Below are 72,089 nucleotides of genomic sequence, written 5' to 3' on the forward strand. Positions count from 1 at the left end.
TACATTCAATTTTGTTTAAATAATATGTTAGATTTAAAAAAAAAAAATCCTTAACCTTTGAAACTCATTTTCTAAGTTTTCCACTGACTGAAATAATTTGGAGAATATTGGGCACTTTTCCTGAAATGCAGGAATCAATTTGGTCATCATGTTGGGTTCATTTCATATATGTTTGCTCCGATTCACTTTTGGGGAAGTTTAAACTAGCATTTTGTTTCTATTTCTTTGTTTGTGAAATAGGGTTGAGATGATCATTTATCTTGTTTCTTCTCCTTAATAAAGGACAAGTTCTTTGCAACTTGACATGATTTTCATTTGGCAGCCACTTTTAAGTGTTTTTATTTATGCTATAATTATTACTATTGTTTGCTTTTTTACTTTTCATATGTTCTTAGCTAGGTAGGATGTTTGAATATGGAAATCTTGTTTCTTGTTTGTATGTCTTCCTTTTTACAACTAAGTTCTTCATCAGTGCATCCCATTGTATGTTTGGATGCTATCAGAAGTATAGATCTGGATGCTATCAGAAGTATAGATCCTGCATTTATATACTTGTCGACAACAAAAAAGATCATACCTTTATACGGTTCACATTTTCTTTCTCAAGGTCATGTTTGCTTTAATTTTTTTTTTAATTTTATGCTAGAAATCACAGGCATACCACTATTCAGTATGCACATGGTTTTGCTACCTGAGGAGTACATTATCTTCATCAACCAGGGCGATTACTTCAACATGTTTGGTTCTATCTTCTTACAGCCTATTAATTTATTCTTTTTTTCATTTCTGTGGAATGTACTTATTATAGGATTTTTTTTCTTATGTTTAATCTTTTCGTCAATATAGGGGATTGGGCAAGACAAAGCTTACATCAATGAGACTCCGTTCACCTTCTTTTTTGTATCTTTTATCTTGTTTAGTTTCTTCCCCATTGCATTTTCTATCTTGCTTATATTTTCTTTCATAGTTTGCATCTTTTACCATTATGTTTTTCCATTTGAAGATCTGTAAGTTTGTATAGATTGAAATTGCTCTCCATAGGGCTGATAACTCAAGCTAGATGAATAGCTGCATTTCTTTTCATACCATTCACACTTTTTTAAGTTACAGTAATAATGATTAAGTTATATTTTAACTTTGATTTATTTACTTATTTCTTTTTATTGCATGAAACTTGAAAAAGCAAGGCAGGAATCAAATCCAAAGATGAATCTTTGAGGAAGCTAGAAGAGAACTTACAGAACCTTGAGAGCAAGGCAAAAGGCAGAGATCAGAGTCATAAAAATCTACATGGGAAGATCAAAAAACTTGAAGGCCAGATTGAGTTGAAGGTAGCCATCCACAACCAATATGAGAAGCAACTTTGGAAATTATCTGAGAGATTGAAGGGGAGGAAAGAAGTCTGCAGTAATCTCCAGCAAAAGGTTGCTTTCCACTTGAACTATATTAGATAATTATGCTTTATTATTATTATTGCTAAATTTGGATTATTTCTCCTTAATGTCAAAGAGTAGGAGACCAAGCTCGTAGAATAACAACACTCAGAATCTGCATGTTTTCAACAGAAGGTTTGTTTATTTAACTCTAAAGTGCGAATCATTTATAAAAAAGAGTTACTGCCATTCTACTGCTTTTTTCCCTAGTGTTAATCAGAATTCTTATTGTTTCCATAATTACACCCTGTTAACATTTTTCTATGCACCCTTTTAAGTCCCAATTAGTCCTCCACTTTCTTTTAAAACTTTCAATTAAAAGTTGGCTTCATATGTAGTTTCTTTCAAAACTCTCAAACTGCATGGAACTTTATTGCCTTTATTGTTGTAGGATGAAGTACTTTTGGAGCAACTTAAGAAGTCTAGATTACAGGTAAACTAGGCTTGCAATTTTTTATGGGTGCGAACCATTTATTCCTTTTTGAATGAGGTTCTTATTTAAAGCTAAAGGCTGAAAAAAAGGATATGGCTTGTGAAAAAGTATTTCCACAAGTCATTTTTTATGATTCTCTTGAGTAATAAACTGCCACTCTTTGTTAAAGCAAAACAAGGCTGAAAAAGAGAGTTCTTTTTAATGTTAAAGCACTATGAAAGACTATTCTTTTTTACCACTCTGTGTTTGAGACCTGATTTCAAGAATTTAGTTGTGAATAAATGTAGCACATGCTTAAACTAATTCTCTAATCCCTTGTAGTGATGGTTCATATTTAGGCAAAATCTGATTCACGTGAAAGAAAATTTGGAACTTTGGATGGCAATAACTTACCACAATTTGAAACTTGTAAAATAAAATTAATGCTATCAAAATTATTTCTTTTGGAAATTTGGTGTCTCATTCACTCCAAAATTTAGAAATGGAAAGAGATTTTCTTTTGAAGTGAAGTTTCATTACCTCGAAAACAGAGGCTAATGAAAATATCAATGTGGGAATTAATAACATGCTCTTTTGGATTACGCTTCGCTTTCCATTAGAATTAACTTGGATTTGGGTTTATGTTACCCTCAGGAGCAAAAGGCAATGCTGAAGAATGAGGCCCTGCGCAATCAAGTGAGAATTAAACTTGATTCAACTATGCATGCCTACACATCAGAACCATTTCTTCTACATAAAGCCATGTGAACAACATAAATCTTGCACTGATGTTTATTATCCCTAAATATGAATAGCTTGAGCAAAAGTGAAGAAGCATCTCCAGGTCAGTTTCCCTTGAATTCGAGCCTGAAGAGAGAAGGTTTTCCCAAGCAGGTTCAAAAGCTGTTTCTACCTCATCTGAGCAAAATGAGTATTCACACACTTATTTGCAATTGGCGTACATCACAAGTTTGCATGAGTTCAATATCTCCGAATGTATTGCCCCCCTTCTCACCAAAAAACCTTAGAAAAAAGGGGGGACATGGGCATTCTTGTTGTGGAAATGAGAAGAAGATGTGATTTTTCAAAGGGGGGTTATTTGTTCAATGGTACTTTATAGGAAGTTGTATTAGAAATTGGTGATAAATTAGTTTCTTCTTTAGGATGCACTAGAAGAATTGATTCATTTGAATATGCTGTGATCAAACTTATGATAGTCTTTAAGTGTGCTATATATTCCTGACATGCCTGGAAGCTTAAGTTTGATTGTAATTGTCCATGATTTATGTTGATTTTGTTATTATTTGTGATCGTAAGTTAATTTTATCATGTGTAGACTTTCGTGGCATTGACTAGCCTTGTTATCGCAGCCGTCCCAACACTATATGTAAGTTGACTGGTGTTTTGATTAAGCTCATAATATCTTTGTATTGCTTGCCCCAGCATTATATATGATAATATTATTCATCTCACTTATGATGATTGTGATTGTCCTTTTGATTGTGTTTAAAATCTTATCATGGGACTCAAGTGACTTAGACATTACAGTCACTACCCATTTATGCTTCAATCTTCTGGCCCTTTTTTTCATGACGTTTCGTTTATGGGCCTATGATGGGACAAAGTGTTTTGCTTTTTTCCCTTGTGGGACCTAAAATGGGTGACAAAGTGCCTTTTACTTCTTTCCCAAACAATTGTTTCTATTCTCTTACTCTTTCAGCTAATTGCTAAAGGTCAAATCTGAATTATCATATGTAATTCTCCAATGGGTGCCTGATATGTGTAGTTAGGCACATTCTTCTATTTTGGTAGTGCCTAAATCCAAAGAGAGTATTACTCTTTTGTTCAAAGAGATATGTGTAGTTATGCGCATTCTTATGCAGATTAAAGCCCTATATTTTAGGGTATCTGCTACTATGCATGCTTGATTTATCCTCATATAATTTTTTCTGGTCTGGCATAAGAATGAGGGTTTTCTTTCATATACCAGATACGTGAACCCTAGCTTGTCTCAAAGTTTTTTCCACAGCCAATTTCTTAAGTTTGTAAGCATATTGTTTCAAAAAATTAATAATTTGATAAGATCCTCGATCATTTTACACTTTCTGTTTGATATTTTTTTTTTTTTTTTGGCCATGCAGTTGTAATTGCAATGACCATTATATACGTAAACCATACTGGATTAGGTAAACCAAACATTAAAGTGGATGCTCTAGAAAAATACTCATAGTTTTTTTGAAAATTTATTCTTGTAATCTCTAGCCTTTAGCTTTAAATCTTTTTTGTTAGTTATTTATACTCTTTCAGGATTTTGGAACTTGTGTGCAAAGCACAAAAATTGTGTGAATGTTTATGCAGTTCCTTTTTTTCTTTTTAAAGAAATCAAATTTCATTTTTAATTTTTTGACATGTCTATCCGGGAGTTTTATATCTTTCATATGATTTGCTGCTTAATGCTTGCTCAGGGCTTGACTTAATTTTTTCTGCTTTTCATTCTCCCTGGGTTGCCTATCTTGTCCTAATTAATATACTAAATTGGTATCATGTGGTGTGGTTATAGTCTGTCAGCATTAATGAGTTCTTGAAGCCTACTCAAGGAGAAAGGTACTACAACCCAAGTAGTCGTGGCAGCCTCATTCTTGGAGAATATTGCAACACAAACATTCTGGGTGATTCAGCTTGGTGTAGATATAGATCAACTCAAGCAACGTCACAAGAAATTCAATATCCTCTCACTAAATCTCACAGAAAAGTACACAACATGCTAAATTATGTATTAAACTATGGTTCATATATATGATGTGTACCACTTTATTTTGGAAACTTGTATCAAATACGGTTGACATTAGGCATGTATGGTACTTTTATTTTGTAAACTTGTATCAAACGTTGTTTTTGTTTCTATGCATTAAATTATTTATTAATCAAATTTTCTTGTAAAAACTATACTATTTTTGTAAAAAAAACTATTTCACCCAACTAGGCAAATGTCCCTTGGTGTGTATAATCAACATATATATTTTCTCTCCATTTTTTTTTTTTTGAAAGGAACAACTGACTTCATTTATCATTGATCATTACATGAACTCTCACTATCAACAATTTGCTTAATGCAATCGGGTATGTTATCAATCCATACCAAACTAGTCTGTAAAGATAGACTTTCCTTAGCTAATAAATGGGCAACTTTATTATTGAATCTGTTTGTATACTGTACTGACCATCCATTTCTTTGCTTTAGTATAATTTTTATATCCTCAATTAGACTACCATAGAAAGATAGTTCTTCTGTAACCGAGTTAACTGCCTATACCACCACTTGAGCATCCCCTTCAAACAAAACCTTAACCAACCAAAGCTCTCTGCACACTTCCATGGCCCTCCACAGAGCATATGCCTCTGCTACCACAGGTGAATCTATGTGAAGCTTTTGTTCTTCAACAGCCACTAAGAATTCTTCGTCCTCATCTCTCATAACCACCCCTATGCCCACCTTTTTTTCCTTCTTTCTAACTGCTGCATCCCAGTTTACTTTGACATAACCAGGCCTTGGTTTTATCCACCCTTTGGTTCTTTTACTAACCTCCTCAACCCTGCTGTCCTTTGCTTTGATCAACTGTTGAGCTTGCTGAAACTCGAGAATATCATTCTTTGCTGCTCTTAAAACCTGACTTAGAGCTTTAAAATTATCCTCAAAAAGGCTTTCATTCCTCCTCAGCCATAACCCCCTCATAACTGCTGCTGTGACTTCTAGTTCATTCTCATCAAGTGAGTCCCTTAATTTTCCCCATAGAACCAGTAAATCAGCTTCATTTGACTTCATCTTCTGCATCTTCTTCAAATATTCTGACCATACATCACAAGCAGCTGGGCATTGCCAAATAACATGCATTATTGTCTCCTCCTCCCTTTTACAGATATGGCATAAGGGATTACTGGTAATCTTTCTTGCAAAAAGATTCCTTTTGGTAGCTAGTAATTCATTTGCTGCTTTCCAAAAGAAAATTTTAATGTTCTCAGGAACATTTAACTTCCATAAGCTATCCCAGCTCCTTCTTCTTTCATTTTGCTTTGAAAAACCACCACAAATGGCCTGCTTTCTTTCCTTTTCCAAATGATAAGCACTTTTAACTGAAAACAGACATTTGTTTAAGGGTCCCCATATCATCCTATCCTCCACCCCCATCTTGCTCAGGGGCATACTGCATCTATTGTCTGCTTCCACTTCATTGAAGATGGTCTTAATTAGAGGCTCATTCCAATTCCCTTGCTCAGTCATCAGTGCACACACAGAAGCTTCTCTGTCTAGTATTTTAACTGGTGACTGCACCATGCCTAATGAAGGTAAGGCAAGCCATCTACACCCCCATATCTTGATCTTCTCCCCATTTCCCACCTTCCATCTCAGGCCCTCTTTTAGTAACCTCATAGCACTCCACATACTCCTCCATACGTAAGAAGGCCTATGCCCCAGCTTTGCTGTCAAAAGGGACTTTCCTTTGAAGTATTTTTCTTTCATGATCTTTACAGCCATACTTTTTTCATTTTGAAGTAATCTCCAACCCTGTTTGGCCAATAGGGCCAGATTGAAGCTCTCTAAATCCCTATAGCCCAGCCCCCCTAATCCCTTCTGTCTTCCCATTCTTTCCCAGCTACACCATTGCATACCTTTCCCTGTTTGGTGGTTGTCCCACCAAAACTTGCCGAACATGACATTAAGTTCCTTGCATAGCTGCTTAGGGAGTTGGAAAACACTCATGGTATACGTGGGCACTGCCTGGATTTGATCAGCACTTCTTTCCCTGCTGCAGAAAGGAAAGAGTTCTTCCAATTGTTTATCTTCTTCCACACTTTTTCTTTGATACTCCTGAAGGTATTGTACTTGGAACTTCCCACAACTAGAGGTAAACCCAAATAAGATTCATAGGAACCTCTCATCACAGCTCCACCACTTTGCATGATTTTTCTTTTCTCTTCCTCCTTGGAGTTAGAGCTAAATAAAACTGTAGTCTTATCTTGATTCATGAACTAGCCTGAAGCTTTCTCATACTGCCAAAGAATACCCTTGATCTTCTCCCATTCCTCATACCTGGCCCTCCCAAATAAAATGCAGTCATCTGCAAAGAGTAGGTGATTAACTCTAGTCCCTCCCCTCGAAACAGTTACACCTTTAGTCTCCCCTATCGGGTCTGAGAAGTTTAGCATAGAGCTAAGTCCTTCTGCACATAATAAAAATAGGTAAGGGGATAGGGGATCCCCTTGCCTCAACCCTATTGATGGAATAATCTTCTCTCCTGGCTTCCCATTAACAAGAACTGAATATGAAACTGTAGACACACATTTCATAATCAACTCGATCCAACCAGCACAGAAACTCATTTTCACCATGACAGCTTTCAAGTAAGGCCACTCAATCCTATCATAGGCTTTTGACATGTCGAGCTTGATGGCCATATATTTTCTCTCCATTGGGTGAACGTCCCTTGGACGTTGCCCTACTACTAGGATATAAATATATGTATATTTACTAGATAATAACAATACTCGATGGGGGAAACTGTACAACTAAGCCGGAACCATTATATTGAGAAAGTCATTAAATTCTTTAATGACTTTAGATAATTCTTTAAATATATAGTCCCTTTAGATTCATACCCCACAAAAGTTAATAACAAATGATATATATATAGAGTGAGAGAGAGACACACACACACACATAGAGAACTTGTCAAATGCAAAAGGGGCAATGACAACCTACATCAACGACATTAGATTGACAAAGCGTACATAATTTTTCTCATCCCCTAGTTTAGGGCAGCCTTAGAGAGAACATCCATCCATGCAAAAGCAAACTACAAGAATACCTGGTTTAGGCATGGTTTGCTGTTTTCATATACATGCTATGTGCTTGGATATTCATGATCCTTTAGGATCGATCCAGGGCTAACTACCACTAAATATTTTTGGAACAACATATTTTTTTTAGGCAGCTACTTGAGTGTGTACAATGGTTGCAATTGTGCTGGTTATTCACTAGAAGGTTGTCAATGCTATATATAAAAATTATTTATTTTTCACAAAACAAACAAGGGACTCCACTACTGATTTAGAACTCAATTATTACTCACCACTATGCTTCTTCAAATCAGTTTATCAAAGCTTTGAATCCTAGCATGCTAACTAATACTAATGCTAGGAAAGGTTGATTCATTTTGTTTATGGTCACTTGCTTTGCTGGTGGAGTTTCTTTGGGATCCATTTCATAAAGTTGGTTTAATCTCAATGTTTCAGTTTTAATCGATCGTGTTTAATTAATACTTTCCACAAACAAAAATAATAATATACTTATATTAGGTTTGTAATAGTAGATACAGTAAATTGTGCTTATTATTAAAAACTGTTTTTTTTTTCAGTTGGATTCCAAATTTATCATATTCTTTTTTTAAATAATGCACAGATTTTTTACATCCCCAAAAATCTATATACCATCACCTCTCAGCTTTCTCCCTTATCCTTGAAAATATATATATTGAAGGTGACATGACTTCCATGAGATTGGCTGGTGGTTGATTTTTGGGTGCATTTCCTGTCTTTCATTTCTTATTTATACTTTGATGTTTCTGCCAAATGATTAATACTTTCATGTAGGGTTAGTGATATGAGTTTATATACTAGTGCTCCATTTTATGATATATTTGATATACATTTTTGTGGGCTTGTTGTGGTAGTGATTATGTATAATCCTACTATTTACAATTCATAATAATGCAGCATGAATAATGGTCCGCCTATTGAGGGCTATAGGCTCGTTATGAAATATACTCGTGCTGTTAAAATGTATATCATGCAAACAAATCTGTTAGCTTTGTCTCTTTATCTCAAGTCCGTATGTACATGGTGTAAATGAGTCGAGGTCAAGTGTGTATGTAGGGGTTGGTCAAGTCTTATATAGCTACTTGATTGGATGAACACCCTGTTGAGCTCAAGCGTCCAATAGTGTCTGCTTGGCATGCTCACAAATTTAAAGAAACTAATATTTCCGCAAGTCAGAGCTTGTTCACATGCTACTGGTCCAAGATTCTGCTTCATTTATATTAGGTTGCGTTAAAATGGCTATGTACGTGTTTTGATTTTTTGTTAGAATCTTTAAAAAGTTTATATATACATGTACATATTATGTATAGGAATATTTAAACATGTGAGTGTTGTCATGGCCGGATGGGTGCAGTAACTAACAACAATAAATACCAAGACTATCACAGAGAAGAATCGTTAAAAAAAAAACATAAGAAAGCCACTTTTTTTTTTTATCTAGAATACTGTAAGGCATTTCATCATAACATAGCATGTTTGTAAGGGAGTAGATTCACTTGTAAATTTATCAGACAGTTCGTACAAAAAAGAGTACAGGTGTTGATTGTTTCTCAAAAAGGAAAAACATTACCAAATGCATAAAAACTGGAAGTAATACATAGTAAAATTACTGTAAGCATGATTTTCACTCTCTAAAATCGTCTAGTCCTCCACTTTGATAAAAGTTAATGCTTTTTGTGGACTGAGTTGAATTCGAATGAATAACTTTAATCCAGTAATTTAGATAGCCCTACTAGCTTTCAAGATCAAGGTTTGAAGTAGGGAAAAATTTTCAAGGATTTTTGGTTTTGATTTATATAAATATCTCGCAAAATCCCACAAACCTGAGATGCACCATCTCTACCACAAATCTCAGCTTCAGGACAAAATGATTCTTCCAGGTCGCTAACTGGACCCTTCTCAGTCAAATCCTCAGTTTCCCCTTTCTCTGTTCTTAAAGAAGATGAAGGCAAATCCATGTTTTTTGACACAATAATTTTTGGAACAATCAGACAAGCCTGTGATGCCTCCATTTGATCACCCAGTATTTGTAGATTAATGAGTTTATACGAGTTAGGCCATTCTATGAGATTCTTGCCTTTTTAATATGGGAAGGTTAATTTTTTTTTTTTTTCATTATGCCAGAGCATTTAATAAGTGAATTGAGTCCGACTGAATTCACTTCGACATTATGAATGTGGTTCTTCTCAATTAGCACTATTTATTTATATGCCTATTTACTGATCTCCATCTTCATATTCATGACCTGATTCGACCTTTGAATTTGGAATGATGTTGTTGAGTATACATTGTTATATTGTGTTGCTCTCTTTCAAGTTGAAAATTTCTTTGGCTGGTTTGAGTCTAACAGAAATGGGTAGTATTTCACAAGAGGTTATTGCCTACATATATATTTGCATGGTATTTGTATGTACATTTTTTGTTGTACATACACAAGGGGACCACAAGTGACTGAGCTTGTGTCATAGTTTTTAAAAAACTGATTATGTGTTTGTTCTAATTGTCGTTTTATTACAATCTGAACGGAATATACCCATCTTAGCCATTAAATATGGCCACGCATATGTAAATAGGAAGAATTTTGACAGTGGGAGTTTCGGTGTAAGGTCTTAAAGAGGGTTTCTTCAATGGTACTGGATGTGCTAAAAAATATTTAATTTTTGAAATACACATTCCAGTAATAGATTTTCATGTAAGTTTGCAATTCTTGGTCATTTCTGAAGCAGCTAAAATCCAATGCTTAGTATGTTCCAAAATGTGTCCAATTGCAACCATGGCCAACAATTCACATTCTAGCCGAGCATGTGATATGAATAAGGTTATATATTGTTGTAGGCTTTTGTTATCAACTTTATATTGTGTCTACCTCTTTTTAGACTTAATTTACCTTTCAATCTTTTAAAATTGATATTACACTTGGGAGATTTCTCTTAACCAATTTTTGGTGGAATGTTTATTATCACCTCCTCCTGATACTACTTCTTAATTTAATCATAACAGAAAAATAAAAACCAAACATACTTATAGATATGTATGTGTGTGTGTGATTGTCTAGCTGAACTATTTACTAGTAATGAATTATAACACGATATTTCACATGAAACATATATTATATAATGGTGAGAATTTATAATAGACACCAATCCATATCAATCCCCCGGCATCAATCCACATTTAACTACATTGCAACAATGGTGAGTGCTATTTTCCCCCGAATCTTATCGTGCTTCACATGCTAGTTACTTCTTCGCCTTACCTTATGATAATTATAACTTCAATATCAAAACCACTCATTCATTATTCTTTTTATTAGATAGACAAAAATTGGATGAGTTTTGGTGATAGACTTCAATCACCTACTTATGCTAAAGGGGTTAACAATTTCCTTACAATGGCACGAAACCATACCATGGGAAGTGATTGCATTCGGTGTCCCTGCCGTAATGCTGTAATAATCTCTTCTTGCCTATATTTGAGGTGGAGTCTCGCTTGTTTATAAAAGGGATAAATCCAAATTACACCCACTGGATATTTCATGGGGAGGAGGAAACACTCCCGATCATTGATGATGATGGCGATCCTAGGGTTGAAAGTGGAGACGTGTACATTGATGACATGGACTGTATGTTAGATGACATATGGGTAGCCAGATTTGGAGATGCTCCTGAAGACAACACTACATCACCAACTCACTCAGCAATATCATAGTCCTCCCCAAACTCAACTTTTGATCAACTATTAGAGGATGCCCAACGTCCTCTTTTTGAGGGCTGCACAAATTTCTTAAAGCTCTCTTTCATTGTGAAACTGTTATACATTAAAACACTTGGTGGGTGGTCAATCAAGTCTTTTGATATGCTCCTAAGCCTTTTGCAATTAGCATTTCCTAATGTTGAATTGCCACAATCATATAAGGAGGCAAGGACATTGGAGCGAGGTTTGGGTTTCACGTACTACAAAATTCATGCATGCCCTAATGACTGCATCTTATTTTGGAAGGAAAATGCTAATCTTAATGAGTGCCCTATCTATAAGGCTTCGCGATGGATGCCAAATACACACGGGTCATGAGTGATCCCTCAAAAAGTGCATCAGAATTTTCCTTTGAAGACAAGATTGCAATGTCCCTTTGTATCAAGCAAGATAGCAAGTGACATGAGATGACATAAGAAACAGCGAGTCACCGATGAGACTAGTATGAGACATCCTGCTGACTTTGAGTCTTGGAAGACATTTGATCAAGCTCATAGTTGGTTTGCTAGGATGCTCACAATGTGAGGCTCGGTTTGGCAAGTGACGGGTTTAATCCCTTCAACAATCTAGCTAAACCTTATAGTATTTGGCCAGTGATTCTTGTCCTGTATAACTTACCGCCGTGGTTATACATGAAAGACTCGTTCTTCATGACATCCCTCATTATCCCTGATCCAAAATCACCAGGAAATGACATTGATGTTTATTTTCAACCGTTAATTGATGAGTTACTTGAACTTTGGGAACATGGGGTATCTACATATGATGCATAGACTGAGGAAATGTTCATGTTACATGCTGCCTTATTGTGAACAATCAATGACTTTTTAGCCTATGGAAATCTGTCTGGGTGGTCAATAAAAGGGAAATTGGCATGTCCGTCTTGCAATGCAAGTACATATTCCAACCGGTTGAAATATGGTAGAAAACATTGTTATATGGAATATCGACGTCTCTTACCCAGTGATCACATTTGACGAACAAGAAAAGGGTTGTTCAATAGCAAAAGAAGATCTTCGCATGCCACCAACATTAGTTGAAGGTGCGGATCTTTTAACTCAGTTACAAATGCTTGGAGATATTCAATTTGGAAAATCTTGTAGGGAGAGAAAATGCACTTCAGAAGAGTTGAACTGGACAAAGAAAAGCATCTTCTTCAAACTACCTTATTGGTCAACAATGCAGCTTAGACATAATCTAGATGTTATGCATATTGAGAAGAATATTTTCAAGAACATATTGGGCACTTTAATGAACATTTCCGACAAGACAAAAGATAACACTAAATCACAGCGTGACCTAGAGATCTTGGGTTTCAGAAAGGAATTACATTTGAAACGTGAAGGTGAACGTGTTACAATGCCACATGCATCATACATATTACATGGAGATAAAAGGAATAAATTATGTGAGTGGCTTGTTGAGGTTAAATTTCCAGATGGGTTCACTGCTAATATCACACACTGTGTATCTATACGTGATTCCAAAATCTCTGGGCTCAAAAGCCATGACCATCATGTTTTCTTGCAAACACTACTTCCTATTGCTATGGGGGGGTTCTTAAGGAGGGATATTGCATTGGCTTTGACTGAACTTAGTAGTTTCTTCAAAGAGTTGTGTGCCCAAACACTAGATGTGAATTGCCTATCAAAGCTTCAACTTGATATCATCACCATTCTATGCAAACTGGAGATGATATTCCCTCCATCTTTTTTCGATGTTATGGTCCACCTACTTTCCATTTACCCTGTGAGGCCATTCTTGGAGGTCAAGTTCAATATCGGTGGATGTACCTGTTTGAGAGGTATCTTAGCAAATTCAAGCGGTATGTTGTAGAAAAGGAGACTCTAGATGGGTTCAAAATTTTCAACCAGAAACTTCATCCCTTGGGTATAGCTAATAGTGTGCAATTAGAAGATAAACTCCATACAGTAGCCATTTGGTACGCGATTAACAATTGTATTGAGATTGGACCCTATTTAGAGTAAGCAATCATGACTTCCTTCGTGCTTTCTTGAAACAACCTACTACCTTACCATTTAATTTACGTCACTAACTAATTTTGTTTCCCCCATTATATTCTACAAATGCAGGGAAGCACTACGACAAATGCAAGGTGTCAAACCCAAATTCTATCGATCGCACATAAAAAATTGAGTTTCCAATTTGGTTCAAGTAACGTGTAAGTTAGCTTGCTAGTTATCTACTTAGAATATACTCGAACCTCATATGACAATGTGACTAAAACTATAAGTTCACGATTTACCCCGATATTCATGTAGGTTGTGGACCAACGTAACAACAACCCACTTGATGTGTCCCTAGATTTGTATGCGTTAGCTTGTGGTCCTGACCTTTGAGTTGCATCATATGCTGCCTACATTATAATGGTAAACGGTTCCATACAAAGCCTAATGAACTTTGCCGGCGTTCATAAAATTTCAGGGTGTTGGTAATTGGTGACCAAGATATTGATAATGTAGATTTTTATGGTGTTATAAATGATGTTGTGGAGTTACACTACATGGGAGGTCGTAGAGTGTACTTGTTCAGTTGTGATTGGTTTGATGTTGGTGATAAAAAACGAGAGGTACGAGTAGACGATCATTTACTAGTGTTAATACAAATAGGACTTAGTATAAAGGCGAACCATATGTGTTGGCATGCCAGGCTTCCCAGTATTTTTACATTAGGGATATAAGGGTGAAAGGGAACTGGTATGTTGTGCAGAAGTACAATAATAGGAATGTGTACAACATTCCACCAATGCACAGAGTTTTAGACAGTAATAATGGCGAATCAAGTACGATGATGCCTATCAAGAGAATGAGTCATCATATGATTATCCACTTTTGCATTGTGATGCATGTCCAGTGTCAACTCCACTTAGTAGGACTAATATAGAACCTATCCATATTGATGCATGAGACCACATGGAGTCGGGTGGTGCATGTAGAAATTCACCAAATTTTATTGATGATGGCATGGTTCCATCTAATTTCGGAGATGCTTCTAGTGATTGGGAATATTCAGATGATGAGGACCCATCCACCGAAGAAGAGTCTAACTCAGAATAGGCAACTGCCAACATATTGATATAAGGGTGAATTCTCATAACCATTCCATATGAATATCTGTATTTTAAACGCTAACGTTGGAATAATCGGCCACCAATTTGTTAGAGGCATGAACTTGCATTTGACTTGATTTATTTGAACCAGACCAACTGGAATAAATTTTATAGTAGGGTACTGCATTTTCGATACTCGACAAGTCTTATTAATTTAATGCATTATCTTATTAGAATGTGAGATTATATTTGTATTCCACATCTCTTAAGGTTAGAGATGATAGACTTTATTAATCCATCTCATGTCAGGCGAAGAAGGAAGAACAACTGGGCTATCATGTTCTTAAAAAATCCATTGCAATCCCATCTCAACATTAGGAGTTCGCGGGGAGCATGAACAACCCAGGTAGATATTTTGACATGCTTTGGAAACTTAACTTTTTGTTAGATATGATCCTAACACAAATGAAATGTAGTTGAAATGTAGGCGACCTAGTGGGAGCTAGTGGCCGAGGTCAGCCCAGAGGCCGAGGATTCCATGGTAGAAGACTTGTGCCTTATTCATGTCGAGCCCGCCGGCCACTCGGTGTTTGGATTAGTTCATACCATAGTCCAGGAGATGTGGAAGAGGCTAGCTCAGATAACTCTACCCAACCCCTAAGCCATTCATGGGATCCACCATGTGCGACCACAACACTGGAGGTTGAGCCTAATAGAGTCACCTCACCCAGTATAAGGCCGGAACTTGATAGAGTTCAAATCAGTATAGTTCAGACAATGGATATTTTTCATATTATTGATATTATATATCATGGTGTTACAATAAGTTTGATAGTTCCATTAGACCCTAACAATTTTTCATTATTATGCCATACAGGTGTGGATGCCCCCATGGAGCATAACAAAGTGACCTCACCCGACATTCCGCCAGAGCCTGCTGGAGTTCAAATCGGTATAGTTCACATCTGTGGGATTTTTTTCATATTCAAAATATACATATCATGGTGTTACAATATATTTGTAAATTCAATCAGATACTGACCAGACATTATTGTTATTATGTCATACAGGTGTGGATGCCCCCATGGAGCCTAACAGAGTGACCTCACCCAATATAGAGCTAGAGCTTGCTGGAGTTCAAATTGGTATAGTTCACATCTGCAGGATTTTTTAATAAAAAATGAGTTAATATGATGGTGTTACAATAAAGTTTTAAATTCCATTAGACCCCTAACCAGACATTATTTTTAATTATGTCATACAGGTGAGGACGCCCCACAGAGCCTATACTAAACCAGGCATAGAGGAGACGTAGACGTGAGCCAGCCAAGTGCACTGAATTTGAAAAATTGTAGAAGCATAGAAAGGTGCTATTGAAAATAAATAATGGAGAAACATCACCATGTTGTTCAAATGCCAACATGTTTACAACACGAGTAACATGGATAGTCAAACATCACTGTGACATGAGTTATCCAAGATGGAGTGATGTACCCCAAACACATAAGGATGAGTTAATCAATTGTGTTCGGGTAAGACTTTTCCACTTTCATGTTGGTGGGTTGAAAGTGGTCGTAGTAAATATTGATGATATCACATACATTTGGTTATGTATGCAGGGTGATTTTGAACTTGATTGGGAATTGGAGAACCATCGACTGACAGTAACGAAACAGCTTCGGAAGCAATTTAATGTGTTCCACCGTGAATTGCATAGGATATATTTATCCTATGGCAGCCACGACAAAGCATTAGCTATTGGGACTGAGAGGGTCAGGCCCCTTGTTTGGGTTAAGCTATGTACAAGATGGGGTAGCGAGGCCTTCAAGGTATGCAAATTTTTGTGGTCAATACAAAGTAACATTATGGTGGTTAATAAGTCGTGGCCTGATTGGATGAATGATAACTTATATTGTTTTGATTACATTTTATGGGTTTTTCATGGAAGAAAATATCTACTAAAAATTGGGAGAATAGGAAGAGGCTGGTTATTAACCACACAGCAGGTCGCAAATCCTTTGTACGGATTCTTGAAGAAAAGGTATAAGGTTTAGGCATTATTTTGCCCAATATAGCATTTCCCACTTTCATTTTCATATAATGGCAAGCAATATATAATCGTATATATTATAGCATTTATTGGTTACTCTAATAAATACCAGGATTAAGCTACCAATCCCAGTGTGGAAATATGTTGTGCCAGATTTCCTAACTATGTGTTATATATACACATTCCACACACGTGTAGAGGGCTGAATCGACAAATTTGGTACACTTTTTCAAGGAAACCTACTGGTCCAAGAAGAATTCAAAATTTGTAACACCTGCCACCGATGACAAATATGTGAGTATATTCCAACATAACAAATATTTGCTAACCGCAATGCTAGTTCTATTTATCTAAGTGAAACAAAAAAAAAAATATATATGCATTACTAGCACATCATTGTAGTTAATAGATTCATAATGTCGTATTTCAGAAGGATGTGGTTGGAAAGCTAGATACTTTAGAACCAAAGTAATGAATTGATGAAGCAACAACGGGTGTCTTCAGAGAGGTACTTGGTCATAGACCAAGTTATGCAAGAGGATTGAGAGAGATGGTAATCACAGAATCTATGAGACAACGCTCATTGGCACGAGAGAAAGAGTACATAGCTTTGATTGAAAAACATAAGAAAGATGTTGAATCTTCCAAGAGTGAAATGAAGGCAATGAAGGCAAACATGCAGAAGCTGTTGGAGAGACAAGAGGAAACCGACCACCTATTAAGGGCTTTCTTCACTGCTAACCCGTTCCTCAGTGAGTCTCTTTGAAAGACTCAGTGAGTGGGTTTTTGTGAGAAGATATGGGAAGGTTTTTTATGGCTTTTTGGGTGCATTTTTTGTTGTTCCAATGGTGGATTGACAATATATATATATCCAATGGAAGGCTATATGTGTATGTTTTGTGGGAGCGCACTGGGTTGGGCAAAGCTTTTTTTTTTTTTTTTTTTTTTGGCCCTTTGAGATATCCTTAATTATATATGATAGTTTGGCAACCTACATAAGACGATATTAAGCTATGTGGTAATATCAAACAAGTAAATATCTAAGCCACCACTATCTTTATACTTATAACATATTGTAGTGGCAAGCTTACGAACCATACTACTTGTTGTATTCTCAAAAACTAATGGTAAACTTACGGACCTGAGAACTTGCTGTACATGATAACTAATACCATGTATGTACATGGTATGAATGGGATGGGTCACCTTACACAACGGTTATATACTTTCCAAGCAATGGTGGAGCCACGTATGGCCCCCCCAAAAATTTGGAATAAAAAATATATATATGTTAATTTTTTTATTTAATAAAATAATATTAATTTATCATGTATTAATGGCCCCTCCTCTAAAAATTATTTTGGCCCCTCCATAAAATTTAATATGATATAAAAATGAAATAAATAAAACACATCTCATATAAAATAAAATACATATTTTTATTATAAATAAAATTAAAAAATAATCTAACTATAACCAGTAGTATTTCTAACATCTTTCCATTGTCTATATTAAAAGAGAAATAGCTAAAAATTTTGATTTAGATTCAATACTTGATAGTTTTTGTAAAGGCAAAAATTGACTAGGATTAGATGACTAAATGATAAGGTTTATCTTATCATTATTTGATTAAATTTGGATGAATGATAAGGTTTATCTTATCATTATTTGATTAAATTTAGATAAATGATAAGGTTTATCTTATCATTATTTGATTAAATTTGGATGAATGTAAAATAAGTATTGATTTGTATTAAACAATGTTGAGTCTATCTATAAGTCTTAAGTGTTGTTTAGATAAGTCTTTGAGGTTAAAATCGAGTTCTGGAAGATTTGTATTTATCCAAAAGAAAGTTAAACAGAGTTTAATCAATAACAGAAGATGTTATCATGAAATATTAGCAGTCCGTCGGAACACATATTCGCGATTGTTGCTAACCATCAGCAGAGTTCTACTGTGAGTAGAACTCTTTCCAGACTTTCTATTTAAAAGGATTCGGTTTTGTATATTTTTAATGACTTTGAACCACGAATTTCAGAGAGGATATTCTGAGCATTTATGAAAGAAAATTCACTTGAGAATTTTCATGGGATTTTTCATATCTTCTTGAGTGTGATCATGCTTTGAGTATGAAAGAAACATCGATTGGATTTCAGCCTCTGGAGTTTCAGAAGGGAAGTCAACATTTAAAGATCGCCAGAGGTTCTGGTTGCTACTACGGTAGAAGACAAACGGGTCGTTTGTCTAGGCAAGTAAGAGAGTAGAATTGCAAAGATTTTGTAATTGATTATTGCTTGTAATTGTTCTTCAAATAATAAGATTGACTTTCCTGGATTTGGCTGCCCCGTAGGGTTTTACCTTTAAAGAGTTCTTTACAGGGTTTCCCTTCTTAACCAATCATTGTGTCTTGCAAGTTTGATTATTTATTTTAAAGTATTTGATTTGTTTCATAATCTTGATAATTGCGATCTAACTTATTTGTTCAAAAAAATTGATAGACAATTTCGTGGTTTTATAGGAGTACGTTGGGAATTTCAATTGGCATCAGAGTGTGGTTCACTCATTCAAGTTTGATCCGTGCCATTGTAGATCATGTCAACGTCATTATACGTTCCACCATACTTCGATGGGGAAAACTATACTTATTGAAAAGTTCGTATGAGGGCTTTTGTCAAGTTTTTGGATGAACGTGTATGGCATTTAATTGAACAAGGATGGACTAAACCCAAGACATCTATAGATACTTGGACAAAAGATAAAATCAGCGATTGCAATTTGAATAGCAAAGGACTTAACGTTATTTTCATGGCGGTATCCTCGAAGAATTTAAAAGAATCTCCATGTGTGAGATTGCTAAAGAAGTTTGGGATATTTTAGAGGTTACACATGAAGGTACAAGAATAGTAAAAAATTTGAAATTGCAGATGTTAACATCAAAATTTGAAGAGATTAAAATGTTGAAAGATGAAAATTTTAATGATTTTTATGCTAAACTAAATGATATTGTGAATTACAGATTTAATCTCGGCGAGAAGGTGGAGGATTCAAGGATCGTGAGGAAGATTCTAAGATCTTTACCTGAAAGATTTTGACCCAAAGTTACTGCTATTGAAGAAAGTAAAGATTTGGATACGATAAAGGTTGAAGAGCTAGTCAGTTCCTTACAAACGTATGAATCATCACTTCCTCAAACAAGAAAATGTAAGTCTATTGCTCTCAAAATAGTAAAAGATGATCAAGATGATTTTTCTAATGAAAAAAATCTTAACAATAAGGATATAGATCTCATAGTAAGAAAGTTCAGAAAATTCATGTTTAATAAAAAGTATAGTGGAAAGAAAAAAAGAGGTAAAAAATTTTTTGCAAAGAAAAATTATTTTGAGAAATGAAATAAAGAAAAATCTGATAAAGTAAAGTGTCATGAATGTTATGGTTATAGTCATATAAGAATTGAATGTCCAAATTTCAAGAAAAGTAAATGAAAAGCATTGAATGTCACACTTAGTGATAGTTCAGAATCTGAAATTTCAAATTCATCATCTGATTATTACAATACTTTTGTAGCTTTTTCTGATATTGAGCTAACAAAATCTGAAAGTGATGATGACAATAGTGATTCGAAGGTTGCTCTAGTTGTGGACGATTATGAGTTGAGTTTACAAGAAGCTTACAATGATGTGTGTGAAGTAGTGATCAAATTAAAGAAACTCAACAATAAATTGTACAAGAAATTCACTGATATGGAGAGTGAGAAAAATAACTTGTTTGAGGCATTCAAAATTTTTGATATTGAAATAGCAAGATTAAGGGATCAAAAAATTGCACTAGAAAAGGAATTGGAAAAGGTTCAAGAAAAAAAAAACAACACAAAAATTAGAAGAGATGTTGAGTGTTCAAAAGATGAGTAGTGATAGAACTGGCCTAGGGTACACGACTTCAAAGGAGAAAGAAAAACTGGTCTCATTATCCACTGCCACAACTTCCAAAGGTATTGTTTTTATTAAAGGAAGTCAAGGTAAAAGTTTTCAAAATTATGCTGAACCTAAGCCAGTTTATTCAAAAATCTGCACGGTAGATTTATTCATACTTGTCATTATTGTAGTGTTGTTGGTCATATAACGCCAAATTGCTTTAACTTGAATAAAATAAAGAAAAATTGATGTGAAAGAAATCCAAAAAGGAAAGGAAATAGTCTAGAAAATCAAGTTTGTGATATGAGTCAATAAATCAATTTTTTAAGTCTCAAAATTGGTGAACTAGCATATTTTTACTTTCAAAATAAAGAAAAGATCATACAAAGTGATGTTGATAAAAAGAATAGGCCAAAATTTAAAACAAAGTAGGTGGTCAAAGAAGATGCCATGTCACATTAATTGATAGGATTACTTGCATGTTCTTGCATCCTTTATATTATTGTGTTAGCCTAGGACATGCCTTTTATTTTTTTGTTTTGTTTTATGTTTCTGTTTCTCAGTTTTAAATAAGAATAGTATAATATAAAATAAAAAAAAATCTGGTTGGGTTCAAATTAACTTTTCTTTAAGGAAAGTGCATGCTTGATATGTCAAAATTTGAGCATTTGTGTTCTCACTTAATAAATTCTTGAACCTATGCATCTCTCTATTTTGTGCGATTCACTTTGTGCATGCTAACCCTATGGATTTTCTTGGCAAAATTCATTTTCAATGCATAATGAGAAACTTATATGTATGTATTTTATAATTAAAGTTCACATCATTTAATGAGATGCTCATCAAAGAGAGAGTTCATACATTGAATTGACTAATACTAGTTGAATCTAGTACATCAATAAAGAGCTCTCCTCTTGCCAAACACAAAGAGTTGATCCATATAGAAAAAGTCGGTGTTAATTCATTGTGAAAAATGACAAACACCCTACACGGATCTATCTCTTTAAGTCCTTATAGATCTAATCATTGTGGAAAAAGATGAGTAACAAAAATGGACATAAAAAGTAGATTGTGCAAACTAGTGTTTAAAGGAGATTCTCATGTATCTAGGCCCTAGCATAAAGTTTGACTTTTGAGGTGAGTGGCAATCTCTTGGAAGCATCTATATAAAAAAAAAAAAAAATACTCATGGATAATATTATAAAAATATATTGAGAAAAATAAAATAAAATAAAGAGTTACTACCTTATATAAGTTTGCTCACTCACACACTCACATGAACTTTGACATTGATAATCTTATGAGAAGTGAACATCCATAGTGATTGTTGCAAATAAGAGGGTGTACTCTATTGAATTTTTTTGTGAGTTACACTATATTTGAACTAAGATGCATCTAAACATGTTACTTGCCCTATTGCTTTTCTTTATATATATAAAAAAATCTTTTTAATTTTTTTCCCTATATTTTGCAATATTATATGATTTTATTTCTACTATAGTTTATAAAATAAATACAGAAATAAAAATATAAAAAAAAAATTTGATCAGTATTTGATATGAGTCTCAAGTCTGTCACTTAGTTCCAAAATGAGTGGCATAAACCCCAATGGGATTCTTGAAGTAAGTCTTGGTAGGGACTTAAGTATAAGAGAGGAAGGCATGTGCCTAGCATGTGAGCCACTTAAGAGTTTTAAGATGCACTCTAGGAAGACTCACTCATGGGAATGACATATGCGATCACCCATATTCTCCTCTCCAAAATCTTCTCAAAACAAAGCCTCTCACTAATCTCAACTGCAAGCCTTAGTCATTACATTTTTTTTCGCATCACTTGTTAAGGCCTTGGTTCCGAGCGGTTTGGTACACATCCATCATGGTAAGACTCTAATTTCATTCAAATACATCTCTCTCCTTCCGGTTCTAGAGTTCGGCACCTACATATATGGAGATTGGGATTTTGATTGTTGTTTGGATGTTGGGGCTGAAATATCTTAAAATCTGAAATATATGCTCATATGGTTTGATTTTATGTATGTATTGAGGACGATTTTTGAGTGAGCTCTTGATCTTTGTCATTTGATTTTCATGGTATGTCCATCAAGTGTTTGTTTTTTTGTCTCAACCAAGTTGTCTCAATCATTTGCTCATTGTTTAACATACATTCATACTCATACATCATGTGCAATTAATCCATAAAAAATCGAGACAAATGGGAGTTGTTCATCATGTCTTTCTTAAGTGTCTTCATCTTGGCACACATAAGTAATATTTATTCTATTTTGTGTCTTGTCAGATTAGTGACAAAAATGAGGAGTATTGGAAAAGTAAATTGGAATATTGTGAAATTTATGGGGAGTTTGACTAAGTGGGAGTTTAATGAATTTGCTGAAAATAAAAAAGGGGAGCAACAAGGTATTGAGGGGGAGAACTATATACTTTAAGTGGAGCAGCAGAATATTGAGGGGGAGAACTAAGTATTGAACATGGTTATTGATAATAACTTGAACAATCTCTTTTTGTAGGTTTACATTATATCTAACATTTAATTATTATTGAGACTAGTTTTAAGGAATGTTCTATGTCATTTCTTCTCATTACTGTATTAAGATTTTGGTTCACGAGATCTTGGTTTGCTGGTTGTTTTTTTCTTAGGTACACACTACATTTATCAAGTTGGTTTTGTGACCGATCCACCAAAGGGAAGATTGTATATGCAAGACATTCATCAAATTGGTTTTGTCATCAATCCGCCAAAGGGGGAGATTGTAAAGGCAAAAATTGGCTAGGATTAAATGACTAAATGATAAGGTTTATCTTATCATTATTTGATTAAATTTGGATAAATTTAAAATAAGTATTGATTTGTATCTAAACAATGTTGAGTCTATCTAGAAGTCTTAGTTGTTGTTTAGATAAGTCTTTGATGTTAAAATCGAGTTCTAAAATATTTGTATTTATCCAGAAGAAAGCTGAACAGAGTTTAGTCAATAACAGAAGATGTTATCGCGAAATGTTAGCAGTCCGTCGGAACACGTTTTTGCAACTGTTGCTAACCGTCAGGAGAGTCCTACAGTGACTAGAACTCTTCCAGACTTTCTATTTAAAGGGATTCGGTTTTGGATCTTTTCAAGGACTTTGAACCAAAGAGGATATTCTGAGCATTTATGAGAGGAAATTCACTTGAGAATTTTCATGGGGTTTTTCATATCTTCTTGAGTGTGATCATACTTTAAGTGTAAAGGAACATCGATTAGATTTCAACCTCTGGAGTTCCAAAAGGGAAGTCAACATTTGAAAATCGCCAAATGTTCTGGCTGCTACTGCGGTAGAAGACAAACGGGTCATTTGTTTAGGCAAGTAAGAGAGGCGAATTGTAAAGGTTTTGTAATTGATTATTGCTTTCAAATAATAAGATTGACTTTCCTGGGTTTGGCTGCCCCGTAAGATTTTACCTTTAAAGAGTTTTTTAAAGGGTTTCCCTTCGTAACCAATGATTGTGTCTTGTAAGTTTGATTATTTATTTTAAAGTATTTGATTCGTTTCATAATCTTAATAATTGAGATCTAACTTATTTGTTCAAGGAAATTGGTAGACAATTTCGTGGTTTTACAGGGGTACGTTGGAAATTTCAGTTTTGTTTGTTTAAAAGAATGCAAGTTACGATTTTAGACACTCTATATTTCTTTTGTTTAATATATTTGTATAAATGTCTTTATATTATTTCAATGATATATTGTTCTTGACATATCAAATACTTTTTTAATACATAAGTTGTATTAAATGCATTTTATTTTTATTGTAAATCTTCCTATAAAATTATTATGTATCATAAAAAAAATTGAATAAAAGTATAACAAAAAATATTTTATGCATATTGTTCTAATTTTGTCTGGCCCCTTGTAAAATAAATTCTTGGCTCCGCCACTGTTTCCAAGGATGCTTGGATATATAGATTCAGAGTTGGGACTGTGTGATGAGCCCCAAACTAGTGTATGTGTCATTTGCGAAAATTCACGGGAGGCTAAACAAACAGGTGATGTCTTCATTCCCCGTATTTTCTTGATGAGGACCAAGCATCCAAGACATGAACTTGAGAAATTTTAATTTTAATAGGAAGACCTTAGCATTTAGGGTGATTATTATTATGTGGAAAGGATATGGGTGATTTACTTGCTATATATGATATACAACTTACGAAACAACTCATATTTCACCAAAAAGGAATATTCTGGGCTAGTATTGTGATTACCGATATCCTGCCCCCATCTTAGACTGAGCTTCTACTCACTTTGATTTAGCTATCTTCTAAATAAATTTGTGGTTAAAATTAATGAGGGTTACTGATTTTTTTTTAAAAAACTTAGATTTCAATGGAGATAATGTTTTTTTAACTTTTGCTTATAGGACTTTGGAGCACACGGTTTAGATGTTAAAGAAGCAGGTTAGTGGGTTTGGGGTGCTGCTGAAAATACCTCGAGTGATTACGCTGGTAAATATCCTGTTCTTCATGATATTTTTAATCTGTTTGTCTGTCTTAAGCTATGTATCTCCCGTACTCTTGTTCAATAATAGTTACTTCATAACACTACACATTTATGGGAGAATAGTGTGGAGGCATAAATTATACCATCAAATAAGATTGTAAATTGATATGTCTAGGAAGTTTGGGAAAGTTGGAGCCCTTTTTCGTTGGATGGAGAATACATATGTTAATAAATAAATAAAAGATTCTGACAAAGTTCATGCCACATCATTTGAGTTATCAAGTTAAAACACTTGTTGCTACATGTAATGGAAAGGAAAGGGAACAAAAAAACATTGCATTAACTGTATACTTATGTTGGTTTATCAAAAAACATTCGCAGGTAGTTCTGTTTTCTAAAACTAGTCCAGCCTTCATGATAAGTTAGGCAGAGCATGTTAAAAATAAAAAAGTGATGCTTTTAAGTGTATGGACGAGGGTTCAAAGAGTCTTACAGATATGAGAGAGGTATTACATAATGGAGAAGCTGGCATGGAATATGATACATGGTTATTCCCTGTGGTCAGATTTCTTTGGCTGAACTATTAAAGAAACTCCACTTCAAGGAAACAAATTCCAATACACAAATATTTTTCAACATAAAACTTATTCACTTTTTCGATTCATTTCCCAAAGCAAAATCTCAAAGTAATTCTAAAATTCTAATCACTTTTCATAACTGTCCACAGTTTTTGTAGTGATGATTAGTCGTGTCCACTAAGAGCAGTCTAAAAGTGTGGATGAGATGTGCCATGCCAAGATGGCCCTAGGATTCATGTTCTCATAACCCCTAGCTTAGTTGCTGACTTTCAGGATATGTATTAAAGATATATGGCACTTGTAAAACCCAATTTCGGTATATTTTCATTAATGAATATAATGAAAGCATCACTTGCTAAAGTTTTCAGAAGGACCATATAGCTGTACAAGTTTTCATTTGTTGCCCACCATTGGAGAGGTGATATTTTTTATTTCAGTGAGTTGCTGCATAAATCCTAGGATCAGTTTGTAATTCCAAGGTGTTTCAAGATATCAAATGATCAAAACTATAAAAATCAAAGGGAAACACACACGCACGGCTAGTTTTATTGGCTAGATGAAAAGAACAATAAAGGGAGTTGCTAGTCATAATGCATTGATGCTTCTGCTATGATATTCCCTTCTAAAAGCATGACTTATAGGAAGTCAATTAACCAGGCAATGAAATGAATACGTGAACACAATAGTATGATAATTTGATTTTCTTGGATAATCATTACCAAAAAATTGTTTAAGGTTGCTTAAATCCAGCCACCACAACTCCATAATCTTAATTTTACAAGCATTGCATAATTTGGTCTTTATCATATGCAGTAATTTTTTTTATGGGTTTGAAAACATGCACACAGGACAGACTCTGAAAAACATTCATTATATGCACTACCCACCTAGAATGTCATTCATGCCCAAAACAGACATGCAATAAAGGCCTTAATCTCTAAACCTTTCATCTAAGCACCTCCGAAGATGTCTAGAAGGTCTTTTCTTCAAATTGTTTGGTTATATAGTTTCTCTATGGAATAATATTGGGAAATTATAAGTACTATTGTCAGTTACATGAGGTTGATCACTTGTTTATGCTTTTATTAATAGTTTGAAATGTGTGTATATAGTTTGGAAGTTTTTAATTAGATCTTACCGCAAGTATCAATCATGAAGAGTTTGATATTAGTTTTTATATATATATTATATGCAGATAAGTAGACAAATGTGTAACCCATGACAGCATTTGGTGTAATGTTGTCAGTGTATCCATAGATTTCCAAGTGCATATATATAATAGCAGAGGCCGTGAACCAAAATGATAATATGTACATAATGTGCTTTTTCTATATTATAATGTTGATGTATTGAAAAAATGATTTTATTCCTAACAACTGGATCTTTGTTTGCACAACACTGATCAAAGGGGTACATATGGTTTGTATAGTCGCATGGGTGTGCAGCAAAGTTGTAGATGTTCCAGCCAATAAGGTGTTGAAGCAAAATGATCTCCACTTCCATGAACACTCTGAACCTACTGACCATTGTGTGTTTATTAAGAGATATCATCAGAGAAAATTTTCATATGTATTTCCTGTAAGATATATTAGATGCTCCGATTTATAGTACTTAAAATTCCCTACCATTAATGCACCATGCCAATGTATTGATTACTAAAAGAATCAACACAATGTTGTATTGGATGATTGAATTTATATTATTTGAAAATGGTATGGTTGTTAAATGGCAAGTATTTGCATGAATGGAATTTTTGTAAATATATGTTGGAAATATATGTTGTGTGGTCTGAGTTGGATTTGAATTAGGTACTCAAAAGAATACTAACATTTACGTACTGGGCAGCTAACAAAAAGACTATTCTCGGCGCCAACTCACTTGCTCCAAAAAATATTTTGGGTCTGGAAATTATTTGCAGTGCACTACTCACCGTTGAGAGTGTTATCTTAGCATTTCAGCCAGTAGTATTCCAGCCTTATGCAACGCTAGGAATAATATTATTTGCAACGAATTGTGCAAATACTCTAGTAATATATGCAGCATTGTCACAATGCACTACAAATAATCTAGTTTATTTGCAACAAATTTATAGTTATTTGTGACAATTGTATGACGCTGCAAATATTTTTCTCAGCGATTTATAACTAACATTGGAAGAATAATGGTGGCATTTTTTTTATATTTACAGCGGGAAAAATCTCAGCAAATTTTTGAATGTTTCTAGTGATTTTATGCTATCGCTAGATTAATTTATAAGTGAGTATACAATTACGACTAACTTCCAGTGCAGTACAAATCGTTGAGAATATTTATTCCCAGCGATTTTTGGGGTCTTTTGTGACTATTTTTAGTGCTATAAAATGCGTATTTTCTTGTAGTGTTTAAGATCATCTGTTGTGTCATGATCATGTGTTGCATTTTTTCCTTACGTTCTTTATTGATGAGCCTAGCAAAAGTAAGGAATGTCTCTCTAAAACACAACTTAAAAAATAAATATAGTTTTGAATAAGTTGGAGTTTATAGCTCAATTGAGTCTAAATCAATTAGAATCAATCTCAATAAGCCAATTAGATCAATTATGCAATCAAAAAAAATGCATAAAAGTCTACTTGGTTTAGGACTAATTCAAATTAAACCACAGTCCCGTTTGATTGCAAGACTGAGATCTATTTTTAAACTGAGTTTAATATCCAAATACTCAACTCTCAAATTACTAAATTCAAAACCTCCTTACAAGTAGGACTTACAACCCTTTTTCGAATCAACACATCTTTATATGTATGATCCATAACCTTTTTCAATTTTTTATAAATAGTACTAAATTTATCTTAACATCTGAACTCATTTTAGATGAGTTCCACATAACTTACTCCACTTACTCAACTCACTATTATTCATAAAGAACTCAGCTCAACTCTGCTCAACATCCAAACGCAATAAATGAAATCATATTTTGAAGGTAAGATGTAAGGCCAATTCCAAAGAAGCCAAAACACTGCTCGTTTGGGCATTATGTTATTTCCAAGTGAAGCCTTTGGACGAAGGGGTGAGCTCAAATTGTGTAACTTCCTAGAGCGACTCGTAGCAAGAATACGTTTTCTCTTGACAAAGTGAGGATTGGAGTTGCATTGTAGGAAAGGTGTGGGGAAGAACGGAGCCAAACAAAGCCAACTTGCATCCTAGATCGATTATAGAGAGGGAAAGAGCAAAAGTCCAATTAAAAAGCCGTACCACCAAATGGACGTAGACAAATTACAAATGTCTTCTCATGTTACTCTCTTCGAAAGCTTGAAATAAAGAGAGTTGAAGGTCTAAATGGAGAAATGGAAAAATATTTTTAGTAACGATTACATAATAAACTGACACTAAATATATTATGTGACGCACATTAGGTGATGGTCGTGAAACCACCACCAAATGTATTTTGTGATTTTTGATATCTTTTGTGACAGTTTTTTCTATAACTAAATTCTATTTTGTTGTAGTATTTACCAACGCAAACTTTCTTGTCAATTATCAAAAAATTAATGGCGAGTAACGTCAACAATATAAACTTAATGCAAGCTCCAAACTACCATGGACCGACCTTTTAATTAAGAGAAGTGATAGAACACAGTACCAACTGATCATGATGATCTAAAACTGAGTGCGTGCATAGCTGTATGGATCAAGCTCTAGATAAGTTAGCATTTTGTATATATTTTCTGTTTATTAATAATTAGCACATGATCAAGGAAATATTGCATGATGAACCATGCACTGGCCAGCTTGCTCCATCTAGAAAAGGCAAAAGCAATAAATATGACCGATATTGATATTGAAATTTGGACTAATTATTAATGGTTGATTATCAATTAATTAATTAATTGATAGTCATTATTTGAATATAATTATTCGAAGATCATGATCATATCTATTTTTCGTAGTCAAATCCAAACTATTTTAGATTTTAACATTAAATTAATAATATTCAGACAATTATTTTTCTAGTTATATATAAACAATGCGATATTTACTTCATTAAATTAATTAAGGTATTAGTGAAATTTCTTTAAAAAAAATTAAAATTTACATAATTAACAATCCCCAGTTAAAAATAACATATTATTGTTAATTAAAATCCCGATTGTGGATAATTACTCGATCGATCGTAATATTCATGCATCTTAAATATTTGCAGACACCTTCGGCCATTATATAGTTAATTTGAGAACAAACAATTCTTTTGGTCGAAATTACCACGTCAAACTTTGGATACAATATACAGGAAATTATTCTTTCTGATCAATTGGCTGATCATCTTGATAGGCCGATCGATCGAGGCAACGTACGTCGCAGAAGATCATAAGATCATGAGTTCTTCAATTTATTCTATAAATAATAAAATATTACGTACAAAAAGCTGCATATATGAGTACCAATGCAAAGCCAAATTATTAAAATCACCGTTGCCTGCAGTTGATGGAAGGAAATTAACGGACCAATCAGAATAGAGTACTGCATGGATCAATGCTGGAATTCAACTTGAATAAGCTCTGCAATGCATGGGTCGCCAGCTCAGAAGAATCTACTGAAGTACTTTTGGAGGAATATAGGAACAAGGGTTCTATATGCTGCTTCCGTGGGATGATAACTATCCCAAAAAATATATTTAGATGCATCTGTACAGGTGGGAGACGCTGGGTTACATAGTATAGCTACTTCTATTTTCCCTGTACCACAGCATCCTTCATTCGCAAACTCAAAACCTGCATAATTATATATTGAAATGGAGTAATCAATATATAATTAAATAAAAATGAGAAAAAATATGACAAAGAAGGCAGCATCATGCATGCGTGGACGTGATTAAGGAAACAAGAGCTAGCTAGCTCTAGCTAGGTCATGCACGAAAAATAATCTTTGTTAATTACCATATTTTTTAGGGTTTTCAATGAGATCGAGTAGAGGGCTGTAAACGTCAAGATAGATCATCTTGCTGTTGGGTAGGTTTCTGTTAAGGGAATCCAAACTTGCTGACAGTTTCATGTTGAACAGTTTTGCTGCTTGGTTGTACTTTTCCGAACACTGTCTCAGTATTCCTCCTGCCAGAGTTCTTTGTGACGGCACACATCCAATCGGCGGTGCACTCAGTACTCCAATCCTTCGTGCCCCTTGCTCATATATTTCCTTCAAAATATTGTATAGAATTTATCAATATTATTGATCTTAACCCATTTGATATCACATTAGAAAGAATATTTATTGCTCTTATTAATTACATGCATGTCATTCATAAAAATTAGTCTGCCGGACATGAAAGCTATAATATTTAGAGTGGTTTTATATATATTTACAGTTTTACTTACCAAGCTATAATATTTAGAGTAGAGAACAAAATTATCTTCATGCCGCTGCAAATTACCTCCTACCATTGGGCCGCACTTATTTTTACAATCATTCTCATATCATTTCAATTAATCATTATAACTTTTTTAAATTTTCACACAAAATAAAATAAACAATTTGAAAAAGTTGCAAAACTGTTAGTTTTCATTGAAATCATCTCTAGCGATAAAAAATTGCGACGAGGAAAAGTTGGATACAAATAATAATTTTTAGCGTCAATTTCGGTGGGGGCGGAAACGAATTGGTCGCAAAATTTCTATATTCTTGTAGTAATCCCAAAACAAAAATAATATCAAAAAAATATATTCTAACAATATTTTATTAAATTTTTAACTTTTATTCCAACTCATCTAATCTATAAAAACAAATATGTTTTCTGAAATTTTTATAGGAGGCCATTAACACCAACTTATAATAAGAGGAATCTTTTCGTTATAATATTCGATTGGTCGATCATATTCAACCGGCAAGTTTTTCTCCACTTAACATAAAACAAAATGAAATTTAATTATAAAAAAAAAAATGAAATTTAACTGTGCCAATGAATAAATGATCAGGAAAATAGACAATGTTTGAAAAGATATATATATATATATATATATATATATATATATATATATGAAGCCACCTAGCTTGTAATTTAAGTGTGACAATTATATAATTTAACCCATTAAAAATTATAGACAGATTTAACACATATATATACGTACGTACAGATCTAGAAGTGAAATATGAATGATCATGGAATTATTGCTACCTTAAAGAATGTGGTAGCCTTGTCGAGCATAAGGTCAGTATAGGAAGGGACATCGTACTCCAATTCCCGTGCATGAGAAACGAAATATGTATTGGCAATGTCATCGCTTCCCGCTACCACCAGAAATAGACTTTTTGACAAGATGAAGTTTGTCCTCTCTTCACCAACAATTCCTTTAAGCTTCTCTTTGTATTCTTTGAACATTTCTAATTGATCGGACATTGATAGTACTGACTGTTTTTATTGCAATCAAAAGTTAGAAAAAAAGAATGGTGGGAGTTATACGTACGTACGAATCAAGCATATGCATGCATGAATATAGATGAAATTATATGGACCCAAAAAGAAAAAAGAAGTACCACTAGTTTGGGTATCAAGGGATCATATCCTGAGCCACCTGAAGCGAAACATACTCCTGTGATCAAGTCTTGAGGTTGAAGATGTGGATCCAAGTATGCTGGCACAAGCTCTTTTATTCCCAATTCTTCCGCTGAAATTAAAGGTGAAACAATAATTAATTTGTGAACTTTATTCAAATTTATAATAGTTATTCGCCTGATTACAATTTATAACTCTATTGATTGAAAAATAAATGAATAAGGAAAAAAAGAAACAAAGAAACAAAGAAAGAGACGTATCGCGTGAAGATAAGAGAAGGGCATATGACGAAATCGGTATTTTCTTATTTTGTGTTAAATTTCAACGTCATTCCGTTGGGAGTACAATAAATTTACGGGATGTTAATTGGTTTGTGGGTTCATGGCAACAGAAACTAGAGAGTATGACTTTGGTGTCCTGGAGGTGTCGCTGGACACCTAATTTATAAGACTCAGTGGACACGTCAAATCATTTAAAATATGTTACATCAAAATATATAACTAGCTAGAGAGATGATTGAAAATAATATTAATTTTCAGCATACATTTCCTAGCTAGGTTAATTTTGTTCTGCTATGTATTTTGTTCGATGGCCAATCATACATTTCCTTGGTGCATGTTGCATGTATCCCTGTATTCATAGATAAGTTTGAAATTGCTTTTTGCAGGGACTGGTACGGTAGCCAGACTCTAGCATTACATGATAGTTATAAAGACTTGCGTATTAACTATAGTTCCGTTCAAATGTTAGTTAAATTGAGATAAATTATATTTTTTATAAATATTATTAATGAGTTAAAATGATAGAGTAAATTTTATAAAATCTAATTAAATTAATGAGTTTATATATATTTAAATATTAAAATATATTTATTGAAAATTTTTAAAAATTGTGGATCCCACGTGATAAGGAAGTGTTGAGTTAAAAAAAATTACGGATCTCACATATAAAGAAATTTTGAGTTTAGTGCTGTTTAGGCCCAATTTGGATATACGATACAGATGAGATATTTTCATTTGTACCGTATAGTAGTTTTTCATATCCAAATATACTATATTTCATTTATAAAATTTAAAAACATCCACTTAAATAAACAGTAATAAATAGTGAAAACTAACAGTAAACAGTAGACAATTCGGCTATCCAATTAAATAATAAGACGCACACATTTTTTAAATCTTAAAAATTAAAAACTATCTCATCATCTCACTATACAAACACATAATTTTTTTATAAATTATTTTATCTCATCTCATCTGAAGTGTGTATCCAAACAAGACCTTAATAATTTATGAATTATATATTTAAATATTAGAATAGATCTAAAATAGAACCTAATTTAAATGAACTACGCTCATTTAAAAATCTAAACGAAACCTAGGTCTCTTCAAACACTCAAAATAATAATAATAATTAAATGTCTCTTCAAACTTTAAAAAGTGTATCAACGTCGACGCCTTTAAAGGAAGATCATGACCCGGCGCAAAACTATAGAGGAAGGTTTACTATGTAAAAGCGACAAAGCTAGAAAGTGCCCTTGGAATTAATCTCCTTGCATAAGCATCAATTCTTCTAATCATCTAAAAAAAAAAAAGGACTGAGTTGCATCTAACTACTGCCACGATCGGAGGAGGAATACACCGCAAAAAAGGCCAACGCAATTCCCGTAGGCTGAGAAGGAGAGACAAAGTATTGACCTATCTCCCATGCATGCACGCACATGCAAAAAAGTGATTCTCGTTCATTTGTTGGTTATTGGTAACTAACAAAGTTCCAATCAGTGTAATTTTCTCTTGATCTATCTCGACATTTATATACCCTTCAGATATGGCAATTCAAACAATTATAACATGCTACAGATACAAAACAGAGCAAAAGGGGAACTAGGGTACCAGAAACCGGGGGGGGGGGGGGGAGAGAGAGAGAGAGAGAGAGAGAGAGAGCTACGTACGTACCTATCAAGTCTGAGGGAACCTTTCCATTGCCGAATCTTCCTGTTGGAACTTTTCCTTTAAAATCCTGCCCATAGGGTGGGAAATTGCACTTAACCACAGTTGTCAGGTAATTGTTGTTGCCCGGATCCACGATTGAATCACCAAACGCTATAACTGCTGGAATGGTTTCATTCGGTGGCAGCTGTATGGAAGCCTTAGAATTGCAGAAAAGAACAGAAAAAATTATCAGAGTAAACAATACAGAACAAGAAGAAAAAGAAGGCATTTTAAAGAAGAGAAAGTGCAGTGTCTTCTTTGCTTGCTTGCTCCTAACTTGTGTTAGTTGACTCACTTCCCAGTCTTGGCCAGGGAGTTCCCATAACGCATATATTTATATCTGCTGCAGCCTTCTGGCATTCTTTTTTAGTGATTTATTGACACATAAATAAGCTTGATCCTAAAATATAAGAAAAAATGATCCGTACAAATTTTAAATAGATAATTTTTATATAATTAAGTTTTTTTTTGTAAAAAGTGGACCTCATTCTAAAAAAGTACAACAAATAATATTATTTTTTAGTAATAAGACTCACTTTTTTATAAAATATTTATATAAAATTTATCTATTTAAAACCTTTTAACGTTACTCGAAACATAAAAAGGTACTCTCTCTCTCTCTCTAAACTTCGACCTACCTAATTTTCCGGTTCACAGTTGAAACAGTTTTTTTTTTTTTTTTTCGTTTTTTTGCACTCCTAACAACCATGATCGTAAGCAAAAAGTACCTTATGCGAACATGAAAAATGATAAGGCCGGTTTGGTTAGTCAATTCAGATGAATTTATCTCATGTGGAGTTGTATGGAACAGATGTTTTGTCTATCTAAACCGTTTATTTTATTTTTAAATTTTAAAAATATCCATTTAGATAAATAATACTAAATAAACAGTATAAAATAATAAAAACATACAATAAACGGTGCATGAACGGTATAAAATTGATGTAAATGGTATAAAATATCAAAAATTCGGATATTTTATAAATACCGTGGGATCCATGTATTTTTGAAATCTCAAAAAGTAAAAATTATTTTATTTTATTTCACTATCTAGTATTCAAATATATTTTTTTTACAATTATTTCATTTTATCTTAATTCAAAAATTTTATTATTATTTAAAATATTTAATTTTATCTCATTTGAATTGTGTAATTAAATTATGCTTAAATCTATAATTAATTTGCCACCATTTTATAACTCTGACTAAAATGAATGGTAGTTATGTAAATTTGAAATTATTATCCATCTATATGCACCTATATTTATATTTATAGGTATATATATAAATATTGTTTGTACATGTTATAATTTAATTTTGTTATCGAGTCCGACGCTGTAATTCATTTATTAATTTCTTTTAAAATGTAAAATAATATAGATTTGGGACAAAAATCTCAAGAGATCTGATTGTTGGTGGGCCTCATTAATTACTTATCGAAACTAGCGAGCCAATAACTTCATAATTGTAAAGGATCATGGACGTATAGACCCAAACAAACAAAAACTATGACCACATTCGTACGACTGATGGGCTTATCTATTTGCGTGTGCAATTGTTCTGAAACTGACACGAAAAAGAGGTAAAATCTGTAGAGAAGGACTAGGGTAGCTAACCGACCGCCCTCCCAACCGTTTTTATTAAGTAACCATAATTATGATTTTTACAATATATAAATAAAATTACTTATTAATTTATATAATAATATTAATTTTTTTATATTTAAAATTTAAATTAATATTATTTTTAATCAAATTAACTTTTTGATCAATTATATTTATTAATATACATATTAATACTCAATTATACTTATAATTATATAATCCGCAAGTGTTGTACAAATTTTTTTAAAAAATAAAATTTATTATTAAAAAATTAATTTTTTATATAAATTTTATAACTTTTTAAAAAAAATTAATGTATACACATTTTATAACTGTTAATCTTATTTCTTTATTTTTTAATCCCTCCTGGTATCTGATTTGGAGCCAACCAATCAAAATGTAGTTAGCAATTTAGTAAATAAATAAGAAAAGACGTAACCAGAGAAGGATAATAATTTCTATATGGTGACTAAGAGCGTTCATCTCCGGTTCTCCAAAAGTTTTCTTAAATGTTAGATAGAAATTATAATTCTTATAATTTTATCTTAAATTTTACTTATTTTAAAAAATTTCTTATATCTTATTTCCTATCATTTTTCTATTTTGTTAAAATAATATTCTTCTATTTTTTCTTTATTAGTTTTTCTCTCACTCCCATTTTCATTCTTAACTGCTTTCTCTTTTATATATATTTTTTTTCTTGTTTTCATCTCATGTGTATCGTACTGTAGTTTTTCATATCCAAACACACTATATTTTATTTCTAAATTTTAAAAACATCAACTAAAATAAACAATAACGAACAATACTGAACAGTAAAATCTGACAATGAACAGTATATAAACAGTTATAAACAGTAAAATCTGAGAATGAACAGTACACAATTTGGCTGACACTTAAAATATTGGGACTCATACATTTTTCAAATTTTAAAAATTAAAAATTATATCATCTCATCTCACTATCTAAATAGATATTTTTTTATAAACTATTTTATCTTATTTTAACTCAAAAATTTCACTACTATTCAAAATATTTCTTCCCATCTAATCTGTACTGTGTATACAAACAAGGCTTAATTTTATAAATACTAATACGATTTTTTGCCCGGGTACAATAATAACTTTCTAACTATTATCGATATTAAAAATAATAATTTTTTTAATATGTGCATTTTCCAACGCGATAGTGTATTTTAATATGATTTTATCCACATATATAATGGTAATATTTGATTTGCATTTATCTAACGGTAACATTTTTTATCATTTCTCTAACAATAACATTTTTTATCTCATATGTAATGGTAACTTTTTTCTGTAATGATAACTTTTGTCCTACATGGTCTTGTGAATCAATCTCTAAGAAATTGTAGACAGAACAATTAGTAGACATGTTAGACACTTAGAATAATAGAGACGTGATTTTAGTAGCCAGCTCAGGATGGTAACATATAGGAAATTTAACACCGTTCCTCGAATGGCTACAACAATTGGTTACCACTACTTATTGGTCATCCGAGTTACCATGCTATGGAAGTGTGTGCCAAATTTTCTGTGTCCCCATGAGATTTTGTTATCATCACAATCGAGGGAGTTAGAGAAGGGAAATCCAACGATATCAATGCCCTAATCCAACCATAAAAAATAAAAATAAAAAAAAAGGACTGAGCAACATTACTAAATCAGAACATAACACCAAGAAATATAATTTACAAAATTCAAACAATTAAGCACCATGCAAATGAGTAAGATCATAAAAACAGAAAGTTCATTTGGCAATATATGGATTAACATAGAATCTAAAGTAACAAATAGAACAGTGACATGTATGTTAGAGTAGGAATTCAGCATGCAAAATTAGCTTCTTCAATTTCCAGAATCTAAATAACAAGAAATCAGCATACAAATATCATAAGGCTTTATCAAAACAGAAATGAGATAAACAATATATGGATTAAAAGAGAATGTTCTAATATATGTATTAAAGTGGATGTGCTAAATAAATAAGAGCATTCACATCTGCTTCCAAAAAAAATGTGTATTCCATGGAGTTTAGAATGGTTTTATTTATTTATTTACAGCATGCATAAGACCGGAGCCCAACCTCAAATAGCTGTAAAACCTTAAATCTCGGTTGCCTTTTATGAAAACTATTACAAAATATTTTGTGGTCATCTCGGTTCGGATTACCTTGTCATATCAATGGAGCCCCATTAAAAAATTTGTGAATTAACTCCCTCCCAAATTAAAGACTAGAGTAGCAAAATCACAAAGTTAAAGCAAACTCACAACCTGCAAATTCAGAACAATAGGGATGTAAAATCACTGACCCAAATTGCAAGTATACTTTGTGAAAATGAAAGTGTGAAAGATAATTTCCAACAAAGATAATGAATGCATCGATGTGGCTATAATAAAATTAAAGACCCTAGAGCAACAAAATCACAAAGAATCACCAAACTCACAACATGCAAAATCACAATCCCAAATGGTAAACCCTAAACAGATCGTGAGAGACCAACAGGGAAAATCAGAGCCCCAATTTTACAGAACAGAAAGGTTCGACTTGGTGCTACATGTTCGAGTAGCAAAACCATGGTTTTAAATACCGTACTGGTCAGTACGGTCAGAATATTCTGTATCTGCCATTAGTCCGGTATAGGTATTGTACATGTTTCGTACCGGTCTAAATACCAGCCGATATTTAGACCTGTACCGGCCTACGTACCAATCCGTACCGGCCAGTATTTGGGTCTTTATTTTTTTTTTTTCATTTTTTCAAACTACAAGCTTATTTTTTGACCCACAACTCATACCAAACTATTTAAAATTTATATATATATATATATATTTATGTATAAATTATTCATATATAAACTATTATTTTAGAATATAATTTATATATATTTATACATATAATTTATTTATATATTGAGTATCCCGAAACAATACACGAAATGGTACCGATATCGAAATATTTCGTTTAAATGCCTTGACCAGTATGCCATCTAGTACGGTATTCAAAACATTGAGCAAAACACCCAAATTCGTAAATCACAAGCCAAGAGTAGGTATAAATTAGACCCAACAAAGTCCAGTAAAGCACGACTCAGCATCAAGTTAAATCACAAAGTAATCACAGTGTTAAATCACAGATAAAGCATAGCATCAATGGATATAAACAATGAAGCAATATGAGTATATGGTAGGAAGAAGATGAATTGGCACAGAGCATCACATTACGAGAGAGAGAGAGAGAGAGAGAGAGAGAGAGAGAGAGAGAGAGAGAGAGAGAGAGAGAGAGAGAGAGAGACCGTGTGTGTGCGTGCATGGGTTTTACCAAAGACAACGAACGGGAGGCTATCAAATGGGAAGGCGAACGATGGTCATAGTAAGGAGGTTTGAACTAGAAAGATGTTTTTTTTTTTTTTTTTTGAAAGGAACCTCATATATTCATTGAATGAATCATCCGTTACAAAGTTTATCTTTCAACAGATCACTCAATACAATTTCTGGTGTTTCCTCAATCCATATTCTCTTGGTATCAAATTGTAAAGTTGTTCTAGCTAGTATGTGGGCCACTGTATTCATCTCTCTTTTTACAAATCTCACCTCCCACTCTTTTCTATTTCTAAAGTATCTCTTTATCTCCTGTATAATATTTTCGTAGATAGACAAGTCTTCTGCTTCTCTATTTACTGCCTCTATAATCCCCTTTGCATCCCCTTCCAGTATTACTTTCGTGTAATTCAATTCTGTACAAATCTCTGCTTCCCTTCTCAAGGCAAGACTTTCTGCTGTTGCTGGGTGATGTAAGTACTTCCTTTGTCCACAAGCTGCTGCCAATACGTCCCCCTTTTCATCTCTGATGATTATACCTATGCCCACTTTCTTATTTTTTAAATCTACTGCTGCATCCCAGTTTGTTTTTACAAAATTTTCCCTTGGCAACTCCCAATGTTGACCCTGCCTTACAACCATAGCGAAATTATTGCCCCTTTTTAGCATCTGATTTGCTGTCTGGTACTCCTGTAGTGACTCCTTTGAAGCTCTGATAACAGTCCTTGGGCTTTTAAACTTCTTGTCAAAAACTAACTCATTTCTCCTCATCCATAGCATTCTCATCGTTGCTGCTATCATCTCCAAATCAGGTTCTGTTAGTTTACCTTTCATCCTTCCCCACATACTTAGAAAGTCATCTTCAGCCACATTCCATTTCTGAATAGGGGTAGTCATTTCTGTCCATACAACATTAGCTGTCGGGCATTGCCATAAAAGATGCATCACAGTTTCAGTATCTGTCTGGCATGTTGGGCATAGAGGGTCATCCAGAATTTTTCTCTTGAAAAGGTTCCATTTAGTGGCTAATAGATCATTGCCTGCTTTCCACATAAATGTCTTTACCTTCCCCGGTACATTAAGCTCCCAGATACTCTTCCATCTTCCATCATGCCTGCTTCTCTCTGAAGTTTCCCTTGTGATAGCCTTTTTCTTGTCAATCTCCACTTGATACCCACTTTTGACCGAGTATAGCCCTTTTTCTGAAGGGCCCCATATAAGTTTATCCTCTACATTCATACAACTCAGACGTATGCTGCAAATCTGCTCTAGCTCTTCTCGAGAAAAAATTCTGCTTATAAGATCCACATTCTACCCAAAAGTCTGAAAGTTTATAAGTTCCTTTACCCTTGCACTAGCTTCCAAAATCGTGATTGGAGATTGTACTTGGTTGGAGCATGTATTTGGACAACTTTAAATATAAACCCTATAATTTAAGAAAAATCATGCTTCAAAGAACCGGATCGTGAGAATGCTCTAAAATGCACAAAACTCCCAATCGATGGCTGAAACAAAATAAATGCAAATGCTCGGTGCTCCAATCAAGAATTGGTTGAACCGGAGCTATTCATGTTAGGATTATTAATTAAGTCTATATGCGAGATAAATCTAATTATACCAATGAGTCATCACTTCACTATATATATATATATATATATTTCTCCCCGAAGTGATATATTAGTTATCATATTTACAAGCCAATTTATAGAACACTACATTTATATTACTTTCATACAGTAAGATTTAATTTGTAAAATTTAAATTTTTAAATCTCTCTTCTAAATAAGATTATGTCAAATAAGAATGTTATTGCCTACTTATAAATAAATTTTTTTATATATTATATTAATATATAAATATGCGTAACATCTGAACTACCATGCATTTGATGAGTGCAATGAATTAAAGTGATGTAACATAAATACTTGAACACAAGTGCATCGTTGTAATAAAGTGATCATGAATTAAAGTGATGGAGTATTTCGTTTTAATTCTATAACGTCAAGTACTATTCTATCGGTTATTGATCGAACAGTGGCATGAAATACACTTTAAAATAACTGAAAATAGGGAAATGATTAGAAGTAAAATCACAAAACTAATTAACTAATTCATTATAAACTTGTTTTGCAATATATAAATTGTTTTAGATCATTGTTGTGTCATGATCATGTGTTGCATTTTTTCCTCACGTTCTTTATTGATGAGCCTAGCAAAAGTAATGAATTTCTCTCTAAAACACAATTTAAAAAATCAATATAGTTTTGAATAGGTTGGAGTTGACAGCTCAATTCAGTCTAAATCGATTAGAATCAATTTCAACCAGCCAATTAGATCAATTATGCTATTTAAAAAATGCATGAAAGTCTACTTGATTTAGGACAAATTCAAAGTAACCGCAGTCACATTTGATTGTAAGACTGAGCTCTATTTTTAAACTGGGTCTAATATCTAAATACTCAACTCTCAAATTATTAAACTCATCTCAACTCAAAACCTCCTTACATATAGGATTCACAATATTTTTCAACTCAACACATATTTATACGTAGGACTCAAAACCTTTTTCAATTTTCTATAAATAGTACTAAATCATCTTAACATTTAAACACATCTAAACTTATTTTAGATAGACTCCACATAACTCACTCTACATACTTAACTCACTATAATTTATAAAGAACTCAGTTCAGTTCAGCTCAACATCCGAACACAATAAATGAGATCATATTTTGAAGGTGAGATGTAAGGCCAATTCCAAAGAAGCCAAAACACTGCTCGTTTGGGCACTATGTTATTTCCAAGTGTACTAGCCTTTGGACGAAGGGGTGAACTCAAATTGTGCAACTTCCTAGAGTGAGTCGTAGCAAGAATACGTTTTTTCTTGACAAAGTGAGGATTGGAGTTGCATAGTAGGAAAGGTGTGGGGAAGAATGTAGCCAAACAAAGCCAACAACTTGCATCCTAGATCGATTATAGAGAGGGAAAGAGCAAAAGTCCAATAAAAAAGTCGTACCTCCAAACGGACGTAGCCAAATTACAAATGTCTTCTCATGTTACTCTCTCCGAAAGCTTGAAATAAAGAGAGTTGGAGGTCTAAATGGAGAAATGCTTTAATCATGAGAGAAATATGATAGTGTGCAGCGGATTTTACCGCTCATCAATTTAATTTTTTTGTTTAATAATTAAAAAAGTAATTTTTAGTGTGTTGATATATATTTTTTTATTTTTAAAAATATTTAAAATGATAAAAAATATGAATAAAAAAATTAGATAAAAATAAAAAAATAATTTTACACTAGTGGTTACTTCCAACGGTTAACTGCAAGTGGCATAGTAACAGTATTCTAATCATAATTTATTTTTATAAAAATAAACATATAAATTAACGTAACTAAATATTTTAGTTTAGATTATAAATTTATTTTTATTATAAAATATATCTAACTTCTCACATCAAATTATATCAATTTATAAATTTATTTTTATGTGATCTCTGACTATTGATTTTTTTTTTTAAAAAGAGAAAATGATAGAAGAATAACTATATTAAAATCTAATTACAACTGAGTATATAAAAATTTATTTATATTTTAAAATTTACTTTGAGCAGCTGAGAGAATAAAATCATCCAAATTATCTAATATTTAATTTAATTTAAAAAGATCGTTAATTTATATTTCTTTACAAACTAGGATATAGTAACTGGACGTTAATTAGATAAGTCGATTGCTGCATCTTTTTAGAAAAATGATTTGTATAAATTTTGAGTGTCTAAGAGCATTCTCATCTGATTCCACATCTCTATTCCTATAATTTAACTCAAAATCATATTTTTTTAAATTTATCTTTAAATTTTATTCATATTCTAAAAACCTCCTACATCACATTTTTCATATTTATCTCTATTCTATTAAATAATATTTCTCTATTATTTTTTTATTACTTTGTTCTCTCTCTTCCATTTACAATCTTAACTACTAACTCTTTGTCTTATTATCTTTTTTTTCAAATATTAATTTCTATTAAATTTTTATACAGTTTTGACTATCCAATACAGTATTTTTTTTAACCGAAATTCGTATTATAAAAATAGTAATTTTTTTTAATTAGTGTATTTTCTAACGTGATGGCCAAATTTTATTATTTAGTACTCTTTATCCATTTTTTTAATGATAATACCTAGTCACGTATTGAATATAAAATTTCCACTCATTTTTGTAACGGTAATATTTTTTGTCATTTCTACAAAGGTAACATTTTTTATCTTTTCTCTAACTGTAACTTTTTTTGTCTTCTTTCAAACGGTAACATTTTTTATCCTATATGTAACGGTAACTTTTTCCTCCATAAATATGCATATTGCTAACATTCACATTCTCACACTCTTTTTTATTTGATCTATAGAACCGAAATTCAATAGTCTCCCATCATGATCTTCCACTTCCTTTATCAAATGGCTCATACATTTTTTCGCAAATTGTTGACATACGTATCCTCTGAAGATGATAGCGATGTTGTTCTTAATGAGGAGGCTGATGGACAGTCATCGAGGCATCGTGACAATCGCCAAAGTCGAAAGTTTATTCGGCATGATCATATTCAGGGGCACGAGCGCCTATTTCGCGATTATTTTACAGAAAATCTAGTATATCCCTCGAATCTATTTCAAATGAGATTTTGGATGAGCCGTCCCCTATTTCTCCATATTCTAAATGAGATAGAGTATTACGAGCCATACTTCGTCCATAGAAGAGATAATACTGGAAGACTCGGTTTATCTTCTATGCAAAAGATAACTGTAGCACTTAGAATGATGGTGTATGGGGTTACTGGAGATTTTATGGATGAATATATACGCATTGGTGAAAGCACCGCAATAGAGAGCCTCAAAAAATTCTCTGAGACAATAGTAAGTGTTTTTTCAGATGAATATATGTGGTCTCTAAATGCCAACGATATTACCCAATTGTTTGCTGTTGCTGAACAACAAGGATTCCCTAGAATGCTGGGAAGCATTAACTGCATGCATTGGAAGTGGAAAAATTATCCCGAAGCCTGGAAAGGTATGTACTCTGGCCACATCCGTGAACCTACTGTTATTTTAGTAGCAGTTGTTTCATATGATCTCTAAATATGGCATGCATTTTTTGGTATGTCCGGTTCACATAACGACATTAATGTGCTAGAGAGATATTTTATTTTCACGGAACTTGCCCAAGGGCGTGCTCCTCTAGTCAATTACATAATCAATGGCAATGACTATACTATGGGGTATTACCTTGCTGACGGTATTTATCCCAAGTGGTAAACTTTTGTAAAGACGATTCCATCACCAAGAGGGAATAAGAAGAAAAATTTTGTGAAAGCACAAGAATCATCAAGAAAAGATATCAAGCATGCATTCGGGGTACTTCAACAACGATTTGCTATCATTCGTGGACCCTCCCGAATGTTCAAAGTGAAGGAACTAACAAATATAATGAAAGCATGTGTTATTCTACATAATATGATCTTTGAAAACAAGCGTGATGATAGTGAGAGTCTAAACATTGAATATGATCAATTTGATAATGATCTCCCGGAATTGTCGCTCAATCATACAACTAAGGTTATGGACTTCATCCAGCGTCATCATTATATTAGAGATAGCTCGGCACATCATCAACTTCAAGAAGATCTAATTGAACATCAATGGCTATTATATTCCCAACATTAGTCGTGGTCGCGTTATATTCTATTATTTCCTTCATGTTATTTTAAACTATATTTGAGTTAATCTGCTTTGTATTTGTAATTCTTTAATGTTAGTAGTGACTATATTAATAGTAATCAATATTGGCCTCGTATTTCTTTGAGTATAATAGTAGACTATATTTGAGGTAATTTATAATTGTTTCTGAAATTATTACATCCAATTTACTTGCACAAAAATATCATGGAAAACTATCATCAAAAGTACAAAAAAAATATGTACATTACTTTTTACACATATATCATTGTTTGAAACATAAAATAACAAATACAACTGAATAAAATCAATCCAAATCTCGGGCATGACTGCGTTTTATCATGATTTCTCTCTGGAGTTGCTGAAAATATAGCCGCTGCATTTCTGACATGACTACCCTCAAGAAATCATCAATTAATTTCCCTCCCTTGGTTACACTATCCAACTGTTATATTATATATATATATATATATATATATATATATATATATAATATCTTGTGAATTAGCATCAGATTCAATGGCAACTCTTTTAAGTATGTAAAGAAGGAAATGTAAGTTCCACTTTGGTGTAGTATGCACAAACAGCATGAGAAGATTTCCCCCACATGGGCAATGGCCACGTTGAGGGTAATTTTAAGAGAGTATATACTTCTTACTTAAAATTAAACAAAGAAATATGGTATTGAAGACCAAAAGCCAGTAACATAGAGAAGGAGTGCTTGCACACAAATAACAATCACGCTTATAAAGAACAAGCTAAACTTTGCAACATAGACTTGGAAAACCAGCTAGCTTTGTCAAAACAATATTGGTAGATATTTACAAATTTCAAAAATCACCATTCAATAAGAGATAGAATTTATTAGAACCACAAAAGATTAAAAGAAGCAACTCAGTTTTTCCTATGATCTATATTGCAGAAAATTCAATGATGGAAATACACATCATTGAGCAATGAGGCCATGTTTACATCCAACAATTACCACCAAGCCATCTAGTCACCAACAACTACACTTACCAATGCATGTATTCAGGATTCAATGCAAGAAGAAGATAATGGTAGAATCTGAAAACAGAAGATGTAAGATAAGAAGTCCTTCAACATTATAAAACCCTATTGAAAAACCTGCCAGCCGAACCCCCATCACCAAGGCCAACAACACATCACAAATTCTACCCTCATATCTTTATAATTTTACATTTCTAAACAACCAGTCATGAACTAAGGACAAAGTGTACTGGTCTCATAACAAAAATAATGTTGCAACAAATTTTCCAAAGGTTCTGTCAGCAGGATATAAACTGAGGAATTTTTCTCATAAATTAGCAAAGCATGTTTCTTTAGACTAAATCAATCAAAGAATGATAATAAAATGACCTAAAGATTATACTCGCAAAACTTGGAGAAATCCTCAACAACTTAATTCCAAAAAGCAGCTGAAGAAAGTAAAAAATAAACCACAGCACAACCAATAAATCTAACATAAATCTAGTATATTCAATTCAACTATAGATCCTCAGGTAGCAGCAAAAAACAACTAGGAACAATACTAGCAGGGTGATGCTAGCAACAAAGCATATCATCTCTTCTCATTTTGCTTTACTCATAATGCACTTCAATTTATGTATTGGTTAAACATTAAATTGTAAAATCAATTAACATTCAGATAACCAAGTATTGGAAGTAAAATTGCTGATGGTAGTGTTCAAGTTTATTCAACTATTGGATGCAAGCATCCCCACAGCAACCAAAATTACATTTGGTACTCAGGAAAATTTAAACATAAATGTTAGATATAAACCTAAACTCAAAACAAAACCATATATATCATTCGGCCAACTCCCTGCTTCATCTCTTATCAAATTCTCATAAACCAAAGAGACTGCATTTGTAATCAGCACAACAAAAAAGAATCAAATTCAGATGAAACTAAAACAAATAAACAAACAATGTAAAGCCAATCATTGTCCCCTTTCCACCATTTACTAAGCAACCAAAACAGAATAAATTGTCCCGCAGCAGAGATATCAAATTGGTTGTTGGAACAAGAAAAAAAAATAAAGACAAGAGGGAGGAGACAGAGAGAGGACAAAAACAACATCATGGGAAAATGAAGCAAACTGACTGAAATGAGGATTTTCTAAGGATCTCATCTTGCTCGGTCTTGAAGAAACAAAATTATAATACATACATATACAACTATATAGAAACGCATGGATAGTTCGAAAGAGAGTACCAAATAATAATCGGTCGAATAGGGAGTAAAATGCATCAATCCTCAGTCCAATCTCACGATAAATCAAGAGGAAGAAAATGAGGAAATAGAGAAATAGAGAAGGAGAGAGCAATGGAAAGAAAAATAGACAAAAATCAGAGAATACTTTATCACTTACAGGCGAGGAGAGAAGAATCCATTGGTGCTGCATTGTGAGGGAAGGGGGGAAGGGGGGAGAAAAAGACGCGGGGTGGAAGGGGGCAATCGTTGGGGCGAGAGAGCGATGCAGATGTATAGTAGGTCCTCAAATATGGAGACCTATTGTAGTATCTACAAATTTCATCCCTATTTTAAAGATTGGGATGGAGTGAGAAATTAGATAAAAGCCTTAATTTTTTTTCTAAATTATAGGAATGAGATGACATACGGAACGGGATGGGATGCTCTAACTTAATATTTCTATTTTTGAAAAGCACCTCAAATTTAATATTTTTAGAAAAAAGTAAACGAAAGGTTTCGACACCCTCCAACAGCTGTAACTAACCTACTCAATTTTTTAACCTTCTAAATTTATTTTCCTTTTTCTCTCACTGATCCAAACAGTCTGTCCGATTCTTCCTCTTGCGTCTCCGGGCGTCTCTCTCGAGAGTCCAAAAGCCGAGGTTTGTTTTCCGGAATCCCAGATTAGAAAGTCATCGGAAAGCCATGTCGTCGGGGAGGAAGATAGCGCTGAGGAGCTCGGACGGCGAGACTTTCGAGGTGGATGAGGCGGTGGCACTGGAATCTCAGACGATCAAGCACATGATCGAGGACGACTGCGCCGACAATGGCATACCGCTCCCGAACGTGACCAGCAAAATTCTCTCCAAGGTCATAGAGTACTGCAAGAAACACGTCGAGGCCCCCAAGGCCGAGGACCGCGCCGCCTCCCTCGATGAGGACCTCAAGGCCTGGGACGCAGAGTTCGTCAAGGTCGACCAGGCCACCCTTTTCGAACTTATCCTGGTCTGTATTATTTTCCCTTCTCAATCAAATCCCTTCCAATTTTGATTTTCTTCTTTTCTTTACCCGACGATTAGGGTTTTACTTTTTCTATTCCCTAATTTTCGGTGGTATATTTTTTTAATGGCCTTTGTTGTAGGGTTTTGGCTTCGATTTCCTGCCTTTCGTGTCTATGGTTTTTTTTTTTTTTCCAATACTGATCTACCTTTTTTCAGTTTTTCGTTTATTTGGTCTCTATTGAACTGGAATTGCCCCATACTTGTTATTGCGCAACAGTGTGCAGAGCTTGGTTTGATAATTTTGGAGCGCAAAGGAACGGTGAAGTTTTGCTAAATGTTACCTCTTCTTTACTTTTAGAGTTTCTGCGAGATCAAATAAACCTTTAGGATGTTGTTTTACTCTTCATATTTTATTCTTTAGGATGTTGTTTTAACAGGTAAATTATACACCAGCCTAATTATCACCGAGTTGTACACTTGCCATTGGATATATGTCTAAAGTCAATTGCTGATGGTTCATAGAATTTGTCTGGCAAGCGTGCTTGCAAAAGGGAAGCATCGAGTTTCAAGGAATAGACTCAAAATAGTTGCTTGTGTTAAGTGTTTAGAAGTTCATGTAACGCTATACAAATTCCCCCGATACTCTTTACTCTATTGTCTCAAGGATTTCTTTTGGCTAATCAATTGGATTTCTTTCATCAGCCTTGCAACCTTTTTTGTGTGTTCGTATATGGAATTAATCTAGTAGCTCTCTGTTTTCTGTTATGACATATTGCTTTTGCAACCATAGATTTGTTCTTGCCTTTTCAATCTTGAAGTTCTTGCCAAATAGAATCTAGTTTATGCTTATAATCGGTGGTTACCCCGTAATTATCAGATTTCTTGATTTTCTCTCCTTACTTGAGGTCCTGTTTGCTTAGGCGTTGCTCTTTTATACGTCCCATCTACTGGGAACTTTCCTGATGTTATGATCAATAAAATCTTGTTTACCGATTAGAAAAAAAAGGTCCAGTTAGCATGATAACTTAGCATTGTTCTTTGAACCTGTAATATACTTTGTAGACCATGGGTTGATTTCCTGTGGTCCATATAGAGATTAAATTATACCAACAGGAATGTTGTAAGGGACTCTGTTATATGTTCTTGCAGATAACATGCACTAAATTATTACAATGCTATATAAATTACCTCTACGGTATTTGGTTGGGAGACAAAATTCACTTTGGAAATATGTCTGATTTATAGGCTGCAAACTATCTGAACATCAAGAGTTTGCTGGATCTGACTTGCCAGACAGTGGCTGACATGATCAAGGGCAAAACCCCCGAGGAAATCCGCAAGACATTCAACATCAAGAATGACTTCACACCAGAGGAAGAAGAGGAGGTTCGCAGGGAGAACCAATGGGCCTTTGAGTAAAAGATCCAAATTGAAAAGTCCTGTATTTTTTGTGCCTTATGTTTTTCTTTTGTGCTGAGGAAGGGGATGTTGTTTCAATGTGTCGAAGACTTTCTAGTCATTCAAGTACCATCTAGTTGCTCCTGCTATGAACAATGGTTGTTTTGCTTAAACATGTGCCCCCACCCGCTTCCCTCGTTTAGTATGTTAGTGTGGTACATGTTCTCTTCTCTGCTGTGTCCGATGCAAAAGGTGATTCACCATTCACTTTGTTGTCTCGTCAGCTGTTTATTTATGATGGCTTAATTTTATGAACTGTATCTTGAAGTCTAGAAGTCCTCTTGGTTCTTTGCTGAGAGCATGTGCACCTCCAAGATTAGTTGGGACACTTTTTCCAAATACCCAGTACCAATAAAAAAAAGTCCTTTTGGTTCTTAACCCGGAACTTCGCTTGAAGAACTGCATCAGTCCAGCATCCTTTATACTGCATTCCATTGGGTTGTAGCAGCATATAATTTCACATTGTCACTGTCAAAACGTCGACCATTTTGTGTAGTCACGAAGTCGCTCATTTTTTATTATTTTTTTATACATTATCAGTGTCCTTAAAGTGCATGGTTCATCTTTCCTTTATCTTGTTTTTCCACGCTGAGTTAAAAGAGCACAATCCGGATGAGTTTCATCTTTCATCTATTACTGGCTATAGAAATGCAGTGCTCGTTAGCTCTTCGATCGTATACATATCTACGTCAGAACATAAGCAGCATAATTGTTAATGAACCAATCTTGCTGAAATTCTGTCCTTACTGGTCTCCCGACTCCTATTACAAATTGACTCGTTTCTATAGTCCAAATGAATGACCCAAATACATCTTCTTATTAATCGGGTTGCGGTTGGACGAGAAAATATCACTTCCGCAGCTTCTCATCGTTCTTCCACTGAAATTTATTCCGCTGGGTGCATCCACTTTTTAAGTATAGACAGTTACACAATCTCCAGGATATTAGTCACTGTTTTGTTTGCTTACATGGTTGCTCTCTTATCCAATATTGGATATGTAATCACCATTAAGTACGTGAGGCAAGCAAAACCAAAGCCATCCGGATGGGTTTATGCTCGTTCCAATTGCAGATATATCAAGCCCAGAATAGCAAAGGTAGTTCAAATCTGACCAACAACGTCAATAACATATGATAGTGGGAAAAACGACATTCCGTTGCCGGGAATCGAACCCGGGTCTCCTGGGTGAAAGCCAGATATCCTAACCGCTGGACGACAACGGATTGCTGATATGAATGATACAATTTTTATATAATGTATAACTCTATTCGCTAAATCTTAACGCCCTGAGATGTTTAGAAACAAAATGAACCAATTCTGTTTGAGCTTATGTTTAGAGACAAATGAACCAATTTAGTCAAAGTTGGGCTAATATATCACTTTTTGGATTTTGACTAATCACTCAAAACTTAAACTCTATATTAGATTAACCATCCCACTCTCTATAATAATAAAATATTATTAGTTTTTATCTACTTTTTAATGCATTTTTTTTAATAATCTTTTATTTTCATTTTCATAATATTCAACAATCTATACATCAAAATATGTAAAACCAACCTAAATAACTTCATTTTCAAGCTCAAAACATTAAAATATATACAAATTCAACTTCATGATCATATTCAACAACCTAGAAATCAAAATAACACAAGGTTAATTTAGAGCTGGCTTGTATGCCATAAAGGGAAAGGACCAAACCTAACCATCAAGCTTGACTTGAAAACCAGAGGCAACCCAAGTCTACAAGGCTAAACAAACTCTGTATCAGACACTCTACAATGTTAATATAAAAACTCTGTATTAGAAATTCTACAATATCAAACACACCACTCTGTATCATAGTCCTAAAACTTTAAAAAAGTAATATAAATGGCATTTGGCAACACAACCTTTATGGAGAGAAATGACTCTTTTAATCTTTATAGAACAAAGAAAACATTTACAATTTTCCTCAATCAACATATTTCAGCATCAAAACAAAACTATGGCATTTCATTAGAACATCCACTGTATTTGCCGTTTCTGCATGTAAAAATAATTAAGCAAAAAGATCAGACACGAAGTCCCCACTCATAAGCTAAGTGAAGTGTCCAAAATTAGATATTACATATCATAAGAGCATTGAATACAACCACTTGTCTCGATTGTGCCTGATAATTGAGATTGATTTTGATGTTAAAAATACCAACCCCATACCCCCACCAGGGGACTTGCCACCCAGTAACAATTATAAGCACCTGGTAAGCAAGAAGTACAAACGAATGAAAAAAAAAAAAAATTACAAAAAGCAAAATTTCAACATAAACTCTAAAATGATCAGCATCAATGTACCAATTATTTCCCCAGCACTTGTAGGATAACCCAGAAATGATGAAATAAGATTGAATTGAGTTGAATAGCATCCCAAATAACTTGAAAATATGTATCAATAGATATTGTTGATAATCATATACAACAAGCGAGTAAACCCCGAATTTATCCAGAAATTAAATAGAGCAACTAACCAGCACTGATAGGAAAAAAGACAAATTCTTCAACTAATTAACAATACAAACTGGACAAAGTAAAGCTCGGTGCCTATCCAGCTTGAAGAATTTGGTGTGGAAATCCGAACCCTAGGATTTGGAAAAGCGTGGAGGTTGACAAGTAAGCCGAAAGTCCAGCCCCGCAAGAAGCATAGAGAGAGAGAGAGAGAGAGAGAGAGAGAGAGAGAGTTCCTGGGTGCAGTCGAGTTTTGCCGATGTTCCAAAAGGAGAGGCTGCTGCACGGACTAGAGGTGCCCTTGTTGCTGACAGAGGGACGAACGCTCAAGAAAGGAGAACCAGAATGAGCTGTGATGGATGCAAGCATGAGACGGGTGATACACGCGGGTTGGAGGAGTTTTCTGGAGAGAGAACAAAATAAAGCTAGGATGAATAAGTTATAGATCGTTATGTTTGGTGTCACTGTAGCTGATCATCAAAATAAAATGACTGCATGTTCCAATACAGGAAGATTTTCAGTATAATTGGTTAAATTTTGGCTAATACTAGCATTTAGCTAAGTCAATGAGAATGTTATAAGATCCCATACTTTTAGCGAAGGATTAGGTCTAATATATTTTGTAAGGATTTAAGAAAAACTTAAACAGCACATTAAGCTTATTGAGAATAATAGCAATTGGATATTATTAAAATCAGGTAATTAAAAAGTAATAACCATAAAGAAGTGTGAGTGGCATTATATCGAGTCATTCTCTCATCATTCTTATATTACATGCCATACATAATTTTTTATTTTATTTTATTCTTATTAAATTAAAGAAATTCTTCTATTTATCATTCCTACATCACACATTAGGTAATAAAAAATAAAAAAATCATATGTGGCATGTGGTCTAGAAATGATGAGTAAGATTTTTCTTATTTTAATGGTTGGCCAGTTAAAAAAACATGTATTTATTTAGCAGTAGTAGTGATGACATGTTTAATTTACTTTTTTAAACAATAGTTGAATGAGTAATGATAGATACGGTCATGGAGTGTGCAAGCGGTGTGCATTTCTTTCAAAAAAATAGATAAATATAGAATCCACATAATTTTTTTAATAGTGCACTCTACTATTTTTCAAAAGAGTGTGCAGTGCTTTAACACTCCATAAATGTATCTAGTATTACTTTTTTTTTTTTTTTTTTTTCCTATAAAAAGACAACACCCGGCCCTATAGGATTTAGAACCCATGATCTCACGCTCTTCTACAAAAGGATCAGGATGGCATTTTTTTTTTTTTTTAATAGAAAGCATACTTTATTCATAATGCTCTATAGAAGAGAATGCGTGAAGGGATTTCCTCCAATACAATGATAGTGTCCATAATACCTAAAGCATTTTTACCTAAGGCATGGGCCACTGTGTTATTAGTACGCTTTGTGCTTAAAAGACCATAAGTCAAAAGATGTCAATGTTGATCTTGTATCTGAGATAAGCATTCCCGGGTAAGAGTCGATCTCTACATAAGAATTGAGGCCTTGGATAACTGGCAAAGCATCACTTTCTAAAATTATATCCTTGTATCCAAGGTCACTACGAAAAAGAGTGGCTGAAAGGACTGAAAAAGCTTTTGCCTATAGAGGATCAGGGAATAAAGCCCTCTTCATTCTCATTGATGCCAGTACAGTGCCCTCCCCAATCACGGAGGATAGCACCTATGCCCACCTTGCATTGAACCTTGTCCAAAGCTGCATCCCAATTTAATTTAAACTGACATCTTGGTGGAGCCTCCCAACTTCCATCTGGATCCATGGTAGTAGAAGACTTTTTGTCGGCATGTTGGATTTGTTTGAGGTCTTCAAATAGTGATTTTTAGTGCTGGACAAGAGTATTAGGATAAGTGAAGTTATCCTTGAAAAAAAGTCATTTCTTCTTTTCCACATTGTCCCCATGCATTTCGAGCTGAGGGACACTCCTAAAGGGCATGCTCTATAATTTCAAGTTCTTGCTTGCAAATTGGGCGTGAAGAATTATAAACAACTTTTACTCTTAAGCAAGTTAGATTTTTGTGAGGGCATTAGACAAGATCATGATGGCATATTGGTTGAATTACAAGTCAATCGATATTCCTTGTTCACTTGACTTTGTCTTTTCACCACTATGAATATTCCAAATATTTGATTACAAAAACCCAAGCACTGCCCCAATTTGTTGCCTTTTTTCGTTCATGCATCTCTCGCTACTTCGCTAGTAAGCAGACATCATTTTTTTTTTTAAACTGTCTTTTCAACGAACTCTGTTTGTTAAGCTTTTTGACAAAGTCCACCATTCTTTCCAAAATTTTCTTTGATTTTCCTTTCTTGGTGAAGAAAATAGGCCACAACAACTCAATCTTCTTGTATTTTGGCAAAATACCCAAGTTATAATATTTCAATTATTCTTAACATTCAAAAGCATTTAAAATCACCACAACCAAACCCTAAATCTCTTTATCGGCAGTTCAAGCGAGGCAAGACTGCATCCTAGAAAATAACATCCATAACATATAGAAATATATGCATAATATTTTTTTTGAAAGTAACATCTTTGTTATTGCATAAATGTGATCAAATACAGAGTTTGTCTTTTAAGACATTTCCTGATATGATCTCAAGACCCTCCTCGATCATTATATTTTCAACCTTATAAGAAAAGCTCAATTTAGCCAGTTGATGTGCTACACAGTTACTAGCTCTATGGTTAAAATGCACCTTCCAGTCTTCTCTACTCTTTAGCAACAATCTGATATCATCAATAACTTGACCATACCATAACCAGTTTCCTCTTCATTGTTAACTACCTCTACAACTAGTTTTGCATCTCCTTCAAAAATGACATTTTGAATATCCAATTCAAGACACAAATTCATTGCTCTCCATAAAGCCATACATTTTGTTAGGACCAGTTTGGACTAAAAAGGCCTCTGAGAACTAAGTTAGATTAAAATCTCCCCTTGGTTGTCTCGAACTATAATCTCAATTCCCATCTTCTTATTTTCTTCATCTATTGTATTATCCCAGTTAGCCTTAACAAAACCATCTCCCAGTTTCTTCCATATTTGAGTGATGTTTGTACCTAGGCTAAGAGCTTCATTTTCCTCTCCTATACTAAGTTCACTTTTATAGGCCTCTAGTAATTCATCAGTGCCTGTAATAATTCTCCTTGGGTCTTCCATCTGACCTCCAAACATATATTTATTCCTTCTTATCCAAACCTTCCTTATTGTTGTTGCCACCCATTCTAATTCAGTTGTTGTAACATCCTATGGGCATCTTTGCCATGTTTGCCTAAAATCTACTTCATTTATATTCCATTTTAACTTGACTTGCTGCATCCATCCACACATCATTTGCTGCAATGCATCTCGACAACACATGAGTCACAAACTCTTCCTCCATCTGACAAATCGAACACAAAGGATTATCAATAATTTTTTTTTTTTTTTATGAAGGTTCTGTTTGGCAGGTAATATGTTTTGACAAGCTTTCCACATAAAATTCTTCACCACTCCAAGAACCTCCATACTCCATATTTTCTTCCAGCTCTTGTCTATCATACCCCTTGTGGATGATTCTCCTTGTTGCATCTTCCTCAAGTTCATAGCAATGAAGTATGCACTTCTTACTGTAAAAATCCCATCTGAGGTGAAAACGCAGTATCTTTTGCCTGCCCCACCAATTCTACCAATAGGAATACTATAAATATGTTCTGCCTCATCTTTTTCAAAAATCTTAGCAATTGTGTCGTCCTTCCAACTATAGTCCTCTTTATTGATCAATTCTTTTACTTGTGCCTCTTGAGCCAGTAGTTTAACTAGTGACTATACACAGAAGGTTGATGGTGTATGTAGCCACTTATGTCCCAAAATATTGATATCTTTATCATCTCCCACCCTCCTCCATCTTAGGCGCCTTTTTAGCGGCTTTAGTACAAACCATAGACTTCTCAATATTAAAGAAGATCTTCTACCTATCTTTGCCTCCTATATAGTTTGGGAAAGATTTGTGAAACCAAGGTTTTTGGATATTGCATTATCCTCCAGATTTTTTTTTTTCCAACATTGCCTCATTGAAGCATTCGAGATCTCCGAAGCCTATGCCCCCCTCAGCTTTTGAAACCCTCACTTTATTCGAGCTCCTCTAATGAATTTTTTTTTTCACATTCCTTATTACCCCACCATAATTTAGAGATCATACTCATCATCTCCTTACATAGTTTCTGTGGCAACCTAAAAACACTCATAGTATAAGTTGGGATAGCTTGCAAAACTGACTTGATGAGCACTTCCCTCCCAGCTTGGGAAAGAAATAAGGTTTTTCGACTTCTAATCTTCTGCCAAATCCGATCCTTAATACCCCTGAAAGTTTTAAACTATGACCTTCCCACACAGCAAGTAGTCCTAAATATTTTTCATAGCTTCCACACACTCCTCCACTTGTTGCTTCTGTGATGCTTCTTTTGTCACTTTCTCTAGTGTTAGAGCTTAATAAGAATGAGGACTTTTGTTTGTTAAGCACCTGGCCCGACCCTTTCTCATGCTTATGCAGAATATCTTGAAACTTCAGCCATTCCTTAACCCTTGCTCTACATAATAAGATGCAATTATCAGCAAACATGAGATGATTGATAAGAATTCCACCTCTTTTCATTGACACCCTTCTAATTTCACCTATTTCCTTAACTGCATATATCATTGAGCTCAATCCTTCAGCGCTAAGTATAAACAAGTATGGAGACAAATGGTCACCTTGCCTCAAACCCCTAGAAGGATAAATAATGTCCCCATGCTTTCCATTTATGAGAACTAAATAGGTAATTGATCTTACATAATCCATAATCAACTTTTCCACTTGTCTTGGAACCCTAGTTTCTTCATAGCAACCTCCAAATAATCTCATTCTACTTTATCATAATCTTTAAATTTATCAAACTTCATAGCTAAACTTCCAGTCTTGTCTCTTTGTCATGTCTTCAGGAATGAAGTATTTCATAAGCAAATATTACATTATCTGATATTAATCTCTCTAGGAGGAAGGCACTTTGATTACAATAAATTATCAAAGAAAGCACTCTCTTCAATCTATTAGCCAAGACTTTAGAAATAATCTTATACAAAATATTACATAAAGAAATAGGTCCAAAGTCATCCACATTCACAGATTTCTTGAGCTTTGGAGTTAAAGCAATATGAGTAAAATTCAAGGAATGAAACATACCCTCTCCATTCAGAAAGTTGACCACTACTTTGCTGGTATCATCTCCTACAGTTTCCCAATGAGTTTGGAAAAAGTATGCACCAAATTCATCTGGACCAGGGGATTTTAGAGGTCCCATTTGTTTAATTACAACATTTATTTCTGCTCTTGTCAATTCAGATTCCAGCTTATCATTCATAGTTTCTGTAACTCTGGCCTTCATAGTATGCAAACATTCTTCAATCAATGTTGATGATGGGCTTGAAAAGGTAAATATAGATTCAAAATTCCCCTTGAAAGCATCTACAATTTCTTCAGCATCTGTCAGAACCCTTCCAAAATCATCAATAATCTATTTGATTGTATTCTTCCTCTTCCTTTGTGTTATACAAGCATGAAAAAATAGAGTATTTCTATCACCTTCTTTTTACCAATTCATTTTAGCTCTTTTTCTCCAATTAATGTCCTATTGCTCCAATAGAACCCCCAGCTTCAATTGTAAGTGTTTTATTTCAGCCACCTTGTGCACATTTTCATTATCTTGTAACAATTTCAGCTTTTCAGACAGTTTTTTTATATCCTTCCCCTTATTCTTTTATTTTTGTTTACTCCATCTACCAAGTGCCTTCCCACATCTCTCAAGAGGCCCCTGCACCTTGTTCATAAGATCAGCATGATTAACACCAGAGATCCAGTTGGACTGCACAACTCTACCACAATCCCCATCCATTTCCCACTTTGCTTTATATCGAAACAACATCTCCACATTTCTAGTCACTTCCCCTTTCTCACTAAACCACATCAGAATTGGTTTGTCATCAGAGCTCTTAGCCACCAGACCTTCTATCCAATAATTCTTAAATATATTTGTCCATAGTGGGTTAGCAACAGCCCTATCCAATCTTTCCTTTGTGTAAGTGCCATCATTATGTTTATTGTTCCAAATGAACTTGTCCCCTTTATAGCAAAGATCATACAGACCAAAAACATCTAAAGCATCTTTGAATTTTGTCATTTGGGCTTCATTCCTAGGTCTTTCTCCATTCTTTTCATTGTTATACAAGATTTTATTGAAATCCCCTATTACACCCCATGCATGTTGAAAAGATGGTTTTAAAACTGCCAATAACTCCCAAGCTTCTAACCTTTTTGCTGCATCTGGTTGCCTATAAAAACCAGTTAGTAACCATTTAGAACTGGCTTTGATCTAGGCACTAATGTGTCTGATTGAATAATTAGCAATTTCAACCATGCATTCTCTTTCACACAAAAACGCTAAACCCCTACTTCTGCATCCACCACAAAACACCCATCATACCCCATCCTCGTCTTCAAACTACAGAATCTCCTAGCACATAATTTTGTCTCCATTAAGCAGACAAAATTAGGTCTCTTTTCCTTTACCTTCAAGCAAAGGTCATGAACTCAACAACTTCTCTTTTTATTCCTCTATCCCATTGTCGAACTCAATACTTCTCTTCTTATTCCTCTATCTGAGCACACCTTCCCCACCACACTTCTTTCCCATTTCCTTTTAGTTTCTTATGAAATTTATCTATCAAGAATAATCAAATCACTTTCTTCCTCCATACGCAAATTCTCTCACTTTGCTTCAAGCCCCTCCATCCTTTTGTCGTTCTTGTGACCACCACGACTGAGTCACGACAGACTTTTCACTCCTCTTATTCTCTAGAGATAAAAGATAGGAGAATAAAACCTTTTCAATATGCATAATATTTATTACAATATGCATCCACTCAACCTGCGCACGCGCACGTAAGTTTTTTTTTTTCTTTTAACTAGTATAGTTAAGAATACAAACAATTTTATATATATATATATATTTTTTTTTAGAAATTCTATTTATCATAGTATGTACAATTGCTAAGATTCTTTTTCCAGCATAAATATATTTGTAGTTTCCAATTATATTTTAGGTGATGATGCGTGATTGCATGGGCCCGAACTTCACGTGCGTGGCCCCGTTCTGAAGTTCCTCAAGCATTTTTGGGCCACATTAATTTCATACACCTCTTGTATGTCATTAATAGAACATGATAGACAAGAGGTGTATGAAATTAATTCTTGAGATTCACGAGAGCTACTCATAAGATCAGCGCAAAAGTTTGGTTTAACTAGTGGAAACTGGTTGCATAAGCAATTTGGATTGAATGCGCTCCTTGACATTAGAACTAATTATGCGTTTTTTACCCAAACCATAGTTTAACTATAAATTTATGGGAGAACTATATAGCAGTTTCCTTTTCTGAGATACAGTTAATATCCATAGAAAAAATTGGGAAAAACATAGCTAAGATAGGCATATGTTGCTTAATTTTGCCTACTTACCAAGAACAAATAATCATAGTTATGTATAGGCAGTAATTACGTACTCATCAAGTTTAAATATTGGATGCAGATGGTTGGTCTATCACATACTAACATTGTGGACAACTGACAATATCAACTTACCAACCATGCACATTTATGGACGTCAATGCTAGACATGGAGGAGGCATTATTGCTAGGGAGTGAAAGTTTATATTGAGGCAAATATATGATATGGGGTCAATGATGAATATTAGAGACGAGATTTAAATTGTATACTAAAAAATCAGATTGAAGAATGATGTTAGTGTATGTTAAAACATAACATTATTCATTGAAATTAATGCATTAACTGGAAATAGAATCAAGTGCTGGAAATCACATATTAATCTAAATGGAAAATAGAAACAAATGGTGTACAACAGCAACACAAGGCTTAAAATGTGCTTGGCACAGGAGCTTCAATGGCCCAGTACTAGTTATAAAACGTGGTATGACTTTATGGACATACAATCCCCCATGCAAATGACACTAAACTCAAATTTTTTGTCAAACAATCTTAATATTTTATTGAGAAAAAAATGTAAATCCAAAATGTTCTTGCACTAGTGCATTTTGTTATACAATGACTAAAAGTTTTATTTTGGAGTTTGTTAAATGTGCAAGGATGTTAAAAGACAATAAGTGAAAGCTTTTTTCCAGCAAGTAATAAAAATTGGATGTTGTTTAATTTTTCCTGCACTTAGAATAAACTCATATGTTACACTATGCATATGGTTGTTACAGTTGTGGCTGGGAGTGTTGTGACTTTGTTGAAAATAACATTTGATTCAGTTATAATTACTTCACACTATCCAAAAATTTACACATTTTTACTGCCCAAATAAAAGAGGCGAGAGATCTATTGATGGGTGGGATAGTAAAATTTGGGAGGAATGTGAACTGGCGCCAGGGTCACTTCCCAAGTCACAACAGATGGGTTTCTGCATAGTAGGACAACTGTACTTTTACCTACCCATTGGGTCCATATCAGACTGCTTTGATATATTTTCTCTTTGGTTTTGGTTAACACTACGTGCTGGATATAAGAAGATTGGGTACCAGCCTAAGTGTGTTTTCAAATACTTCATGCCTTCTTCAATAAGTGACAAAAATCTTGAGGCATGTCCTAGGGTATTCATTGCTAAGTGAGAGCTACAAGAATACATGCACATTTTTTCCTCTTAGCCATTTCACAAAGTTACTTTATTTTTAGATTTCCTACCTGGTTTTGAGCCTTAACTTTTCAGCTGCCACAAAACCTAGCAAAATACAAAGGTATATGTTTTCCCAAATCCTGGAAAGCATCTTCAAGATTTTTAAGTATATGTTTTCTGCACAAGATTCTGATTTGGGCTTGCATGACACAACATTATTTCACTTTTTCCGCATTTAACAACCTGTAATTTGATCTTGTCATATTTGGGGGGTTTAAGATCACATATATTTATTTAGCCAAGAGAAAGTTACAGTTTTGAAACATGCTATTGTTTATTCCGGGTAAAATTCTAGTTTATTCAATGAGTTCTAAAAAAAAAGAGATTTGTTAGTACTAAACAAGGCCTAAAAAATAAAAATCCCATTTTCAAAGATAGTATAAGATGGCCCAATGTCCTATATCTTATAGTCTGCTTAACCCAGGATTTGATATGATTTATGAATAAAGCATGAGAGTGTTTCTTTCAAATTGTTACCTGGTTGGTCAGGAAGGTAGAACAGTAGAGGTGGAAGCTTGTTTGTAGAGCTTCTTTATACACAGTTATGGTAAATAGGTCATATGATTAGTAAAGCAGACAAGTTGCTTCAGTAATATTTTTAGACTTCATAATGTATTTACCTTAAACATGGTATCTCAATTTTATATATATTGTCACTGGAGATCTATTTCTACCATCTTTTCCTAGAATATCTCAGCTTACCATATATTGTTTTATTAGTTTACAAAACAGCTTATTTTTCTAACATTTAAGTAAGTATGGAAGACATTGTTGAGGGGGAATCAATTGTTGAGGAACAGCCAACAAGCACAGTGCTTTTAAATTTTTATGTTATATCATTTTTGTCTAATTCGTAATGTTTCTAGGTTACATGTTTAATTTTAATTTAGATCCAAATATAGAGAAAGATGTGGAGAACTGTAAATGGAGGAAGGATGGGACAGTAGGGTGGCTACAAAAGAGCACCATCAGCTACACGTAGTAGCTTAGCTGTACAAGATCTGCCTCTAAGTAGGAATTTTTGAGATGAGGAGGAAGCATTCATGAATGACTCGAACGCAGCACAAGTAGCAGATGTATGCATACAACAGTCGATGGATGTAGGACAAGTTGCACGTAGCAACCCAGCTGCACAAAATCCACCTCGAAGTAGGAATTTACGAGATGAGAAGGAAGCATTCATGAATTACTCGACCCAAGCACAAGGGACAAATATGGGCATAAAATAGTCAATGGATGTAGGACAAGCTGGAGAGGGGAATATTACCTTAGGTCTGACAGCTATTAAAATAAATGTTTGTTATTTTACTCAATTGTTGAAGCTAAAATGCTAGGGGGATTTTTTTGGTAGTCATACATGAATAAAGTCTTAAGTGGTTAAAACCTTGGTCTATTTTTTGTGATATAGCTCCACCCATTAAGAAGCGGGGTTGAGGGACTGCTAGAGGCACATAATTTGAACGCCTGAGGAAAATGGGTAAGATATATTTGATAATATATGATTGGGCATAGAGGTCCATAATGCCAAAATTCATCCATCTTTAGTAGTCGAGTGAAGTCAATCGTTAAAGTACATGTTGAACTGAGGCATGGAAACTTGAGTTCAGTAACTGATGAGGAGAAACAAAAGCTGATTGATGGTATTGGGGTAAGAATTTTTATATAATGGTAACTATTTACGAAATTATTTTAAATGTGCTAACGTTGAGCTATAACGTTTATATAATTTTTAGGTTGCAGGTAGACTTTGTCTTGGATTGGACAAAAGAAAATCATCGTGAAATAGTGTGTACATATCTAGTTGACAAGTACAACTCATATCACTACGAACTCCACAAAGTCTATTTAAAGTATGCATCTCATGAGGAGGCCCTTGATGGCAGGGCATCCATGGTGGACAACAATGTTTGGAAGTGGCTTTGTGAGCGGTGGGCAAGTGGAACATTCAAAGTATACTAGTACTAGTTTTAAGAACATTATCACGTAGCTTTTACATTCCTCTATATGAATAATTATAAATGTTAGACTTCTATACGATTAATTTTTTAGCCTTTTTTATTTTCAGATTATAAGTCAAAAAACCATTAAATTGATAAACTCTTGTGTATTTAGGAGCACTCTCGAAGGGCTACATCAAATAGGAAGAAATTAAAGGTCAAGCATATGGGCGGGAGGAAATCCTTTGTCAGGATTTTGGAAGAAAAGGTACGTACTAAAAGCATTTTGCCTATATATGTATTGCAACTAGATCTATATGTTAAAATTAACTGTTACTGGTTGATGCGAGCATGAAACTACACTCAATCTGTGATGCCCCCAAATTCCGTTTGGGATTGGACGGACATTTGAAGCGTCGAGACATATAACACAAGGTTACCTGCCCCCGTTCATGACATATAAGATGCAATGTTCCTAACATGCATATAACATTATGCAATATTCGCAGCGGATAAATTATTTCTTTAGCAATACTATGCACCAAATTGAAAATATCTCAAATGCTTAAAACATACTTGATATACAAAGACTCATTGAACAACTAAGATCATAACACTAGTCCAAAATGATTATGATTCAAAAAGTACTGGAGATGCAACTCCATCGTACAAGTAGTAATTTACGTTAACTACTATATTAACATTGACGTCGCATCGTCGCTCAGTCAACTGTGTCTAGTTGGTCAGCTCCTGATTCTCCTTCAAGTCCTGTAACAAGATCTACCATTCGGGGGAAATGGTAGTTGGGACTACCACAGTGAGATTTGATTACAAATCTCAGCAAGTTAACAAAAAACTTCCACACAAGCTAATGATGCATAGATGACAGTAAAAGCATAAATGCATAATCAAATTCATAAGTAATTAAAGCATAACTTAGCGTACAACATAGCATAATTGACATAACTTAAATTGAAACATGAACTGAACTTGACTTGACATGAACTTGATTTGAAACTTGACTTAGCATGAACTTGCTCTGAAACTTGAATTAACATGAAAAATACATACTCCACAGTTGTTGTGGCCCCATATATTCTACACAAACTTGACTTAACATGAAAAATACATACTCCACAGTTGTTGTGGCCCCATGTATTCTACGTGTAAATACATACTCCACAGTTGTTGTGGCCCCATGTATTCTACAGAAACTTATTCTTTAACGGCTTAAATACACACTCCACAGTTGTTGTGGCCCTATGTATTCTACGTGTCACAATTATTGTGTCTCACGTAGTGTATGCATCACAATTGTTGTAACCCCATACATAAGTAATCAAGATGAAATGTGACTGGAATACGAAAGGACTGAAGCCCTGACGTAACATAACGTGATTTGAACATAACTTGAAATACATGACCAACTTGAGATAGAAATATTTCGTAACATGGTATAACATACAATAGACAACATATTTAACATGACATACTTGCAACAGTGAATATTACATGACTTGACATACATGTAATAGATGGCATACTTAGCATGATGTACTTGTAATGTACAGCAATACATGACAGAATATATTATGTAACAGATAAAAATTGATGACAGAATAAATTCTGTATAATAGACAATTACGTGATAACTTGGCATGGCATGACATATATGATAACACACATATATACATTGTAGTTCCTTTACTTAGCATACATACACAGTAGATTGCTAGTAAGTTAAAAACTAACTTACCTCGATCTCTGCGTTTCTTATAAAACCTTAAGCGCGATCACGAGGAACTGTAATTAGTGATTCTAAAAGTTAGCACTAAATCACTAATAAATTGAAATATGAAAAATACTAACTTAAAGAGTAAAATTTCTATTTTACTCTCTACATGTAGGAAAATGACCGTTTTACCCATAACTTAAGGATTTTGCATACTAACTCCAAAAGTCACCAAAATTTACATGCCTCATGTAAATTTTATCCTCAATTCATATATCAATTTAGAAAAATTTAAAACTAATCACAACTATGGAAGATACACTATGGCCGAAACATCCATAGGCCATTTCTCTTGATTTTTTGTTGCAATTCCTTCCAATTTCAAAACTCATGCTTAAACCAAAGTTTTGCAACAAATATCTTCCAATCCTAAGTTCAAAACCATACTTAAAACATCCATTTAGAAAAAGCTAATAATCAACACCAAACTTTTTTTGTAAAAAAATCCCAGCACTTGAATCACAAGTTTTGACCTTAAATCAAAACATCTCCAAGAATTTCAAAAATCAAATCTTACTTCTAACATATTCACAATATCGTCCTAACATCAACCATGCTTTAAATCATCAAACTAAAGTCACCAAAATCACAAAATAACATTTGAAGTTTTTGGTTTTACACTTAGCCTAAAAACAGAAACATTTTCCTCAACTAGTTTTGATAAATCTCTTGATCAATGGTTTAAGAAGGTGAGATCTTCAAAATAAAGCATCACATGGTTTAATGATGTGTCTTAAATAGGATCCAACCATCAAACTTAAAATCACATAGCTAGAAAAAAATAAACATGGATCTAATCCAAAAACATCAAATCTTAGGCCTAACCGAAATCCTCTTGCATAGAAAAATCATATATTTAAAACTAATACTAAATATCTCCAAAATAGTATTCTAACATGAAAATAAGAGACTTAGGATCATCATATAAAAATATAAAAGCCTTTAAAGTAAGATCAAACCTCGAAATATTCAAACTTTCTCCAAATAAAAACTGTTTTGCCACTTCCAGTTTTCAAGTTTCTAGATCTAAGAAAATCTATCATCAAAAGCTTTATTCATGCAACAAAACCTCAATAAAAACTATTAAACACATGCTAAGAATACTCCATAAAATTTTCGGACCAAGATATGTCCATTAGATTGGTCAAAAACTCCAAAACATAACATACTCTCCAGATTCACGCCTAGAATGACCTTTCCATGGTTAAAAATACTTTTTACTAACCAAATGACTATGGAATGATACGAAAAATACATCTACAGAAACTAGACTCAAAGAGGAACAACTTTTATGAAGGAGTCATCATGTGAAAATACTTACAAATGGTTGAAAATCTCCATGCAAGAAGACCCATAAATCTATCCGAGAGCTTTTTTGCGTTTCTCTCTAAGAATGGGATGAAGAAATTATTAAAGTGAAGTAAAAGTGTCTTGCACGACTCAAGAATTTTGTAGGGGGATTATTTGGACCTTAATGATCATTGAGTGGGGGTATACGTGTGACATGAAGTGAAGGATAGTGGGGGGCAAAGGACAAAAGCTGTGGGGCATGGTGCTTGATGGGGTGGGTTCCTCCATACTATTGAGTGCAACTTGTGGCAATGAATGATCTGCCAAGTGGGGGAGGAAACTTCTCCAAGAAGCCTTGCCAAGGTGGCCAAATTCGTTAGCCTTAGTGGGCCTCAATTTGGTTGATCAGATGAAAAAGATTTTGCTTAGGTGTCATGATCTCACACCTTGATTTCCTTCACAATTCCATCTAATGGTTTCTTTTTGTGCCAAGTATATAATACTATTAATTATGTGTGGTTAAAATCTTGCCAAGTGTCCAAATAAAATTTCGCTAACCTAATTTGAACATTACACACTGTGATTTTGAAAACACTACGCTTAGTACGTTTACCGAGGTTACTATTCACTCCAAAAATAAACGTAATAAACTTAGTACTGAAAAATCCTAAATATTCAATTAAGCCTAGTGGTGTAGACTATAATGTATTCTGACACTTCTAACTATCTCAAATAATTAAAATCGCATTTCTGGCACCAAAGTGAGTGATAACACTAACTATGTTGACAGGCTAAAACCTATGCGATTAGTCGATTCGTGAAAACTTATGGGGTCTTCATAAGGTTCCTAAAGCTAATAGAAATTTCACAATTAAATTTCTACCGGTTGTTACACAATCTGGTCACTTTCTATAAAGAGGCACACTGGTCAAGGCAAAAGGGCAAATTTATCAATGCTACAACTAAACACAACTATGTGAGATTGGTTTTCATTTAATTCATTTATTGGAATTAGTATTGCGTGAAATATAACAACTTGTTGTGATTTTTTTTTCTTAATTCAAAATCTTATATTGGAGAAATTGCATGAGAAGGACCCCGAGGAGGAGGATATTGTTGAAGCAACTGAGGATATTACGTGAAATCTAGCAACTGAAATCTAACAATTTATGGGTATGCGCAGGGGCTGGGCACTTGGTCATTCCTGACCCTTCTACATCAATGTAGAAGAACAATGTATTTAAACATCTACACGAGGAGAATGAACAGCACAACAATTTTGTAGATATGTACAAGGAAAAACTAGAGCAAATAATAGGGAATTTGGAGACTATGCAGCATAATTTCTTAGAGTATGAGAAAACAATGAACTTCCGAGTGTCTGAGTTAGAGGAAAATAGTGAGTCTCATATAGAGACTCAAAGACATGCTTAGGCATCTCTGTCCATAGATATTTTGATAGTTTTTTGTGATTTTTTAGTGGATTGTGACAATCCTGTAACCATGGTAGTGTGCATAAAGGTAGAGCAGATCAATTTTGATGTGTAGTGTGGGGAGTTTTAGGAGTGAAGTTTACAACAAGTGATTTTATTATGATCCTGGTTTTATGAGATGACTGTATATATTTTTGGGAAGGTGTTTAATCTAGTTTTTTTAGTTGATGCATATGAATGAAGGGTATGAAGGGGTGATTTTCCTTAAACCTGGTGCTTTTTCCAGGAGGGATGACTTTCCTAATGCTAAACTTGAAAATTATCTTCTTTGGCAGTTGTGATTATGTATGCTGGAGCTTTTATTGTTTGTGATAATTTTTTGTGTGAACTTATTAAATCTGTTTATTCTATGCAGATTTCACAAATGGATGAGATCTTTTCTTCACTTGGTGTACACCACTGATGACACATGATTTGATATCACTAGCATATATGTAGAAGAGTAAGAGATTGGTTCCAGCAAAGTAATTACTCTAAACTAACAGAGTAAGTTACCAACTTTGCTATAGATATTGAGTTTGTCATGGCTGAAATGCATTATAGGCTTTTATTAGCTACTTGATAACCGGTTGCTGGATATGAGGTGTACACTTTAATTGGGTTTGGTCATTATATAAATAACTATATATAGTTGGATTGAATTTGGGTTAGCCAAAGGGTTTATATTCATAAGGATTTATGGATATTTCATTACATGTTGGTTTATATAATTAATGAATATATAAGAGCATGTTATGGTTTTAATACATGTTTGTATTAAAAAGTGCTAGTTAAAAAGCAGGGTAAATGCTGGAAAAATGTATGGCAAAAAACACTACTTTAAAGTCTGCAATGTATGGGTAGGTTTGTAAATTCAAATCTGGTTATTATTATGACCTTGGGAGTTTGGTTATTATATAAATAAATATATATATATATATATATATCAAATAGTGGTTGGAGTATGATTAAAATGTGCTTGATGGTGCACCTTAGATAGATGTAAAAGATTGTGGTATTATTCATTCTGGAATTAGCCTTCCATGGAGTTCAGTAACAGTTTTAGTACACAAATACCTATGTTCCTAGTTTTGCTTATTGTGTGGTTGTATGTTTGATGTAATAAATTTCATTGGAGTCATTTCTTAAAAAGAAAAATTCCACTAGAGTCATGATATCATGATTTCTAGTATTAGTTGATGTACTAATATGGTTTTATGATAAACTGGTGGAATGTTAAACTATTATTTCATATGGTTTTCAGATACTTAACAACAAGATGTATGGATAAAGAGCTTTGTTTGGCCAAAGTTTTACTGGGAAGATGAACTGAAACTAGATCTTGTGAATCTATCATGTGTCTAGAACCCAAAATATTATGTATACATGAATTGTATTAAGCATTTTGGCTACTACTAGTTGATTAGGCTGCTGTGACTTGGGAAAATGTAAGCTTCTCTCTTATACTCCCCACTTTACAAACATTGATGTATCTCCATGCATGGGTTGATGTATTTCAATATTTGAATGATGTTTTAATTTTCAAAGTGTTATATATATACATGGGTGCAACCAGAGAATTTGGATCCAAGTACTTGGCATTAGTTATGTTGTGTGTGTGTGTGTGTGTGTGTGTGTGATGGCAGATTCAATAATAGCCTACGTATAAATCATTTTGATATAAGCATAATATTGTGAGAAAAGACCATTTTAGAAGAGTGAGAAATGGTAAAAAAAATCAACATTTTGCTGTAGTATTTCCCACAAATAAACAGGTGACAAAAACTCTATTCCAACTAAGCCACGAAATGGAAGAATGGCAAAATATCAATTTCAATCAAATGTTCTAAGTGGGCAAAAAGTTTTTCCCACAAACAAATATCATGAACAATACTCTTTACTAATAAAATCAAATATTCTAAAAAATTATATTTCCAACTTCTATTCACGATTGGCAATGATGTGGAAAGTATGTATTGCCACGAAACAATGCCATGCAAAATATTCTTTACACACGAGTTCATTAGGTATGAAATAGTGTATTTTTGTCCATTATTGACGAGTGCCTTTGGTTAGGAAAGATATATTCCCACGAAATGAATTCATAAAAAATATAAATTCCCACCAACACAAACTGATTTGAGTAACCATTTGCCACGAAATTTGTTGGCTTTCTCAACGATCTAATTGATGGGAAAACATTAAAATTTGCTACAAGTTCGTGAATTAGTAGAGAAAAATACTTAATGTCACTAATTTTAAGTCACTAATCTCTTACAAATAAATTTAATAGAAAAAAAAAATATTTCCAACTACTAGTATAAATTTTCTAAATAAATACCCTCGTGGCAAAACCCAACAAATTTTGTAGTGCCATGAGTGGCCAGGCCTTGAGGGAAATATTGCAGGGCCCACTTAGTAGAATTAAACAACCGGAACCCTATAAATGGGATGCCGTAGTACTAGTGAAAACTATAACTTGTAAGACAAACAATCCACCTTTTTTTAATATAATAATATGGAATTCGGGGATGTAAAAACACGTTTTCTTTTTGTGTTTTTCACTTATATTTAGATTATGGTTTGGAGTTTCAAAATATTTTTCACTGTCCCGACTTAATTGCATATATTGATGCGCGATAAGTAATTTAATAGATGCTAAAATAAAAGGAAAATAATTTATATAATCTTAGATGTACAAGTCTTATATATTCGTTTTGAAAAGAGAAGAATGATTTATATGAAAAAATCAAATTTTTTACGATGGATCTTACTTTTTTAAAAAGAGTGCGCAAGGTTTATACACCATATAATAGTGATCTAAAATTACTCAAAATAAAAGTGATCTAAAATATAATATTTCAATTTGAGGGTAAAAAATATTTATCTTTAGGCTATGTTTGGTTGCTGAGATCATCTTATAATTCATTATTATTTACAAATAGTTTATTACTATTTACAGAGATAATTTGAGATGCTCTTGATGTAACACACCCTAATGGAAGATCCAAATCATATGGCTTATGAAAGGATTAGGACTAGTTAATGATACAATTAGAACTTTATAAAGAGTAAGAACTTCTTATTTTCAAGTAATGTGGGATCTCATGCATCACATACCTTTATTCTTATCATATGGGGTATCATAATCTCTATCCCTTAAATTTTTAACGTCCTCTTCATGTCAGTCTATTGTAGGTGGTACGGCTCAAGTCTCACATTTCTGGTAGAGATAAGCTCTAATACTATTTGTAATGTTCCAATGGAAGGCCCAAACCATATAGTCTATACTTCAAAATGACTAGTCAATGATACAACTGGAACTCTATTAAAACCTTATAAAGAGAAAAAAAAATTATTTTCAAATAATATAAGATCTTATACACTACTTATCATTATCTTTTTCATACAAGGAATCACACTTAACATTCAAAGATAACTTTCAACACTTGAAATAGTGCACCCTTGCTTGGAATCGTTAAGCAAAATGAAACGAAAAAGAGACAAAATGTCAAAACACACTAATTGCCACAATCAAAAGATCAGCCACAAACGATATTCACGAACAAAAAATTTATGCAACCTCATACTATTCACACAACGTCCACACAACACAATTTTTTTAATTTTTATTATTTTTTTATTTTATCAAATATTTAATATATGAATAATGAATAGAAAATTTGAATTAATTTAAAAAAAATAAACTCAAAAAAAATTTAAAAAAAATATTAAAAATTTGAAAAAAAAAAAATAGTGTGTGGAGGTTGGGAGGTTGTGTTGCATTACTCATTCACGAATCTTAGGAGGATTGTGAGAATGGACAAAAGAAAAGGATAGTTTTATGCTGTTAGGAAGTAAGTCCCATCGTTATACCGTACATTTTTAGGCAAACAAATCTTGCAGTCTCTTTTCTTCCCCTACAAACATATTTCCCTACCAGGCTGTCCTCATTGAACAAGAAAAAGCTGGCATATGGACAAAAGACAAGGATTTGAGAAACGAGATATAAGAAAAGTGACCAAAAAAAAAAAAAAACACAATTGCTCCTGTGGCTTGGGATCGAAGCACCTTAATTTGCTTCTCTTGAATCTTCCCACATCTTTTTCCAGTCACCTGATGGAGATGCATTATTAACAATACTACTGAAGACACCAAGGACAGCTCAGCTCCTTCACCACCTCTGGAATGCAAGACTAGAATGGTCTAGAATATTTTACAGTCATACGTGTCCTTTCTATTATAACAAAAATATTCCCTCTGCATTTGTGTATAAATATGACCACTGTACAGCAGACTAGATAAACGAGAAATACAATATATTTTCTGCATTTCCTCTGTTATCTTCTTTCCATTATGGTAATCAGAGCCAAATAGGACTCACGTCCAAATTTCTTTCATGGCAGAAATTCCAACGCCCCCCACTTCCCCTCCCCTGCGTTCCAGTCCCCGTCCCAGCCCGAGTCCAAGTCTTTCTCTCCCAACCTCTACCCATTTTATTACCGTTCATCTAAACCATGAAAATTATCTTTTGTGGAAGGCTCAGCTTATGCCTTATCTCAAAGGCCAAAATCTATATGATTACATTGATGGTTCTATCGACACCCCCCAACTGCTTGACAAAAGTTCTCCATGTCCTGCATATTTAGCCTGGAAACAACAAGATCAGGCCATTATGAGTGTTTTGATTTCTTCATTATCTGAATCTCTCATAGCTCATGTTCTTGATGCTACTACATCCCGTGAAATTTGGTTGGTCTTGGAGAATCTTTTTGCAGCAAAGTCACAGGCCCGGACTATGCAACTTCAGTTTCAGCTGAACACACTTAAGAAAGGATCTGACTCCATTGCTGAGTATTATCAAAAAGCTAAG

General features: G+C 33.8%; 4 protein-coding genes and 1 non-coding gene across 5 annotated transcripts; 2 read left to right on the forward strand and 3 right to left on the reverse strand.

Moving 5' to 3' along the window:
- Nucleotides 1-29,900: 29,900 nt before the first annotated feature.
- On the reverse strand, nt 29,901-34,399 carry LOC122274254 (GDSL esterase/lipase EXL3-like). Its single transcript, XM_043083275.1, has 5 exons — nt 34,047-34,399; nt 32,073-32,203; nt 31,714-31,947; nt 30,482-30,737; nt 29,901-30,316 (listed from the first exon to the last, which is right to left on the reverse strand). Exons 1-5 carry the CDS (start codon nt 34,309-34,311, stop codon nt 30,126-30,128), a joined length of 1,077 nt encoding a protein of 358 aa, XP_042939209.1. The 5' UTR covers nt 34,312-34,399; the 3' UTR covers nt 29,901-30,125.
- A 4,754-nt stretch (nt 34,400-39,153) lies between these two features.
- Nucleotides 39,154-40,266, reverse strand: LOC122274353. Its single transcript, XM_043083399.1, has 2 exons — nt 39,659-40,266; nt 39,154-39,553 (listed from the first exon to the last, which is right to left on the reverse strand). The coding sequence occupies exons 1-2, from the start codon at nt 40,264-40,266 to the stop codon at nt 39,154-39,156; spliced, it is 1,008 nt and encodes a 335-aa protein (XP_042939333.1).
- A 3,217-nt stretch (nt 40,267-43,483) lies between these two features.
- Nucleotides 43,484-44,161, forward strand: LOC122274354. The gene has a single exon (XM_043083400.1). The coding sequence runs from the start codon at nt 43,484-43,486 to the stop codon at nt 44,159-44,161; it is 678 nt and encodes a 225-aa protein (XP_042939334.1).
- Nucleotides 44,162-47,502: 3,341 nt separating this feature from the next.
- On the forward strand, nt 47,503-49,707 carry LOC122319066 (SKP1-like protein 1B). The gene is made up of 2 exons (XM_043136946.1): nt 47,503-47,981; nt 49,223-49,707. The coding sequence occupies exons 1-2, from the start codon at nt 47,682-47,684 to the stop codon at nt 49,394-49,396; spliced, it is 474 nt and encodes a 157-aa protein (XP_042992880.1). The 5' UTR covers nt 47,503-47,681; the 3' UTR covers nt 49,397-49,707.
- Nucleotides 49,708-50,587: 880 nt separating this feature from the next.
- On the reverse strand, nt 50,588-50,659 carry TRNAE-UUC. Its single transcript has one exon. It is a non-coding gene; the product is annotated as a tRNA-Glu (tRNA).
- Between the last annotated feature and the right edge of the window lie 21,430 nt (nt 50,660-72,089).

The sequence above is a fragment of the Carya illinoinensis genome, chromosome 8, assembly GCF_018687715.1.
Source record: "Carya illinoinensis cultivar Pawnee chromosome 8, C.illinoinensisPawnee_v1, whole genome shotgun sequence".
Taxonomy (NCBI): Eukaryota; Viridiplantae; Streptophyta; class Magnoliopsida; order Fagales; family Juglandaceae; genus Carya; species Carya illinoinensis.

Coding starts and splice junctions, on each gene's coding strand:
- LOC122274254 (XM_043083275.1), bottom strand. CDS start 34,311: ATGCCTTCTTTTTCTTCTTGTTCTGTATTGTTTACTCTGATAATTTTT. Junction 31,948..32,072: donor CCTTGATACCCAAACTAGTG/GTACTTCTTTTT, acceptor CAATAAAAACAG/TCAGTACTATCAATGTCCGA. Junction 30,317..30,481: donor TGAAAACCCTAAAAAATATG/GTAATTAACAAA, acceptor ATAATTATGCAG/GTTTTGAGTTTGCGAATGAA.
- LOC122274353 (XM_043083399.1), bottom strand. CDS start 40,266: ATGAATGTAGAGGATAAACTTATATGGGGCCCTTCAGAAAAAGGGCTA. Junction 39,554..39,658: donor AATTTCGCTATGGTTGTAAG/GCAGGGTCAACA, acceptor TATAATCATCAG/AGATGAAAAGGGGGACGTAT.
- LOC122274354 (XM_043083400.1), top strand. CDS start 43,484: ATGGCTCATACATTTTTTCGCAAATTGTTGACATACGTATCCTCTGAA.
- LOC122319066 (XM_043136946.1), top strand. CDS start 47,682: ATGTCGTCGGGGAGGAAGATAGCGCTGAGGAGCTCGGACGGCGAGACT. Junction 47,982..49,222: donor CCCTTTTCGAACTTATCCTG/GTCTGTATTATT, acceptor TCTGATTTATAG/GCTGCAAACTATCTGAACAT.